A 72,089-nucleotide genomic window follows, 5' to 3' on the forward strand; every position below is an offset into this window, starting at 1 on the left:
ACATACAGGAGTGTGTATTTTAGAGATAGGATAGGATTTATTCTGATGATAGAAGAATTTGTAAGCTACAAAAAAAGTTGAACATGAGAAACATGAAATTCTAGGTATAAGGCTCATTTCAAAAGATAATAGGCAAACTGATTTCTTTGGAGTGTACATACCGGGAAAGGATAGTGCTGACCCAAATTCAGAATTATTTGATAAAATAATCAGCTATGTGGGAAACGACATGGAAAGGAATGTGATTGCAGTGGGAGATCTTAATTTACAAAATGTCAATTGGAAGGAAGTGGGAATAACAGGAAGCATGACCAACAAATTGCAAATAAGCTAATATAGGAAGGACAGCTGATACAGAAAGTGATGGAATCAACTAGAGGGAAAAATATCCTGGAGGTGGTGCTGATAAAACCAGACAAGCTCTATAGAGAAACCGAAGTAATAGATGGTATTAGTGATCACGGAGCTGTTTTTGTCGTAGTTAAAAATAAATGTGATAGAAAGGATGGTTTTAAAAGTAGGACTATTAGGCAGGATTATATGGCTGATAAAGCAGGCATGAGGCAATTTTTAAAAAGTAATTATGATTGGTGGGAAATGGTAAAAAAGAATGTAAACAGAATCTGGGATGGGTTTAAGGAAATTGTTGAGGAATGTGAAAACAGGTTTGTTCCTTTAAAGCTGGTAGGAATGGTAAAGGCCCACATTATTATAATAAAGAAATAAAGAGACTAAGAAGGAGGTGCAGATTGGAAGGAAATAGAGTTAGAAATGGCCATGGAAGTAAGGAGAAGTTGAAGGAACTTACTAGGAAATTAAATCTAGCAAAGAAAGCAGCTAAGGATAACATGAGTCAAGCATAATTGGCAGTCATACAAATTTTATTGGAAAATAGAATGGTATGTGTAGGTATTTTAAGGAAGAAATAGGTTCCAAGAAGGTCATTCCAGGAATAGTTAATGAACAAGGGGAGTGTGTATGTGATGATCTTCAAAAGGCAGATGTATTCAGCCAGCAGTATGTAAAGATTATTGTTTATAAGAAAAATGTCCACATAGAGCAGGTGACTGACACTAAAGAAGTATTAAAATTTACATATGATAAAAATTATATTTACAATAAGATACAAAAGTTGAAAAGTGGGTGGAATTGATAAGATTTCTGGGGATATAATAAAGACAATGGGTTGGGATATAGTACCATATCTGAAGTACTTATTTGATTAATGTTTGTTTGAAGGAGCTATACCAAATGAATGGAGAGTTGCAATAGTAGCCCCTGAATATAAAGGAAACGGTGATAGACATAAACCTGAAAATTACAGGCCCGTAAGTTAGACATGCAGTGCATGTAAGCTTTGGGAAGGCATTCCTTCTGATTACAGTAAAAATGTGTGAAAAATTAATAACTGGTTCGATAGAAGGCAATTTGGTGTTAGGAAAAGTTATTCCACTGTAGCTCAACTTGTAGGATTTCAGCAATATATAGCAGATTTTTTTGGATTCTGGAGGTCAAATGGACTGTATCGTGATTGACATGTCTAAAGCATTTATAGGATGGATCACAGGAGATTTCTGTCCAAACTGAGTGCAATTGGACTAGACAAAAGAATAACTGAATGGGTTCCTACATTTCTAGAAAATAGATCTCAGAAAATTAGAGAAGGCGAAGCATTATCTAACCGGTAATAATTAAGAGGGGAATTCCTCAAGGCAGTATTATTGGACCTTTATATTTTCCTGGAACAGCTTACCACGGGAGATGTTCAATAAATTTCCAATGTCATTGAAATCATTTACGAAAAAGCCAGGAAAGCAACAGATAGGGAATCTGCCACCTGGGCGACTGCCCTAATTGCAGATCAGGATTGATTGATTGATTGATTGATTGATTGATTGATTGATTGATTGATTGATTGATTGATTGATTGATTGATTGATTGATTGATTGATTGATTGATTGATTGATTGATTGATTGATTGATTGATTGATTGATTGATTGATTGATTGATTGATTGATTGATTGATTGATTGATTGATTGATTGATTGATTGATTGATTGATTGATTGATTGATTGATTGATTGATTGATTGATTGATTGATTGATTGATTGATTGATTGATTGATTGATTGATTGATTGATTGATTGATTGATTGATTGATTGATTGATTGATTGATTGATTGATTGATTGATTGATTGATTGATTGATTGATTGATTGATTGATTGATTGATTGATTGATTGATTGATTGATTGATTGATTGATTGATTGATTGATTGATTGATTGATTGATTGATTGATTGATTGATTGATTGATTGATTGATTGATTGATTGATTGATTGATTGATTGATTGATTGATTGATTGATTGATTGATTGATTGATTGATTGATTGATTGATTGATTGATTGATTGATTGATTGATTGATTGATTGATTGATTGATTGATTGATTGATTGATTGATTGATTGATTGATTGATTGATTGATTGATTGATTGATTGATTGATTGATTGATTGATTGATTGATTGATTGATTGATTGATTGATTGATTGATTGATTGATTGATTGATTGATTGATTGATTGATTGATTGATTGATTGATTGATTGATTGATTGATTGATTGATTGATTGATTGATTGATTGATTGATTGATTGATTGATTGATTGATTGATTGATTGATTGATTGATTGATTGATTGATTGATTGATTGATTGATTGATTGATTGATTGATTGATTGATTGATTGATTGATTGATTGATTGATTGATTGATTGATTGATTGATTGATTGATTGATTGATTGATTGATTGATTGATTGATTGATTGATTGATTGATTGATTGATTGATTGATTGATTGATTGATTGATTGATTGATTGATTGATTGATTGATTGATTGATTGATTGATTGATTGATTGATTGATTGATTGATTGATTGATTGATTGATTGATTGATTGATTGATTGATTGATTGATTGATTGATTGATTGTGGCACTGGGTGCAATGTCCCGCTATGTCTGGCTCAAAGAGGATGTATAAGAGAGAAAGAACTTCTACCGGTGAAAGAAAGAATACGAAAGCAGGTCCATAAAGGGGGATCAACTGACTGAACTTTACGATCCAATTCTTCGCACACTAACAGAAATAAATTCGTGCTTCTTTTTTTTTTATACATAGGGCCTGCGTGCATTATCATTATAGTCCATTATGCCTTTCAGCGTTCAGTCTGCAAGCCTCTGTGAATTTAACGAAACGGCACGTCGCGACATTCCTCGATTTGCAACTAGTGCCGTGGCTTCATTTAGTTCTGTACCTCTTCTTTAAATCGTTAGAAACTGAGTCAAACCATTGTCCCCGCCACCGAAGACGTTTTACGCGTACAGCTTCATCCATCGAGTTCATTCCTAAATTAGCCTTCATCTGCTTGTTCCGAGTACTCTCCTGCCATTGTTCCCACCTGTTTGCAGAAGCAATAATTCACGCTACTTTCGTGTCTGTTACTTCTAATTTATGAATGAGATATCCTGAGTCCACAAAGCTTTCGCTCTCGTAAAGCAAAGATGGTCTGGAGACACACCGATGTCAAAACAGTTTCGTCCGGGAGCTGACTTCCTTCTTACAAAACACTGTTGATCGCAACTCTCAGCTCACTACATTAGCTTTACTACACCTTGATTCAGTCTCACTTCCTGTATTACCATCCTGGTGGAACACACAACAAATATACTTAAAATTTTCTACCTGTTCCAGCTTTGTATCACCAATCTGACATTCAATTCTGTTGACTTTCTTACCTACTGACATAAATTTAGTCCTGGAGAGGCTAATTGTCATTCCGTACTCATTACGCCTATTTTCAAGTTCGAAAGTAGTATAATTGGACAGTTCGGCCGCCACCTCCACCTCAGGCTCCCAGAGGCCACCTCCACCTCCACCTCAGCCAGAGGCCTCCCAGATGCCACCTCCACCTCCACCTCAGCCAGAGGCCTCCCAGATGCCTCCTCCACCTCCCGCGGGAGATTTGAATTTGTAAACAAAGCCACTTGCTTTTTGACAGCTGTCATCGACAACAACGCATCGCTTACCTCAGTACTGCCATCTTGACGGGCCTAAACCTCAGTAGTGCCAACTTAACCTAACTAGCGCGAGGTAAACAAAGCCACGTGCTTTTTGACAGATTTGTAAACAAAGCTACGTGCTTTTTGACAGCTCTCATCAACAACAACGCATCGCAAACCTCAGTACTACCATCTTGGCGGGCCTAAACCTTAGTGGTACCAACTTAACCTAACTAGCATGAGGTAAACAAAGCCACGTGTTTTTTTGACAGCCACGTGCTTTTTGACAGATTTGTAAACAAAGCCACGTGCTTTTTGACAGCTCTCATCAACAACAACGCATCGCAAACCTCAGTACTACCATCTTGACGGGCCTAAACCTTAGTGGTACCAACTTAACCTAACTAGCATGAGGTAAACAAAGCCACGTGTTTTTTTGACAGCCACGTGCTTTTCGACAGATTTGTAAACAAAGCCACGTGCTTTTTGACAGACAACAACGCATCGCTAACCCCAGTACTGCCATCTTGACGGGCCTAAACCTCAGTAGTACCAACTTAACCTCACTAGCGCGAGATAAACAAAGCCACGTGCTTTTTGACAGCCACGTGCTTTTTTGACCGCTGTCATCCGCCATCTTTAAACTACAGAGCACCGTGCTGCCCTCTTTCGTCACCTGTCATCGGCAGTGCTGCCATCTTGACGGGCCTAAACCTAAGTGCTACCAACTTAACCTCACTAGCTCGAGATAAACAAATCCACGTGCTTTTTGACAGCCACGTGCAGCTGTCATCCGCCATCTTTAATCTATAGAGCACAGTGCTGCCCTCTTTAGCTACTTGCCTTTGAAATGTGGTGGCGGATAATTTGAAAAATGCTTTTCGACAAGCAGCCATCTTTAATCCAGAGAGAACAGTGCTGCCCTCTATGTGGTGGCGGCAAATTGAAAAATTCCACATGCTCTTGTTTGAAAACAAACTCACGTGCTTTTTTGACAGCTGTCATCTGCCATCTTTAATCTATAGAGCACAGTGCTGCCCTCTTTAGTTTGAAATGTGGTGGTGGTAAATTCCACGTGCTCTTGTTTGGAAACAAAGCCACGTGCAGCTGTCATCCGCCATCTTTAATCAACAGAGCACTGTGCTACTATCATGCGGGCAATTTCATCACCTGTCATCCGCCATCTTTAATCCACAGAACACCGTGCTGCCCTCTTTATGGCTACTACCTTAAGCACGTAGTAGCGGACAATTTGAAAAGTTCTGTTAGCTATCATCCGCCATCTTTAATCAAGAGAGCACCGTGCTGTCATCTTTAGCTAGATACCTTTGAAATGTGGTGGCGGTAAATTGAAAAATTCCACGTGCTCTTGTTTGGAAACAAACTCACGTGCTTTTTCGACAGCTACCATCCGCCATCTTTAATCAACAGAGCATAGTGCTGCCCTCTTTAGTTTGAAATGTGATGGCGGCAAATTCCACGTGCTCTTGTTTGGTAAACATAGCCATGTGCTTTTTTGACAGCTGTCATCCGCCATCTTTAATACAGAGAGCACCGTGCTGCCCTCATTATCGTAGTAGATGTAAATTCGTCACCTGTCATCCGCGGTGCTGCCATCTTTAGCTAGATACCTTTGAAAAGTGGTGGCGGATAATTTAAAAAGAAAAATTCTACAGCAGCCCTCTCTCGACGCTAATTGCATAAGATGGTGGCTATACATGACTCCTTAAGGGTGCTTACGCAAGATGGCTGCTATACACAGGTTCTTATGAGACGCCCTTCGGATGCTTGCGCAAGATGACAGTTATACATGGCTCCTTATGAGATACCCTAGGGATGCTTGCGCAAGATAGCGGCTGATCTTATGGGACGGCTTAAGGGTCCTTGGACAAGATGGCTTGAGACGCCCTAAGGATGCTTGCGCAAGATGGCGGACACAAGATGGCAGCTATACATAACTCCTTATGAGACGCTTTAAGGGTGCTTGCGCAAGATAGTTGCTACTCTTAGCTTAGAGGCTAACGTGTCGTGATAGTTCGATTCATTAAATTTAGGGCTTAAATGCAAAATGTTAAATATATCGAAAACGGTGCACCGTAGAGCAAAACGGACAAAATTTTTCTGCCTAATACGTAGGTTCGCAGTATGAGGAACAAGAAAATCATAGTCTAATGATGGGATCAACGGTTCGGTTCCTACTTAGGCCCTTTGGCATTTGCTCTGTTTTAGCTTGTATTGAAGCGAGTCTTCGTAACATGATCAGGTCTAGCTATGGTAGAGAGTATAACGTACCGTGCAGGTTCGATTCATTAAATTTGGAGGCTTAAATGCAAAATGTTAAATATCTCGAAAACGATGCATCGTAGAGCAAAACGGACAAAATTTTTCCGCGTAATACGTAGGTTCGTAGTATCAGGAACAAGAAAAAACATAGTCTAATGATGAGATCAACGGTTCGATTCCTACTTAAGCCCTTTGGCATTCGCAGCTATCTATTTCTACAAGATGGTGGCTGCTCTTATGAGAAACAAGATGCCTTGAGACGTCCTAGGGATGCTTACGCAAGATGGCAGACACACAATGGTGACTATACATAGCTCCTTATGAGACGGCCTAGGGGTGCTCGCACAAGATGGCGGCTACTCTTATGAAGAAAGCTAGCTTAGAGGCTACTGCGCAAGATAACAGCTGCTGTTATGCATGTGGTGGAGGGCAATTTGAAATTCTATGTGCTTAATCAACAGAGCACCCTGCTGCCCTCTTTAGCTGAAATGTGGTGGTGGATAATTTGAAAAATTCTTTTGACAGCTATCATCTTTAAAAACAATGGCGACTATACATAGGCTGTTAAGGTCTTATCATTCTCCTCCTCCTCCTCCTCCTCCTCCTCCTCCCCCTCCTCCTTCTCTACCTCCTCCTCCGCCTCTTATGTCAAGGCATAGCTTTATATCGAACAAGTTTAAACCTGCATCGCGAAGGCAAGCGTGTGCAGCGATAACATTATTGTGCATGTTTAGACTTTCGAAACATAAGAAGAGTAGAATCAAACGCTGTACTCGATACGACATGTGATCAGAACATTGATTGATGCGTTCAGAAAAACAAAATAAGTGATCAAGACTAGAATCGAAGAATGTACTCAATACATCATGTGTTTAGAATATGTCAGGGGATACGCTTGTTCTAAGAAGATCAGATTGAAACATAACAAGACTAGAATAGAACACTGTAATCGATGTTGTTAACTTCAACATGTGATCAGAACATTGATTGATGTGTTCAGAACACAAAATAAGTGATCATGACTAGAATCGAACACTGTACTCGATACAACATGTGATCAGAACATTGATCGATGTGTTCAGAACACGAAATAAGTGATCAAGACTAGAATCGAACACTGTACTCAATACAACATGTGTTTAGAACATGTTAGGGGGTACCCTTGTTCTAAGAAGATCAGAATGAAACATAACAAGACTAGAATCGAACACTGTAATCGATGTTGTTAACCCTAACATATAATCAGAACATTTTTTGATGTGTTCAGAGCAAAAGTACAATTTTGATGATTTGCTTAGTGTAAAATCAAAAACTATGGAAACACACTGTGCACATATCGCGTAGCTAACTCGCTCAGTAAGCAATATTGCAAAACTACAACTTCAATGATTTGCATAGTGTAAAAATCAAAAACACACTGTACCCATACTGCGCAGCTAACTCGCTCGGTAAACGATATAGCCAAAGTATAACTTCAAATTATTTACCTTCCATCATTCGTCTTGTGTGTAAAAATCAGTCGAACAAGTTATCGCATAAACATGGCTGAAAAAAAATCGTGATAGGGTATGGAACCCAGGGGTTACATCTTATCAGAAGGGCAAAAAGGATGAAAGGACTCTTCCTCCTCCTTACCGCACATTCCTTGAAGGGCTAATTGGCTGAGGGGCTAATGGGCTAAAGGGCTAAAGGGCTAATGGGCTAAAGGGCTAATGGGCTAAAGGGCTAAAGGAGCAACAACCTCGTCGATCGCTATCAGCAAGAACGCTTGTACTTTGTTAAGTGTAGAAAATTAATCTTTATTTGTAAATAGTTTCATGTTCAGAACAAGGAATGGAAAATCCCCGAGGTGCGATGAGTTACGTTTTTCGAACTAGTGTTTGGAACACTGAACTTTTCAAGATGATAGCAGAGAGTTTAGCAATGTTCTGTTGTTGGATTTTAAATTCCGCGCTACAACATGCATAAGGTGGTAGCCTTGAGGTTTACCGCCGTAAAGATGGCAAGAGTGAGGTTAACAATGTTCTGTTGTTGGATTTTAAATTCCGCGCTACAACATGCTTAAGGTGGTAGCCTTGAGGTTTACCGCCGTAAAGATGGCAAGAGTGAGGTTAACAATGTTCTGCTGTTGGATTTTAAATTCCGCGCTATAACATGCATAAGGTGGCAGTCCTGAGGTTTACCGCCGTAAAGATGGCAAGAGTGAGGTTAACAATGTTCTGTTGTTGGATTTTAAATTCCGCGCTACAACATGCATAAGGTGGTAGCCTTGAGGTTTACCGCCGTAAAGATGGCAAGAGTGAGGTTAACAATGTTCTGCTGTTGGATTTTAAATTCCGCGCTATAACATGCATAAGGTGGCAGCCTTGAGGTTTACCGCCGTAAAGATGGCAGCAGTGAGGTTAGCGACGCTCTATTGTCCTTCAAAGTGAGGTTAGGGTTCGTCAAGAAGACAGCTGTCAAAAAAGCACGTGGCTATGTTTACCAAACAAGAGCACGTGGCTGTGACGTCACGGTCACGTAATCAATCCTTAGCTCGACGTCGTTAAGAGCAGTATTAGGGTTAGCTATGCTTAAAAGTCTTGGGAACAGAGCAGCAGTATGAATTGCTATGTTTCAAAGCGTGTACACATGACCTATCAATTTTACATGCATCGACCATCGAACTAAACTTCATCCGCTAGATCGTGCTGCTATCTTAGCATAACCTATACCCATAAAATTAAAGTACAATGCATAGCCATGTTTCAAAGCGTGTACACATCACCTATCGATTTTGCACACATCGACTCTCGTACTAAACTTCTTCCGCTAGATTGTGCTGCTATCTTAGCATAACCTATACGCGTGACCTTAAGGTACAAAGAATAGCCATGTTTCAAAGCGTGTACACATTACCTATCGACTTTGCATGCAACAAATATCGTACTAAACTTCTTCCGCTAGGTTGTGCTGCTATCTTAGCATAACTTATACACATGAACTTAAAGTACAAAGAATAGTCATGTTTCAAAGCGTGTACACATTACTTATTGATTTTGCATGCATCAAATATCGTGCTAAATTTCTTCCGCTAGATTGTGCTGCTATCTTAGCATAACCTATACCCATGAACTTAAAGTACAATGAATAGTCATGTTTCAAAGCGTGTACACATCAACTATCGAATTTGCATGTATCGACTCTCATACTAAACTTCTGCAGGTAGATTGTGCTGCTATCTCAGCATAACTAAGACGCATGAACTTAAAGAACAAAGAATAGCTATATCTCAAAACGTGTACTCATTACCTATCGATTTTGCAAGCATCGACTCTCGTACTAAACTTCTTCCGCTAGATTGTGCTGCTATCTTAGCGTAACCTATACGCATGACCTCAAGCTATAAAGAATAGCCATGTTTCAAAGCGTGTACACATTACCCATCGACTTTGCATGCAACAAATATCGTACTAAACTTCTTCCGCTAGGTTGTGCTGCTATCTTAGCATAACTTATACACATGAACTTAAAGTACGAAGAATAGCCATGTTTCAAAGCGTGTACACATTACTTATTGATTTTGCATTCATCGAATCTCGTACTAAATTTCTTCCGCTAGATTGTGCTGCTATCTTAGCATAACCTATACCCATGAACTTAAAGTACAATGAATAGTCATGTTTCAAAGCGTGTACGCATCAACTATCGATTTTGCATGTATCGACTCTCGTGCAAAACTTCTTCAGGTAGATTGTGCTGCTATCTTAGCATAACTAAGACGCATGAACTTAAAGTACAAAGAATAGCTTTGTTTCAAAGCGTGTACACATTACCTAATGATTTTGCAAGCATCGACTCTCGTACTAAACTTCTTCCACTAGATTGTGCTAAAATCGTGTAAGTGTGCTGCTATCTTAGCATAACCTATCGATTTTACATGCATCGACTATCGCAAGCATAACTAAGACGCATGAACTTAAAGTACAAAGAATAGCCTTGTTTCAAAGCGTGTACAGATCACCCTGAACTTCTTCCGCCAGATTGTGCTGCTATCTTAGCATAACCTATACGTATGACTTTAAGGTACAAAGAATAGCCATGTTTCAAAGCGTGTACACATTACCTATCGACTTTGCATGTATCGACTCTCGTACAAAACTTCTTCCGCTAGGTTGTGCTGCTATCTTAGCATAACTCATACACATGAACTTAAAGTACAAAGAATAGCCTTGTTTCAAAGCGTTTACACATTACCTAATGATTTTGCACGAAACGACTATCATACTAAACTTTTTCCACTAGATTGTGCTAAAATCATGTAAGGGTGCTGCTATCTTAGCATAACCTATCGATTTTACATGCATCGACTATCGTACTAGACTTCTTCCGCTAGAGCATGTAGCAATCGCTTTGTGTATCCCAAACCCCTGTGCACGAACTTAAAGCATAAAGATGAGCTATGTTCTAAAGCGTGTACACATCACCTATCGATAATGTATGTATCGAATATCGTACTAAACTTCTCCTGCTAGAGCGTACGAGTATCGCTTGTGCGTGCACGAACTTAAAGCATAAAGAATAGCAATGTATAAAAATCTTGTAAACAAAGCAGCAGCATTACGTATAGTCAAGATTAAATGCGTGCACACATCATGTATCCATGATGCACACAGTACTAAACTTATTCCATTAGAATGTACAAAGTTCGCATTTGTTTGTACTGCTATCTTAGCATAGCCTATGTGCATGAACTTAAAGCATAAAGAATAGTTATGTGTAAAAAATCTTGTGAACATAGCAGAGTGTTAACTACGTAGGTGTAGACATTGAACTTTACATGCTGAGGCAACATACTACGTGACCGTGACGTCACAGCCACGTGCTCTTGTTTGGTAAACATAGCCACGTGCTTTTTTGACAGCTGTCTTCTTGACGAACCCTAACCTCACTTTGAAGGACAATAGAGCGTCGCTAACCTCACTGCTGCCATCTTTACGGCGGTAAACCTCAAGGCTGCCACCTTATGCATGTTATAGCGCGGAATTTAAAATTCAACAGCAGAACATTGTTAACCTCACTCTTGCCATCTTTACGGCGGTAAACCTCAAGGCTACCACCTTATGCATGTTGTAGCGCGGAATTTAAAATCCAACAACAGAACATTGTTAACCTCACTCTTGCCATCTTTACGGCGGTAAACCTCAAGGCTGCCACCTTATGCATGTTATAGCGCGGAATTTAAAATCCAACAGCAGAACATTGTTAACCTCACTCTTGCCATCTTTACGGCGGTAAACCTCAAGGCTACCACCTTATGCATGTTGTAGCGCGGAATTTAAAATCCAACAACAGAACATTGTTAACCTCACTCTTGCCATCTTTACGGCGGTAAACCTCAAGGCTACCACCTTATGCATGTTGTAGCGCGGAATTTAAAATCCAACAACAGAACATTGCTAAACTCTCTGCTATCATCTTGAAAAGTTCAGTGTTCCAAACACTAGTTCGAAAAACGTAACTCATCGCACCTCGGGGATTTTCCATTCCTTGTTCTGAACATGAAACCATTTACAAATAAAGATTAATTTTCTACACTTAACAAAGTACAAGCGTTCTTGCTGATAGCGATCGACGAGGTTGTTGCTCCTTTAGCCCTTTAGCCCATTAGCCCTTTAACCCATTAGCCCTTTAGCCCTTTAGCCCATTAGCCCTTCAGCCAATTAGCCCTTCAAGGAATGTGCGGTAAGGAGGAGGAAGAGTCCTTTCATCCTTTTTGCCCTTCTGATAAGATGTAACCCCTGGGTTCCATACCCTATCACGATTTTTTTTCAGCCATGTTTATGCGATAACTTGTTCGACTGATTTTTACACACAAGACGAATGATGGAAGGTAAATAATTTGAAGTTATACTTTGGCTATATCGTTTACCGAGCGAGTTAGCTGCGCAGTATGGGTACAGTGTGTTTTTGATTTTTACACTATGCAAATCATTGAAGTTGTAGTTTTGCAATATTGCTTACTGAGCGAGTTAGCTACGCGATATGTGCACAGTGTGTTTCCATAGTTTTTGATTTTACACTAAGCAAATCATCAAAATTGTACTTTTGCTCTGAACACATCAAACAATGTTCTGATCATATGTTGAGGTTAACAACATCGATTACAGTGTTCGATTCTAGTCTTGTTATGTTTCATTCTGATCTTCTTAGAACAAGGGTACCCCCTAACATGTTCTAAACACATGTTGTATTGAGTACAGTGTTCGATTCTAGTCTTGATCACTTATTTCGTGTTCTGAACACATCGATCAATGTTCTGATCACATGTTGTATCGAGTACAGTGTTCGATTCTAGTCATGATCACTTATTTTGTGTTCTGAACACATCAATCAATGTTCTGATCACATGTTGAAGTTAACAACATCGATTACAGTGTTCTATTCTAGTCTTGTTATGTTTCAATCTGATCTTCTTAGAACAAGCGTATCCCCTGACATATTCTAAACACATGATGTATTGAGTACATTCTTCGATTCTAGTCTTGATCACTTATTTTGTTTTTCTGAACGCATCAATCAATGTTCTGATCACATGTCGTATCGAGTACAGCGTTTGATTCTACTCTTCTTATGTTTCGAAAGTCTAAACATGCACAATAATGTTATCGCTGCACACGCTTGCCTTCGCGATGCAGGTTTAAACTTGTTCGATATAAAGCTATGCCTTGAAATAAGAGGCGGAGGAGGAGGTAGAGAAGGAGAAGGGGGAGGAGGAGGAGGAGGAGGAGGAGGAGGAGGAGGAGGAGAATGATAAGACCTTAACAGCCTATGTATAGTCGCCATTGTTTTTAAAGATGATAGCTGTCAAAAGAATTTTTCAAATTATCCACCACCACATTTCAGCTAAAGAGGGCAGCAGGGTGCTCTGTTGATTAAGCACATAGAATTTCAAATTGCCCTCCACCACATGCATAACAGCAGCTGTTATCTTGCGCAGTAGCCTCTAAGCTAGCTTTCTTCATAAGAGTAGCCGCCATCTTGTGCGAGCACCCCTAGGCCGTCTCATAAGGAGCTATGTATAGTCACCATTGTGTGTCTGCCATCTTGCGTAAGCATCCCTAGGACGTCTCAAGGCATCTTGTTTCTCATAAGAGCAGCCACCATCTTGTAGAAATAGATAGCTGCGAATGCCAAAGGGCTTAAGTAGGAATCGAACCGTTGACCTCATCATTAGACTATGTTTTTTCTTGTTCCTGATACTACGAACCTACGTATTAGGCGGAAAAATTTTGTCCGTTTTGCTCTACGATGCATCGTTTTCGAGATATTTAACATTTTGCATTTAAGCCTCCAAATTTAATGAATCGAACCTGCACGGTACGTTATACTCTCTACCATAGCTAGACCTGATCATGTTACGAAGACTCGCTTCAATACAAGCTAAAACAGAGCAAATGCCAAAGGGCCTAAGTAGGAACCGAACCGTTGATCCCATCATTAGACTATGATTTTCTTGTTCCTCATACTGCGAACCTACGTATTAGGCAGAAAAATTTTGTCCGTTTTGCTCTACGGTGCACCGTTTTCGATATATTTAACATTTTGCATTTAAGCCCTAAATTTAATGAATCGAACTATCACGACACGTTAGCCTCTAAGCTAAGAGTAGCAACTATCTTGCGCAAGCACCCTTAAAGCGTCTCATAAGGAGTTATGTATAGCTGCCATCTTGTGTCCGCCATCTTGCGCAAGCATCCTTAGGGCGTCTCAAGCCATCTTGTCCAAGGACCCTTAAGCCGTCCCATAAGATCAGCCGCTATCTTGCGCAAGCATCCCTAGGGTATCTCATAAGGAGCCATGTATAACTGTCATCTTGCGCAAGCATCCGAAGGGCGTCTCATAAGAACCTGTGTATAGCAGCCATCTTGCGTAAGCACCCTTAAGGAGTCATGTATAGCCACCATCTTATGCAATTAGCGTCGAGAGAGGGCTGCTGTAGAATTTTTCTTTTTAAATTATCCGCCACCACTTTTCAAAGGTATCTAGCTAAAGATGGCAGCACCGCGGATGACAGGTGACGAATTTACATCTACTACGATAAAGAGGGCAGCACGGTGCTCTCTGTATTAAAGATGGCGGATGACAGCTGTCAAAAAAGCACATGGCTATGTTTACCAAACAAGAGCACGTGGAATTTGCCGCCATCACATTTCAAACTAAAGAGGGCAGCACTATGCTCTGTTGATTAAAGATGGCGGATGGTAGCTGTCGAAAAAGCACGTGAGTTTGTTTCCAAACGAGAGCACGTGGAATTTTTCAATTTGCCGCCACCACATTTCAAAGGTATCTGGCTAAAGTTGGCAGCACGGTGCTCTCTTGATTAAAGATGGCGGATGATAGCTAACAGAACTTTTCAAATTGTCCGCTACTACGTGCTTAAGGTAGTAGCCATAAAGAGGGCAGCACGGTGTTCTGTGGATTAAAGATGGCGGATGACAGGTGATGAAATTGCCCGCATGATAGTAGCACAGTGCTCTGTTGATTAAAGATGGCGGATGACAGCTGCACGTGGCTTTGTTTCCAAACAAGAGCACGTGGAATTTACCAACACCACATTTCAAACTAAAGAGGGCAGCACTGTGCTCTATAGATTAAAGATGGCAGATGACAGCTGTCAAAAAAGCACGTGAGTTTGTTTTCAAACAAGAGCATGTGGAATTTTTCAATTTGCCGCCACCACATAGAGGGCAGCACTGTTCTCTCTGGATTAAAGATGGCTGCTTGTCGAAAAGCATTTTTCAAATTATCCGCCACCACATTTCAAAGGTAAGTAGCTAAAGAGGGCAGCACTGTGCTCTATAGATTAAAGATGGCGGATGACAGCTGCACGTGGCTGTCAAAAAGCACGTAGATTTGTTTATCTCGAGCTAGTGAGGTTAAGTTGGTAGCACTAAGGTTTACGCCCGTCAAGATGGCAGCACTGCCGATGACAGGTGACGAAAGAGGGCAGCACGGTGCTCTGTAGCTTAAAGATGGCGGATGACAGCTGTCAAAAAAGCACGTGGCTGTCAAAAAGCACGTGGCTTTGTTTATCTCGCGCTAGTGAGGTTAAGTTGGTACTACTGAGGTTTAGGCCCGTCAAGATGGCAGTACTGGGGTTAGCGATGCGTTGTTGTCTGTCAAAAAGCACGTGGCTTTGTTTACAAATCTGTCGAAAAGCACGTGGCTGTCAAAAAAACACGTGGCTTTGTTTACCTCATGCTAGTTAGGTTAAGTTGGTACCACTAAGGTTTAGGCCCGTCAAGATGGTAGTACTGAGGTTTGCGATGCGTTGTTGTTGATGAGAGCTGTCAAAAAGCACGTGGCTTTGTTTACAAATCTGTCAAAAAGCACGTGGCTGTCAAAAAAACACGTGGCTTTGTTTACCTCATGCTAGTTAGGTTAAGTTGGTACCACTAAGGTTTAGGCCCGTCAAGATGGTAGTACTGAGGTTTGCGATGCGTTGTTGTTGATGAGAGCTGTCAAAAAGCACGTAGCTTTGTTTACAAATCTGTCAAAAATCACGTGGCTGTCAAAAAGCACGTGGCTTTGTTTACCTCAAGCTAGTTAGGTTAAGTTGGCACTACTGAGGTTTAGGCCCGTCAAGATGGCAGTACTGAGGTTAGCGATGCGTTGTTGTCGATGACAGCTGTCAAAAAGCACGTGGCTTTGTTTACAAATTCAAATTTCCCGCGGGAGGTGGAGGAGGCATCTGGGAGGCCTCTGGCTGAGGTGGAGGTGGAGGTGGCATCTGGGAGGCCTCTGGCTGAGGTGGAGGTGGAGGTGGCCTCTGGGAGCCTGAGGTGGAGGTGGCGGCCGAACTGTCCAATTATACTACTACAGCTATGTTTACCAAACAAGAGCACGTGGAATTTGCCGCCATCACATTTCAAACTAAAGAGGGCAGCACTATGCTCTGTTGATTAAAGATGGTGGATGGTAGCTGTCGAAAAAGCACGTGAGTTTGTTTCCAAACAAGAGCACGTGGAATTTTTCAATTTGCCGCCACCACATTTCAAAGGTATCTAGCTAAAGATGGCAGCACGGTGCTCTCTTGATTAAAGATGGCGGATGATAGCTAACAGAACTTTTCAAATTGTCCGCTACTACGTGCTTAAGGTAGTAGCCATAAAGAGGGCAGCACGGTGTTCTGTGGATTAAAGATGGCGGATGACAGGTGATGAAATTGCCCGCATGATAGTAGCACAGTGCTCTGTTGATTAAAGATGGCGGATGACAGCTGCACGTGGCTTTGTTTCCAAACAAGAGCACGTGGAATTTACCACCACCACATTTCAAACTAAAGAGGGCAGCACTGTGCTCTATAGATTAAAGATGGCAGATGACAGCTGTCAAAAAAGCACGTGAGTTTGTTTTCAAACAAGAGCATGTGGAATTTTTCAATTTGCCGCCACCACATAGAGGGCAGCACTGTTCTCTCTGGATTAAAGATGGCTGCTTGTCGAAAAGCATTTTTCAAATTATCCGCCACCACATTTCAAAGGTAAGTAGCTAAAGAGGGCAGCACTGTGCTCTATAGATTAAAGATGGCGGATGACAGCTGCACGTGGCTGTCAAAAAGCACGTGGATTTGTTTATCTCGAGCTAGTGAGGTTAAGTTGGTAGCACTAAGGTTTAGGCCCGTCAAGATGGCAGCACTGCCAATGACAGGTGACGAAAGAGGGCAGCACGGTGCTCTGTAGTTTAAAGATGGCGGATGACAGCTGTCAAAAAAGCACGTGGCTGTCAAAAAGCACGTGGCTTTGTTTATCTCGCGCTAGTTAGGTTAAGTTGGTACTACTGAGGTTTAGGCCCGTCAAGATGGCAGTACTGGGGTTAGCGATGCGTTGTTGTCTGTCAAAAAGCACGTGGCTTTGTTTACAAATCTGTCGAAAAGCACGTGGCTGTCAAAAAACACGTGGCTTTGTTTACCTCATGCTAGTTAGGTTAAGTTGGTACCACTAAGGTTTAGGCCCGTCAAGATGGTAGTACTGAGGTTTGCGATGCGTTGTTGTTGATGAGAGCTGTCAAAAAGCACGTGGCTTTGTTTACAAATCTGTCAAAAAGCACGTGGCTGTCAAAAAAACACGTGGCTTTGTTTACCTCATGCTAGTTAGGTTAAGTTGGTACCACTAAGGTTTAGGCCCGTCAAGATGGTAGTACTGAGGTTTGCGATGCGTTGTTGTTGATGAGAGCTGTCAAAAAGCACGTAGCTTTGTTTACAAATCTGTCAAAAAGCACGTGGCTGTCAAAAAGCACGTGGCTTTGTTTACCTCGCGCTAGTTAGGTTAAGTTGGCACTACTGAGGTTTAGGCCCGTCAAGATGGCAGTACTGAGGTTAGCGATGCGTTGTTGTCGATGACAGCTGTCAAAAAGCACGTGGCTTTGTTTGCAAATTCAAATCTGCCGCGGGAGGTGGAGGAGGCATCTGGGAGGCCTCTGGCTGAGGTGGAGGTGGAGGTGGCATCTGGGAGGCCTCTGGCTGAGGTGGAGGTGGAGGTGGCCTCTGGGAGCCTGAGGTGGAGGTGGCGGCCGAACTGTCCAATTATACTACTACAGCTATGTTTACCAAACAAGAGCACGTGGAATTTGCCGCCATCACATTTCAAACTAAAGAGGGCAGCACTATGCTCTGTTGATTAAAGATGGTGGATGGTAGCTGTCGAAAAAGCACGTGAGTTTGTTTCCAAACAAGAGCACGTGGAATTTTTCAATTTGCCGCCACCACATTTCAAAGGTATCTAGCTAAAGATGGCAGCACGGTGCTCTCTTGATTAAAGATGGCGGATGATAGCTAACAGAACTTTTCAAATTGTCCGCTACTACGTGCTTAAGGTAGTAGCCATAAAGAGGGCAGCACGGTGTTCTGTGGATTAAAGATGGCGGATGACAGGTGATGAAATTGCCCGCATGATAGTAGCACAGTGCTCTGTTGATTAAAGATGGCGGATGACAGCTGCACGTGGCTTTGTTTCCAAACAAGAGCACGTGGAATTTACCACCACCACATTTCAAACTAAAGAGGGCAGCACTGTGCTCTATAGATTAAAGATGGCAGATGACAGCTGTCAAAAAAGCACGCGAGTTTGTTTTCAAACAAGAGCATGTGGAATTTTTCAATTTGCCGCCACCACATAGAGGGCAGCACTGTTCTCTCTGGATTAAAGATGGCTGCTTGTCGAAAAGCATTTTTCAAATTATCCGCCACCACATTTCAAAGGTAAGTAGCTAAAGAGGGCAGCACTGTGCTCTATAGATTAAAGATGGCGGATGACAGCTGCACGTGGCTGTCAAAAAGCACGTGGATTTGTTTATCTCGAGCTAGTGAGGTTAAGTTGGTAGCACTAAGGTTTAGGCCCGTCAAGATGGCAGCACTGCCAATGACAGGTGACGAAAGAGGGCAGCACGGTGCTCTGTAGTTTAAAGATGGCGGATGACAGCTGTCAAAAAAGCACGTGGCTGTCAAAAAGCACGTGGCTTTGTTTATCTCGCGCTAGTTAGGTTAAGTTGGTACTACTGAGGTTTAGGCCCGTCAAGATGGCAGTACTGGGGTTAGCGATGCGTTGTTGTCTGTCAAAAAGCACGTGGCTTTGTTTACAAATCTGTCGAAAAGCACGTGGCTGTCAAAAAACACGTGGCTTTGTTTACCTCATGCTAGTTAGGTTAAGTTGGTACCACTAAGGTTTAGGCCCGTCAGGATGGTAGTACTGAGGTTTGCGATGCGTTGTTGTTGATGAGAGCTGTCAAAAAGCACGTGGCTTTGTTTACAAATCTGTCAAAAAGCACGTGGCTGTCAAAAAAACACGTGGCTTTGTTTACCTCATGCTAGTTAGGTTAAGTTGGTACCACTAAGGTTTAGGCCCGTCAAGATGGTAGTACTGAGGTTTGCGATGCGTTGTTGTTGATGAGAGCTGTCAAAAAGCACGTAGCTTTGTTTACAAATCTGTCAAAAAGCACGTGGCTGTCAAAAAGCACGTGGCTTTGTTTACCTCGCGCTAGTTAGGTTAAGTTGGCACTACTGAGGTTTAGGCCCGTCAAGATGGCAGTACTGAGGTTAGCGATGCGTTGTTGTCGATGACAGCTGTCAAAAAGCACGTGGCTTTGTTTACAAATTCAAATCTGCCGCGGGAGGTGGAGGAGGCATCTGGGAGGCCTCTGGCTGAGGTGGAGGTGGAGGTGGCATCTGGGAGGCCTCTGGCTGAGGTGGAGGTGGAGGTGGCCTCTGGGAGCCTGAGGTGGAGGTGGCGGCCGAACTGTCCAATTATACTACTTTCGAAGACATTAGACTGCAGGCTTTCGGCACAATCTACCATTAAGACGAAGTCGTCAGCAGAGGCCAGACTCCTTACTAAATTTCCAACTGCCTGAATCACTCCCTGCCAATTTATACCTTCCATCAGATGATCCACGTAAACTACGAAGGGCAAAGGTGAAAGATTACAGCCTTGTCTAACCCCTGTAAATATCCTGAACCAAGAACTCATTCTACCGTCAATTCTCACTGCAGCCTAATTGTCACCATGAATGCCTTTGATTGATTTTAATAATGTACCCTTAATTTCATCCCCCCGCTAGAGTGAACATCATTTCCCTCATATGCTTTCTGTAGGTCTACGAAATATAAGCAGAACTGTTCATTCAAATCGTAACATTTTACATTTACCTGGCGCGTACTGAAAATCGGACCTTGACAGCCCCTCCGTGCTCAGTAATCACACTGGTTCCCGTCCAACGTCCTCTCAACCACTGATCGCACCCTCCCTTCCAAGATGCCAGCGAATACCTTGCTTGGTATAGTATACAATTAGATACCTCGATAGTTGTTGCAATCCTTCCTGTTCCCTTGCTTATAGATAGGTGCAGTTACTGCTCCTCTCCGATCTGAAGGTACCTTATCAACACTCCATTCTAATCTTACTACTTTATGAAGCCATTTCATCCCTGCCTTCCCACTATACTTCACCATCTCAGGTCTAATTTCATCTATTCCTGCTGCTTTATGATAATGGAGTTTATTTACCATCCTTTCAACTTCCTCAAGCGTAATTTCACCAGCATCACTTTCTTCCTGCACATGAGCTTGGTTGTTCGCGACACCACCAGGGTGATTTCCTTTTACAATGGGAAGATTTTCAAAATATTCCCTCCACCTGTCCTGTGGTTCGCTGGGATCTATTATGAGTTCACCTGTATTACCCAAAGCACAGCTTATTTCCTTTTCCTTTCATTCCCATGATTCTTTATTACTATCCAGAAAGGTTTCGCTGCTGCTTGACATAGCCTTTCCAGGTTATTACCAAAATCTTCCCATGGTTTCTTTTTGGATTCAGCAACTATTTGTATCGCTCTGTTTAATTCATCTACGTACAATTCCCTGTCTGCATCGGCCTTGTTTGGAGCCATTTCTGGTAAGCCTTCTTTTTGCGTTTACAAGCTGCTGCCACCTCATCATTCCACCGAGGTGTTAGCTTTTCTCCACCTTTACACATACCGTAGTCATTCCTAGGCATTCCCTTGGTGTTTCTATTACAGCATCCCTGTATGCCACCTATTCTCTTTCTATATCGTGAACCTGCTTACTGTCCACTGTTCAAAACTTCTCAATAATCATATCCATGTACTTCTGTCTAATTTCCTCGTCCTGGAGATTTTCTACTCTTATTCGTTTGCCGACAGATTTCACTTTCTGTCCTAGGCCTAGAGATACTTAGTTCACTACACATCAGATAGTGGTCTGTATCACCTAGAGTTCCCCGAAAAATCATACATTCCTAACAGACTTCCCGAATATAATGTCGGTTGAGATATGGTCTATTTTATGGATCTGGTATCCGTAGCCCCCATGTGAAAAGCCTCATGCTTAAGGAATGTATTCGTAACTGCTAAACACAAACTAGCACAGAAGTCCAACAAACGCTTCCCATTCCCGTTAGCTTCCACTTATTCCCCACATTTACCAATCACCCTTTCGAATACATCAGTTCTGTTTGCAACTCTCGCATTGGTATCGCCCATCAGCACCTTCCTCATCCTTGCTGTTGACCCTGACTACGATATCATTCGATGTTTCATAAAACTTGTGAACTTCATCCTCATCTGAACCGTCACACGGTGCATACACTCAGACAATTCTCGTCCTAATTCCTCCAACTGCCAAATATATCCACATCGTTCGCTCATTTACGTGCCTAAAAGAAACCATGCTGCGTATAATAGTATTCCTCATTAACATTCCTGCCACATACTGTGCCCTTCCCTCTTTAACACCAGTCAAGTACCCTTTACAATCTCCTGTCTCTTCCTCGTTATCTCTTCTTGCCCGAATATCAGTTACCCCTGGTACATCCGGATGCGTCCTCTTTGCTGAAGTACCCAGTTCTACTTTCTTTATTCGAATAGCCCCATTAATAGTGATAGTTCACCATCGATTTCCATTTCGTTCGCCAAGTCGTTTCCAAGGAGTCCATCGCCTGTTAATGGGAGTGGGACTCCATTACTCCCATAGGTCCGAGGCTTGCTTTAAACGTTCTGAACTCGGTAAATACATGAAGCAGGATGCTACCCTACTTATACATAGTCCAAGTGAGGATCTCTCCTCTAACGGGTTAGGGACCACCGGTGGATTTTGTAGTCTCAGCCACCTGAGCACAAGAAGGGCCATTGCACAGAATATGTCCGAGAACCCATTCCCGTGCCATAGCAAGTGGTATCCCGACCCTCAGGACCGCTTACTAGCCCACTCAGCCGTTGCCCATGGTTCCCGAAAAAGAACGTGACTACCGAGCTCGATAGCTGCAGTCGCTTAAGTGCGGCCAGTATCCAGTAATCGGGGGATCGTGGGTTCGAGCCCCACTGTCGGCAGCCCTGAAGATGGTTTTCCGTGGTTTCCCATTTTCACACCAGGCAAATACCGGGGCTGTACCTTAATTAAGGCCACGGCCGCTTCCTTCCACTTCCTAGGCCTTTCCTATCCCATCGTCGCCATAAGACGTATCTGTGTCGGCGCGACGTAAAACAAATAGCAAAAAAAGAACGTGACTACAGTAACCCACACCATGAACCGACAATTATTATTATTATTATTATTATTATTATTATTATTATTATTATTATTATTATTATTATTATTATTATTATTATTATTATTATTTCGGGGATATCCATGGAGCAGAAAGAGGCTAAAGACGGTGCCGGGGTGAATGGTTCTATCTACAATATCAAAATTAATTTAAAACTTGAACTGAAGGTTATATTTCTTTAGAATTTCAAAAATCAACAAATAACTATAATAACAGGTACAATTAGCAATCTTGAAACAGGACTAGGAAAATCCAATATTAGAGATTTTTAGGGATTCTGAGCTTCAAGCCCCTAATGTTACAATTCTAGATATACCGGATCCAGTTTACAATTTTAATTCAAACAAGGAATCATTTACTCAAGGGCAGAAATCCCCTAATTCAAGAGCGCTTGCTCCCAAAATACAATATCTTGCCTTCCATAGGTACACCTTACTCTTACTAAGAGGCAACACGCTCTCAGTTCCTTCTAGCCTGCTCAAGGCAACACGCTCTCAGTTCCTTCTAGCCTGCTCAAGGCAACACGCTCTCAGTTCCTTCTAGCCTGCTCAAGGCAACACGCTCTCAGTTCCTTCTAGCCTGCTCAAGGCAACACGCTCTCAGTTCCTTCTAGCCTGCTCAAGGCAACACGCTCACAGTTCCTTCTAGCATTCTCAAGGCAACACGCTCTCAGTTCCTTCTAGCCTGCTCAAGGCAACACGCTCACAGTTCCTTCTAGCCTGCTCAAGGCAACACGCTCTCAGTTCCTTCTAGCCTGCTCAAGGCAACACGCTCACAGTTCCTTCTAGCCTGCTCAAGGCAACACGCTCACAGTTCCTTCTAGCCTGCTCAAGGCAACACGCTCTCAGTTCCTTCTAGCCTGCTCAAGGCAACACGCTCACAGTTCCTTCTAGCCTGCTCAAGGCAACACGCTCACAGTTCCTTCTAGCCTGCTCAAGGCAACACGCTCACAGTTCCTTCTAGCCTGCTCAAGGCAACACGCTCACAGTTCCTTCTAGCCTGCTCAAGGCAACACGCTCACAGTTCCTTCTAGCCTGCTCAAGGCAACACGCTCTCAGCTCCTTCTAGCCTGCTCAAGGCAACACGCTCTCAGTTCCTTCTAGCCTGCTCAAGGCAACACGCTCACAGTTCCTTCTAGCCTGCTCAAGGCAACACGCTCTCAGCTCCTTCTAGCCTGCTCAAGGCAACAGGCGCTCAGTTCCTTCTAGCCTGCTCAAGGCAACACGCTCACAGTTCCTTCTAGCCTGCTCAAGGCAACACGCTCTCAGTTCCTTCTAGCCTGCTCAAGGCAACAGGCTCTCAGTTCCTTCTAGCCTGCTCTAGGCAACACGCTCTCAGTTCCTTCTAGCCTGCTCAAGGCAACACGCTCTCAGTTCCTTCTAGCCTGCTCAAGGCAACACGCTCTCAGTTCCTTCTAGCCTGCTCTAGGCAACACGCTCTCAGTTCCTTCTAGCCTGCTCAAGGCAACACGCTCTCAGTTCCTTCTAGCCTGCTCAAGGCAACAGGCTCTCAGTTCCTTCTAGCCTGCTCGAGGCAACAGGCTCTCAGTTCTCTCAGTTCCTTCCAGCCTGCTCAAGGCAACAGGCTCTCAGTTCTCTCAGTTCCTTCCAGCCTGCTCAAGGCAACACGCTCTCAGTTCCTTCTAGCCTGCTCAAGGCAACACGCTCACAGCTCCTTCTAGCCTGCTCAAGGCAACACGCTCTCAGTTCCTTCTAGCCTGCTCAAGGCAACATCAAAACTTACAATCTCTGGCCTCTCAAGGCACAACTTACAAATTGAAAATAATTTTATACAGGGGTGTCCAGTACCCAACCTAAAGGGCCTTTGCGAAAAAGAACAGGTTAAATAAACGGCCAGAACACAAACTGAATAGAGGCGTACAGTGCACTCCTAGATAATGAAAAATTAAAACCCACAGGACTCTCTGCCGATGAAACAGGGGCTAATCCCAAGCTACATGAGGTGGTGCGTATAGAAATAACGGTAATACATTACAGAAAAAGGTTGCTAAATCGCAGACACCTCAAACCAAGAAGAACGGGAGCTCGAGAGGGTAACTCACTCTCTATCCCCCAATTACAATTGAACATTTTATGAAGTTTTTACATTAGCCGAAAGAAAAGTTACATTTTAGAAATGTATTGTTACATAATTAGAGACTCGGACCTTCCCCTCGAATAAAGCTGCGGAGGTAGCAATAAAGATAATGTTTACGTGGCCATTACGTTATAGATGTTCAGCTGACCGAAGAAAGGGGCGGCCTGCTGCCTTAACACACACACAGAAAGAGGATGATCAATTGACAAGGAAACATGTAAAGCCGCAGTTTATGTCCCTCAGGGGAGGTTCGAGAGAATTCAAGACTAATCAGGACACACCCTCTTAATTTTTATTGGTGGATTCAAAATGAACTAGAAATGCGGGATTGGTTGAAAATTAATTACCAAAATTTATGATTGGTCCGATTCAAGACTGGCGGAAAGAAACGGAAATATTGCCAAATCGCAAAATAAATGTACATAGATTCAGTTATAAAAACCTAGAAATACGAAACTTCTTTAAGTTATAAGTTCTTACACCTTGCACCAGAGTGCATGATCAGAGGTTTTGTGGTAATGTCATCTGTGGAAAAATGTCCAAACTTCTTGATGTATGGCGAACAAAACCAGGAGAAATTCAATCAGATTAGGAAACTTTACAATAACACAGTTACTTAATATTTCAGTGGTGACAGCTTCTGATTAAAGTTCCAACTTGTTGTGTTATTAGTTTCACTTTTTGATCGATAGGGGAGATTATTAAGGCGCTGATTTTGAATGAGCGGAGTTGAGGTGAACCTCCCGGTATTATTATTATTATTATTATTATTATTATTATTATTATTATTATTATTATTATTATTATTATTATTATTATTCCGCAAATATCGTGGATCACAGAGGTGTAAGAAGGTGCTGGGCTCAATGCGTGGACAAGGATTTGACAATATAATGCACTAAATTTTGAAATGTTATTCCTTCCTTCTTATTTCTCTTATTTAAAATTTGGTAAATAGAAGATGTGAATAAACAATAACAATATAATAATGAGCTCGTTAGCGCCAACAACAACGACATAAAGTAGAGAGAATTATCAGCACGATGAAACATTCACACTATTGTATAAAAGCAGGTTTGCTTCACTAAGAGTCTCAGCTCCAAACTCTAATACAGTCCAGTTTCTCATTTCTTATAGCGCACAAGGATATACAACAGCAATCTTCAAATGAGGTATTTACACTCACTTCTGCTCAATTATTTTCATATTACCTTCCGGAAACATAAAGAGGCAAAATGAGTGCCCATATTAAATGGCTACAATGTAAACGGGAAAAAGTTGATAATCATCGGCCAAAAACAAATCGCAGGTAGGCGAAAATCCTGCACTCCTTCTAGAAAACTGTTAAAAACTTAAGTGAGCTCATGGCCCCAAGGTACAGAGGCTAAGGCTATTCTACGCCAGGGTGACTAAACAATAAGCATTAAGTACCAAAAACTCTTAATGATTATGGAGGATAAGAAACTTAGTCACCCCATACCAGTTGAATGGTAGTCAACAGAGGGTAATCACTCTTGTCCCCTTACATTACATATTTCCCAGTAGGGAATAAAACAGAGCTCCTAGATTGGCGAAAATTATAGTTTTAAACCAACAGGTTTAGAAATGTACACGAAATAAAAGAGCTTTGAAATCATGCTATCTCCGGGAGCTATCGTATGTTAAAAAATTTCTGTCATTACGTTGTGTGGCGGGCCTTCCGAACGCCGATCCGCGACCTCTGCCACTTTAGTATACGCCGCACACAATAAACTGTAGCCATGCCAATGACAATACGGCCTTAACGCGCCCAGCTTTTATAGTATCTCGAGGGGAAGTTAGTGAACACTTTACTGATAGGCTGGATGCTTGTACACACCCCAAATATTATTCCGCTACAGAAAATATTCACAAAATTTCGAATTGTTAGATAGATGCAGGAGATTGAGGGGGGGAGGGTTGAGGCAGTTGTGTCGGCAACCTTGACACAAGAACAAAATAATTTTCAAAACTAAGATAATCTACCTTTCAAAATTAGCTTTCCCATAAGAATTTATTGTCCTTAAGCCCACCAGAGGGGGCTCTTAGACCAATGGTAGAGGCATCCAACAGTTGAAATTCAAAGTGTCTTGCATAACATTATTTCAAGTTCCATTACATAGATGGCCTTATAGAAGGCACGCAGTTCGACCGGACGGAGAAGTTGCACCCTCGGTACAGACCGCCACCCTCTAAGCTCTTACCACGGTATGAGCAGCTTTGAAATCTTGAATCTTGCCATGCATATTTTTGAGAGAACATATATATATAAGTTGGAGTATCACTTGATAGGGAGTCCTTTCTTGTTTATTTGTTGAGGAAATGTAGTTCAGATAGTATGTGCGAAGTAGTAGAAGTTCGGGCTGTAGCGCCCAGAGTCTATGGCAAGAGTGGCTGCCGCTCACGATGACTGGATGGGGTCGCCCCGACTTCCAAGGTACCTTGAGATACCATCCTTCCGTATAATGTGCGGAGCAACCAAGGCATGGTCACAAAGTACCGAATAGCATTGTTCGGGCCAAGGATAGAGTGGGCGTTTGGAATACAGCTTCCAAGCCTATCCCAAGGATGATAGTCCCAAAGGAGGCAGTTTAGACGGAGTCTCGGCCGGAAAGAGGCGGGCCCATACCCCGCGCCGGCATCTCTCGCAGGTTGACACGACGTGGCCTCAAGTGAAAGTAGGGCACTGTAACACTGAACTTTGGGGCAACAGTAACTGACTCATAGATAATGTCACATGTGTTGCAGGTAAAGTTGGCAACTTTGTAGGACGAGTCCACGAATTTTCTGACACACGTTTGGAGACAGTGTCCTTAATGGTGGAATAGTAATGAAATAATTGAAGTCAAGGCTTTCAAAAAAGTATTTAAGCAAAACATGGAAATTAATTTAGGATTAACTTAAATACATAGAATATTTCGCAACCTGCAGGGGCAGAAGGCTTTCTAGCTTTCTTGTATAAAAGTTAAACTAATAAGATACTAAGGAAAGAAATATAATTAAATCAGCAATATTATCACTTGGTGGCATATAATGAAAAGCGAAGGCCTTCACACAGGTTTTACTTGAGACAGGTGGACCCCTACAATCCTTTCGTTTCTCGGGTTACTCACCAAAAGGGTGACAGGAGTAAGGAAATCGAGTGTAATGCAAGTTCCATGAAATCTGGGGGCAAGCTTGCCCTAGGGAACAAAATTTTTAACCATAATCTGATCTCCAATTTTCTAAATTGGTTTGTCTTCTTCCACGGTCATACCCAAACTTTACCCTCCTATGAGAGGCCGTAAGGTTATTTGTAGCTTTTCCACATAAATCCCGGATATCCTCTGGATCTATTGTCTCTGGCAATAGCTCATTGATTGACAACACATTTGACAAAGGAACATTTGGGACAAACTTAAACATAAGTGAAAGTGGAGAAAACTCGTGGGACTCATGAACGGTCCAGTTAAAGGCTAATGATAACCAGTTTAAGGAGTGTCCAAACGAGAATGAAATTCGTGGTGGAAGGCAATAAGGGCAGTTCGGGGATTATGATTAACTCGCTGGGTTAGAGATGGCTGTGGGTGGTACGCAGACGTCGTGACATTGTGAATAGAGAGATCGAAACAGAAGTTACGAAATAAATTAGAGGGGAACACAATAGCGTTATCAGAAATAATATATTGACAGGGTCCAAAAGGTGGAAAAATAATATTCAGACAAGAAACAGTGGACTGATCAGTGTCAATCCTAGTCGGAAACAGCAATGAGAACCGTGTGGAACCATCCACACACACAAGAATGAATTTATTCCCATTCCCTTTAGATTGAGGGAACGGTCCGATGCATTCGATGTACTATCCCTAATTAAACAAGACTTACATGATTTTACGATTTCCCTAATCTCGCCGACCATACTCTTCCAGATAAACATGTCCCTTATCTTTTCTCTGGTTTTGAAGACGCCTAGATGTCCATCTAATGGGGCCTCATGGTAATACATGAAAATCATAGGCGCTAGAAAAGCTGGAACCACAATTTGCATATTCTGATCATGCCTCGAAAGGCAACACAGAATCCCATTCATCAAAACATAATATACAACATGTTCCCCAGAAGAAAGTGTTTCCGTAATAGGAGCCAACACTGATCTTCACGTTGGTATTTCGCTATGTCATGAAATAACAAAGGGGCATCAGTTAGAATGGCACATATAATAGGTGTGGAAATAGAAGGCAAAGGGCTTTTTTCTTCGAGTCAACAACATCAGAATCGCCGGCAAACATTCGGCTTAATCCATCTGGGACCATATTTTTACATCACCCAATGTCTCGCACGTCAAACTAAAACGCTCATATCCGATTCTCCCGGTACGACGGGGCCTAGGAAGAACCCACCTCAGGGAATGATTGTCAGTCTCTAATTGAAATTTAACATGCTCAAGGTAAAGAAGGAAAGTTTATAAGGGGATTGGCACGGACAGTCCTTCTAACTCGTACGTAGAGTACTTGGCCTCTTGATGTGACAAGGTTCTAGACGCATGGGCGATTGGCCGCCATTCCAGTTCAGATTACTGAAGAAGAACCGCAGCAACCGTGGATGGAGAGGCGTCTGTGTTTACAATTAACTTCTTGGAGAAATCTGGAACAGTCAAGACCGGAGCGTTACATAGAGCCAATTTCAAATCCTCTAACGCTGCTTGCTGCAACGGCCCCTATTCAAACTTAACAGCTTCCTGCTGAGACGGATTAGGAGTTCCGCCATATTGTCGAAGTTAGGAATGAATTTCCTAAAGATATCTAGCAACCCCCTTAACATCCTTAATAGTCGTGAAGTTACGGATTGCATGCGTTCTGGAATGATCGACTGAAACTCCAACAGGTGACACAGTATGCCCCAAGTAGGACATAGATGGTTAATCAAAAGATACCTTTTACAACTTGAGCGTCAATCCGGCTTTACGAAGGCGATTAGAGCTTCATCTAGATGAGCTAAGGGTTCTTCAAAGGTCTCAGAGGAAATATCAACATCATCTAGATAATGGTACAGATATTAAAATTTAATATCGCAGAAGACCCTACCTAGCAGCCTAGTAAGGACCGCCGTGCCGGTGGGGGGAGGCCGAAATGCACGCGGTTGTCTTCATACAGATTCCAGTCGATGGCGAAGGCAGTCAGATGTTTTGATTCTTCCACCAGACGTATATCATTATAGGCTTGGTTGAGATCTAAGATGGCGAAGAACGTAGCCTCCCGAAACCAACAGAAACATGAATGCAAGTCAGGAAGTGGTACTGATTGTAGAAAAATCTTACGATTTTACGCCCTGTAATCAATTACTGGCCTGAATCCACCTTGAGGTTCCGACAACAGAAAAAAAAGGTGAAGAATACGGCGACTAGGAGGGTCGAATGATACCATCCCTCAGCATTTGGTCGATGATTTCATTGAGGACCTTCATTTTCGGCGGAGATAACCTGTAGGGAGAAAATATTACGGCGATCGAATCCGTAACATCAATCTTGTATTCAGTTAAGTCAGTCACACCTAGATTTTCCGAATCGTCTCCATAAGACCTGTCTGTGTCAGTGCGACGTTAAGCCAATACGAAATTTTTTTCCGAAAACACGCCGGGAAATGACTGACATAATTCACGCATCCAACTAGCCTGATCCTCAGGTAGACGCATAAGGTCAAACGACATCTGACTCTGAGGAGGCGAAATAACAGAAGATGCTAGTGAATTGCAATTCAAGAGAGGTACCGTATATGATAATTACTCCTAAATTTGAATGCGCAGGTTCGAGCACGATAGTGGAATGTGACAGGAAATCTGCTATTAATATCACAGGGCATGGAAAATATTCAGCAAAAATTATCTTAGGTATCCACATAAATTTTGAAGTATGCATTTTGGCATGGGTAAGTCCTAAAATTTCTAGGGGAGAAGAGTTAGCCGAAACACATTTTACAGAAGAATAAACATATTCAGGATATTCACAACACTACCTCAGGTTGGAATACCATTCTACTGAAATGATGGACACAATACTTCCTGAATGTAAAGGGGCCGTAACCAGTGCGTTACCTCAATTTTGAGGAAGGGCACGAAGCCTCAAGTATTGGACGCAACCAAGCACCCTAATTATAGTAATCGCCAATTAAGGCCCTACACTAAAAGTTACATATCACCGCCTTATTCTCTTTTCTCAAGGCGCATCACTCCTGCCAACATGACTAGTTACATATTAAAAATCACCAGACATAATGATAACAAACTAACCTCAATGTGCGCATCCATACTGAACGTTCTCTTGCAGCAGAAAATGATAAAATTTAAGATGAAATTGTACCAGGCGGTACACCTCCGCGCCGCTAATTCAAACTTTGCGCCAGTTGAAACTCCTCTACTGGAGGAAGCCTGAACTCTAACAACCATGTTAATTCTAAAGGTTATCAGAAGATGTCGCTATCTGTAAATTTTGAAGAGTTCGGAACTGTGTCTTTTTCGATTTATTTTTGTTTTCTCTGTAGTGAGAAGTGTGAACATTCTCTTCTAGATGGCACTACTGAAGAAATACAACGGTGCACCCTAGTGCGAAGTGAAGAACTTTTTTTTGAAGAATTTTAGTATGCATAAGTTTGTTCTTTGTTAAATTTCTTTTAGTCATTGTTTAGGTTGGCTGTATAACCCTCCTATTTCCGCCAGTTTTGAATTCGACCAATGAGTAATTTTTGTAATTAATTTTCCACCAATCCTAGATGTCTTCTTCAGTTTTGACTTGTAATCTTTTGGTCGTCCAATAAAATGCTTGTGGGCGGGTGTTATCATTCATGAAAGGTCTCGAATGTTCCGCGAGGGTATATAAACTGCTGATTTTCGGGTCCCTGCGTCACTTCAGTAACATCTTCTTTGTGTGATTCTGTAGCAGGGGGCGGGAGGCGCCTCTTTCTTCGGGCAGCAGTTCAACCATCAGGTAATGGCCGTTTTATAACTTATTTGCTTGCTAGCTCGGCAGTTTAACCCTCGGGGCTGGTTCAAAACTTTCCTCATATAACCTATATTTAAAATGTAAAAGACACTTGGTATAAATTCTGTTTTCTTAACTACAAATTGGGATAGAGCGTGCCTAACCCTCTCGAGCTCCCATCCATTTTGTTTTGAGGTGACTACATTTTTATAACAGTTTCCCTTCTACTCGTAATGTCATAACATTTTTCAATCGTGTCACCTCCGTAGTATGGGATTAGCCCTTGCATATGCGGCCTAGTGCCAAATAGGTTTTAAATAAAGTGTATTAGGAGTGCAAGGACGCCTCCTCTCAAGTTGGTATTTTGGAGGCCATGTAATTTTCCTGTTTCTTTAATGAATATGCCTCAGTAGGTTGGGTATTTTTACCCCTGCGTTATTGTAATTGGAGGACAGCTAAAAGGTGGAGTTCGGTGTGGCCTTTGATAGGCTTGAACCTTAAGAGCGGGTTTGCTCTTTCTTAAAAGTTGATTTTGTGTGCCTCGAGGAGGCTTTATTTGGTAATTGGGAGCAAGTGCTCCTGGGCATGATTGGGGTCTTCTGCCCCTTTGTCGAATCTTGTATTTAGGCAAAGTTGGGCTAATTGCTCAAGAATTGTGAGTCCGGGGCTCGAAGCCCAAATTCTGTAAAAACTGTAATTGTACATTCTTAAATTGTTGATATTCAACTGTGTTTCTGTTATTCTTGTTATTTCTTGATCTTGAAAAGAAAATATAACCTTGTTAAATTTTATCTTAACTTTAATTGCGTATTTTGAGACCTGCTCACCCCAGGACCTTCTTTCACCTCTGACTACCACGGAAACCTCCGTAACAAGTGGTAGCAGAGCGTGGTTGAATGGTCTCAATTTAGCCCCTTTTGACGGCTAAACATTGCTTGCCATCGAACTCTAACAATTTTCTCTGTCGCTGGACTTTTCCTTTTCATTTTTCAAAATTGTTAAATTTTTTTCATCATGCCCGGCCCTCGCGATGTCCTCCATCTCAACTATTTGCGCAAGGAGGATTTGATCTATGAATTAACAATTAGAAATGTGCAATCTGGAGGCACGGTTGCGGTAGACACAAATAAGCTTAGAGAGTCCCTTGATTTGCCCATTTCCATCCCCACTTTGGGAGAGAAAGAAATTGACGACTATCTTTCCACGATCACTGATAATACTACTGAGCTGGCATCTGTGATTACCTTTTTTGAAGAAAATGACCCTTCTAATCAAATTAAACGTGTGCAAGCCAGGTTATTTCATTTTTCTAATAGAGTTAACGATCTGTTGTCTCTGTAGTTGAATGACGTTCAGGGGAAGGAAGCTAGCGTTGTTCTTGAAAATCTTTCTGAGTTGTCCAGTAAGGTTACCCAATTGTTAACTGGGGAGGTTCCTCCCAAAACCGACCAACCCGCTACGGTAAACGTAGTCAGCGAGGACCGTTCTCTCACCGGGGAAGAAAGTACTAAATCGATAGGAGTTCAACAAACCTCTGCCCCTTTAGACCATGAATCTGAACGACGTACCTCATTGTATAATGTAGTTCTGAATTAGCTTCTTTGCCACTTAAACCTTTACCTACTATGTCACCCGGTTCCGGCAGCTTACCTCATCCATTAGCAATGTTGCTCAGAGGTATTTCTAAGTTTTCGGTTAACTCTACCAGTGAAGTTATTTCATTCTTAAGGTTTTTATTTGAATTTCAGGACCATGCTCTTGTTTTTTCTCTTTCGCCATGTCAAATTTTGCAGATAATTTATCCCTATGCAATTGGTGTTCTCTCGGACAAAATTGTTAGGGCAATAGCGGAACAGACATCTATTGAAGATTTTCATGCATACCTTCTTACAAATTTCATCCCTGCTCGTGCAAGGTCATCTCTGATTCAGAAGTACTATTATCGAGTACAGAGACCGGATGAAAATCTTGCTGATTTCATACAAGACATTAAATTCTATACCAGGGTGTTTGCTCCTCACTTCCCTGAAGATCAGATTGTACAGGCCATTGTGGAAGGCATTTCTCCATCTTACAGATCGTACTTGTGTTTTGCGTCGCGTCCGCAAACTTTTGCCGAGTTAAAGGCTATGGCCGTCTCCGCCGAAGGAGTTAGATACGCCGATACCGTGCGTGTCGCGAAATAACCCCCTCCTTCTTTTAGTAATCCTCGCCGACCAGTCACACCCCGTAAATGTTATGCTTGCGGGTCGCCTGACTATCTCCGCAATAAATGTCCATTGGTCAAATCTAGTAGGGCAAATAATGGAGCTGGTTCATCACAAGGCTGTTTTAAATGTGGGGCTTTCTCACATATCGCCAAGAATTGCCCAAATTTGAATAGCACCCCCTCCTGCTCAACTTCTGGTGCAACTTCCACCTATGCCAATAATAATAATAAGTGACTAGTGGCTTCAGCTGAGTTATACTAATCCATCTTCCCGAGGCTCAGCCCCTTGTAAACATGTCGAAATTTCAGGGAAAACTCAGTCTTCAAATTTATCTTTTGAATGCCCCAGAGAATATCTTAGGATTGCGGCGGATACCCCCGCACCTGTTCCTTTTCTCAAAATTGAATTAAATAATGAACCTGTAACAGCTCTGTTAGGCTCGGGCAGTGTTTTTCTATTATTTAGGCTGAATGGTATTCGAAATTGAAATCTATGTATAAACTTCCTGACTATTGCTCATCTTCTGTTCAATATGTTTCGGCTAATTCTTCTCCATTAGAAATTTTAGGTTCCTTAAAAGCCAAAATTCGCATTTCTAAATTTACTTGGAAAGTTAAATTGTTTGTGGCCAAGCACTTATCTTGCCCCATTATATTGGGAGCCGACTTCATGTCCCATACGGGTCTAGTGCTCGATCTTCAAAGTAAGTCATGTACATTCAAATTTGCTTCTAATTGTAAAATCCCGTTGTTGAAGTGTAATTCTGTATCGTGTTCATCTATTTCGCCTACCCAGGATGAGATATTGTTAGATCTTAGACATCTACCTGAGGAGCAGGCTGACAGTATTCGTAAGTTGTGTCAGTCGTTTCCAGAGGTGTTCTCGGATACTCTTGGTGTTACTGACCTGATCGAATACAAAATTGAGGTCACGGATTCGATTCCTGTCCGTTTTCCGCCTTATAGGCTATCTCCACCTAAAATGAAGGCATTGAAAGAAATCATCGATCAAATGTTAAAGGATGGTATTATTAGGCCCTCTAAGTCGGCGTATTCTTCGCCTATTTTTCTAGTCCCGAAACCCCAAGGTGGCTTCAGGCCTGTCATTGATTATAGGGCTCTCAATCGGAAGGTGGTGTTACAATCTGTGCCCCTTCCTGAAATTCATTCTTGTTTTTCATGGTTTCGTAAAGCTAAGTTCTTCACCATCTTGGATCTGAATCAGGCCTATAATCAAATTCCTCTGGCTGAAGAATCGAAACATCTTACAGCGTTCGCCACGGATTGGAATTTGTATGAATACAACCGCGTGCCTTTTGGGCTCCCCACGGGAGCAGATGTACTTACTAGACTGCTAGATAGAGTCTTCTCCGACATCAAATTTGAGTACTTGTGCCACTATCTTGATGATGTCGTATTTTCGGAGACTTATGAAGAACATCTGGATCATCTAAAGGAAGTTCTCAATCGCCTTCGTAAGGCGGGGCTAACTGTGAAGTTGTCCAAGGTAGCTTTCGCTAAGCCTTCCATGTCATTCCTAGGGCATATTGTCTCGCCCGATGGTGTCGCAGTCGATCACTCTAGAACGCAGGCCATCCGTGATTTTAAACCACCCAAGGACATAAAAGGTATTGCCAGGTATGGTGAATTTCTTCAGGAAATTTATTCCTAACTTCGCTAATAGAGCGGCGCCCTTGAACCATCTTCGTAGGAAAGGCATCAAATTCGAGTGGGGACCTTCTCAACAAGCCGCTTTTGAAGACCTGAAATTAGCTCTTTGTAATGCCCCTATCCTGGCTATGCCAGATTTCTCGAAGAAATTCATCGTCCAAACCGACGCGTCGTCGTCGGCGGTAGCTGCAGTCCTTCTTCAAGAGACTGAACTAGGGAGGCGACCCATCGCCTATGCCTCTAGGACTCTATCGGCTCAAGGAGCCAAGTATTCCATCTATGAGCTCGAAGGTTTGGCAGTCTTATTTGCCTTAGAAAAGTTCCGTCTCTATCTGGAACATGTCAAATTCGACTTGGAGACTGATAATCAAGCTCTAAGCTGGGTCTTAGGTAGGCCGCGCCGTACTGGTCGTATAGCCCGGTGGGCCATCCGAATTTCTGCCTTCCAATTTGACGTTAGGCATATCAGAGGTACTGAAAATGTTGTCGTAGACGGACTCAGCCGTATGTTTTCCAATGACGTCTCGACCCATGAATCGGTCGATAGTTCATCACCTCCCGAGTCCATGCTATCTGAGGTTAATGCCATCTTAACAGATGCTCCCATGCTCTTTAGGGATATTGAGAAATACCAACGTGAAGATCCAACGCTGTCTCCGATCATGGCAACCCTTTCTTCTGGGGAACATGTTGTCCCTTATGTGCTGAGGAATGGTGTTTTATGTTGCCCTTCGAGGCATGATCAGATGATGAAAGTTGTAGTTCCAGTTGTTCTTGTACCAATGATCTTAAAGTACTATCATGAGACCCAATTAGGGGGCATTTAGGCGTCTTTAAAACCCGTGAAAAGATCCGTGAAATGTTTATCTGGAAGGGTATGGACGGTGAAATTCGTGAACTACTAAAGGCTTGTAAATCTTGTTTGCTTAGTAAACCAACCATGTCTACCAAAATAGGCCTTTTGTCCTCTCATCAAGTGTCGCGCCCAATGGAACGCCTGTATATCGATTACGTAGGACCCTTCCCCCAGTCAAAGGGGAATGCCAACAAGTTCATCCTTGTATGTGTAGATGATTTTACAAGATTTTCTTGGTTATTCCCGACTAAGCTGGCTACCGCTCAGTCCACCATTACTTGTTTAAATTCTATCTTTGCTTCTTTTGGTCCGTGTCAATATATTGTGTCTGACAATGCTAAAGCTTTCACCTCCAATCTTTTTCGTAAATTCTGTTTTGACTTGTCCATCTCTCATGTGACAACTTCTGCTTATTATCCTCAACCATCTCTGGCTGAACGGGTTAATCGTAATCTGAGGTCCGCGCTGATTGCCTATCATCATGAAGATCATTCTAGGTGGGACACGTCCCTACATTGGTTAGCTTTTGCTTTGAGTTCGGCGGTTCATGAATCTCATAAGTTTACTCCAGCTTCGTTGATGTTCAAATTTGTTCCAAACACGCCGCTCTCTAACCTTTGGTCTCTGAGTGACATTCTACCTGAGACAATAGATTCTGATAATATTAAAGATCTTTGGAAGAAGGCTAAAGCCAATCTTAAAGTGTCTCATGAGAAGGTTAGGGAAGGATATGATCGTGGACGGAGACCCACCAATTTAAAGGTAGGTGACCAGGTGATGTTCAAAAATTTTGTTCCCGCGGGCAAGCTTGCCCCCATATTTCATGGTCCGTGTATTATTCTCGATTTCCTTACTGCTGTTACCTTATTGCTAAGCAATCCCGCCACCGAGAGGATATTTAGGGTTCACCTGTCGCAGGTGAAACCTGTGTAGCTTCCGCGCTAACGTAGCTGATTTTATATTTACTTTAACATTTTCGAAAGAATTCGGAAGGTTATATTTTTTGGGGGGTTGCATTTTGAGGCCTTCTGCCCTTGGAGTCAGGTTCTTTGTATTTAAGCATTTATTGTACACCTTCCCCGACCAGTTAAACTGCCATCCTGTCCTTGCCATGGCCATTACCATGCTCCCGTCTCCTGCTCACGTAAAACTGTGGCTAAGTGAAACGAAAAATAAAACCTCCACGCCGCTGGCCCCTCACCCTCACCACAAAGACTGTACCCTAAAATCATCTGGTCCAACAGAAATTCTGCCGCCGAGATTTTAATGTTTCAGTGCCCCTGCAGCAGCGCGGCGCCGTACCGCCACTGAGGTGGGGTATGGGCCCGCCCCTCTTCAGCGAGGTCAACCAGTGTACGGCGAGCCGGAGCCCTCATCCCGGCCAAGGCTGATGTGCGGCGCACAACCTGCAACTTGCCCGCGACCTGTATGTTCGCCGCGGGCGCGGCGTGCTTCAACTCCACGACTCCTCCCATAGTGCGGGCGAGTGGTATCTCAGGGTACTTGAGGGGTCCGAGCGGCCACTTCTGGACACAAGCAGCGGCGGCCGGTCCGGCCGTCAACCTTATTCAACAGTTAATGTACTTAATCAGCTACATGGACATTTAATATCAACGATTACTACATTTTTTGGATTCAACTGCAATATATGGTGGACTTAGAAAATTTTTCTCCCCTTTCAAGAATTAAAAGTTTCTCCTTCTGAATTCAACTTCTACAAGCATAAAGACATTACATCAAAAGTAACTACAAAGAATTTTGAAACTGGATCCAATCATTTAAGAAAATTTGGTTGTAAATACTTCTGCAATTAATGTCCATATCAACATCATAACTTGGACCTTATTTTAAAACAAACGTTTATGTTCTTCTGTGTTACCCCTGGGAGGGACTTTTGGGGAGGGAGGTCTGTACCAGGCGGTACACCTCCGCGCCGCTAATTCAAACTTTGCGCCAGCTGAAACTCCTCTACCGGAGGAAGCCTGAACTCTAACAACCGTGTTAATTCTAAAGGTTATCAGAAGATGTCGCTATCTGTAAATTTTGAAGAGTTCGGAACTGTGTCTTTTTCGATTTATTTTTGTTTTCTCTGTAGTGAGAAGTGTGAACATTCTCTTCTAGATGGCACTACTGAAGAAATACAACGGTGCACCCTAGTGCGAAGTGAAAGAACTTTTTTGAAGAATTTTAGTATGCATAAGTTTGTTCTTTGTTAAATTTCTTTTAGTCATTGTTTAGGTTGGCTGTATAACCCTTCTATTTCCGCCAGTTTTGAATTCGACCAATGAGTAATTTTTGTAATTAATTTTTCACCAATCCTAGATGTCTTCTTCAGTTTTGACTTGCAATCTTTTGGTCGTCCAATAAAATGCTTGTGGGCGGGTGTTATCATTCATGAAAGGTCTCGAATGTTCCGCGAGGGTATATAAACTGCTGATTTTCGGGTCCCTGCGCCACTTCAGTAACATCTTCTTTGTGTGATTCTGTAGCAGGGGGCGGGAAGCGCCTCTTTCTTCGGGCAGCAGTTCAACCATCAGGTAATGGCCGTTTTATAACTTATTTGCTTGCTAGCTCGGCAGTTTAACCCTCGGGGCGGGTTCGAAACTTTCCTCATATAACCTATATTTAAAATGTAAAAGACACTTGGTATAAATTCTGTTTTCTTAACTACAAATTGGGATAGAGCGTGCCTAACCCTCTCGAGCTCCCATCCATTTTGTTTTGAGGTGACTACATTTTTATAACAGTTTCCCTTCTACTCGTAATGTAATAACATTTTTCAATCGTGTCACCTCCGTAGTATGGTATTAGCCCTTGCATATGCGGCCTAGTGCCAAATAGGTTTTAAATAAAGTGTATTAGGAGTGCAAGGACGCCTCCTCTCAAGTTGGTATTTTGGAGGCCATGTAATTTTCCTGTTTCTTAAATGAATATGCCTCAGTAGGTTGGGTATTTTTACCCCTGTGTTAATGTATTTGGAGGACAGCTTAAAGGTGGAGTTCGGTGTGGCCTTTGATAGGCTTGAACCTTGAGAGCGGGTTTGCTCTTTCTTAAAAGTTGATTTTGTGTGCCTCGAGGAGGCTTTATTTGGTAATTGGGAGCAAGTGCTCCTGGGCATGATTGGGGTCTTCTGCCCCTTTGTCGAATCTTGTATTTAGGCAAAGTTGGGCTAATTGCTCAAGAATTGTGAGTCCGGGGCTCGAAGCCCAAATTCTGTAAAAACTGTAATTGTACATTCTTAAATTGTTTATATTCAACTGTGTTTCTGTTATTCTTGTTATTTCTTGATCTTGAAAAGAAAATATAACCTTGTTAAATTTTATCTTAACTTTAATTACGTATTTTGAGACCTGCTCACCCCAGCACCTTCTTTCACCTCTAACTACCACGGAAACCACAAGATATTCATAATTAAGCCCTTTCCCTTGCTCAGAGAGGAACTGAGGAAATAAACGCACTTTCTCACACCTACTCAAATTAATGTTACATATTTCTGCCTTTAATTTGATATATGCATTCCGAAAACGATATCCATGAAAAGAATGGTGTCTTAAACGATGCATTTTATTTAGTCTTTGCAGTGTGATTTTCGAAATTTCCACAAATTACTTAGTGCCTTTCCTTTCTTTTGTGCGTGCGTCAATCCATCCATCCATCCATCCATCCATCCATCCATCCATCCATCCATCCATCCATCCATCCATCCATCCATCCATCCATCCATCCATCCTGATCTGCATTTAGGGCAGTCGCCCAGGTGGCAAATTCCCTATGTGTTATTCTCCTAGTCTTTTCTTAAATGATTATTAAGAAATTGGAAATTTATTGAACATCTCCCTTGGTAAGTTTTACCTATCCCTAATACCCCATCCTATAAACGAACATTTGCCCCAATTTGCCCTCTTGAATTCCAGCTTTATCTCCATACTGTAATCTTTCCTACTTTTAAAGACACCACTCAAACGTATTCGTCTACTGATATCATTCCACGCCATCTCTCCATTGACAGCTCTGAACAGTCGAGCAGCTCGTCTCTTTTATCCCAAGTCTTCCCAGCCCAAACTTTGGAACATTTTTGTAACTCTACATATTCTCTTCTCCGATATCACCCAGAAAAAATCAAGCTGCCTTTCTTTCGAATTTTCAGTTTTTTCTCTCATTAGTAACCTGTAATTATTCGGCATATTTTCAGTTGTCTTGCTGGTTATATATTCAAGCTTATCCAGGGAACATAGGGGAGAACTAACGTGCACGGAAATTAGGTCAGCTTTCAAACTTATTGTTGAATTGAGAATAATAATGTTAACAGTTCTACTAACTACTTCTAGGGTTTCCATAAACGACGAGGAGCCAGAATTTCGTCCCGCAAGAATTCTTTCACTTACCGGTAGGTCTGCAGACATTAGAATGGTATATTTGAGCACCCTCAAATACCGCCGGACTCGAATCCGCGAACCCGAGCTCGTCATACATTTTCTTCTTCACTGGCTTAAATTAAAATAAATTTAAATAGTTTCCTGCCTTTATTTTGATGTACGCATTGGTATAACCGTATTCTCTACGGGAGGTGGAGGGAGAGAGAAAGAGAGACAAAGATCTAGATTGTGTATTTTATTGCAAATTCCGTAAGTTCAAGGACTTACCACGTACTGTAGGACCTACAGTATATGTCTTCCTATTGCCTGGATGTTGTTTTATTCTTCTTCATCCTTCAATAAGCTGTAGGGGATGGGAGGGTCATTTTAAACAATGTTCAGCTTGCAAGTTGGTTTATCTCAAGCTTACCACATTAGGGAAACCAAGGAAATATACAGGGGCACTAATGAGTCAAACAAAATTACCAGATTTCTATATATTGGCTTAAATCACACTGATTGAAGACAGGTTGTAAGGCAAGAATGGGATAGGAAGGAGGGCTATGAAAAATAAAGTTACATCTAAAAGTAATAGTGTGGGAACTACGGAAAAAAACAAAAAGAACTTCAGATCTACCGACTGAGGGGTTCGAATCCACCCCCACAGCAGTGTGATCGAACTGCACGGCCAATTCACACAGTTTCTTGTGATGCGCAATTCCACATGGGCTTACTCTCTCCCAAATTACTCAGTATGGATTTATACCAGTTATACCTGTATATGGATCTTCAGTTCTTCAATTATACATATAAGTAAGAGCATTATGTAGTATAGTAAAAGGTACTTCCCTAGACTGTAGTCTAATTTGTGCAGGTATAATAAACCTGATGATACTTGTTGTTTGAAGGGGCCTAACATCTAGGTCATCAGTCCCTAATGGTATGAAATGAGACAAAATGTATTGACAATTTAAAAGTTCAAAATCGTCCACTGACCAGAATGAAAACGTGATAACGTAGAATAATTTGGTGGATATGAATTTTAAAGAATCGGTGGATCCGACACAGAAACTATCATAAACGATAGTATTACTGACCAGGGGATTGCTTCTAAAGCATAATCCTGAATCGAGGATGCTTGCTGTCAAAAGGGGTCCAAAATGCTGGTCAACGGCCCGTCATAAAATCATTCAACTTTTAATTTGTAACGATAGTTTTAAGACATGACTAAGAATATTTATAGAGTTTATGTTATTTTGTTTCATAGTTTGTAATGGTAGTTTTAAGATTAGAATATGAATATTGCTCTCAGATGTACAATGTTAATGAAGTGTGGTTAAGTGTAAGAAAGGACCATGAGTCCTAACTTCACCACTACAAATAAAGGCAAATATAATATAATAATATAAATATAGTATCCTCAGTAAGAAATCCATCAATAATAATAATAATAATAATAATAATAATAATAATAATAATAATAATAATAATAATAATAATAATAATAATAATAATAATAATAATAATTGTACCGGGCGGTACACCTCTACACCGTTTATTTAAAAGTTGCGTCAGTTGAAACTCCTCTTCTGGAGGAAGGTTGAACTTTATCTACTCTATTAATTCTCTACTTTCTCAGAAGATGTCACCACGTGGAAAATTTTGAGTTTTTGAACTGTGTCACTTTTGATGTGTTTTTGTTTCGCTTGAAGTAAGAAGTGTGAACTTTCTCTTCTAGAGGACACTACTGAAGTTCTACAATAGTGCAACCTAGTGCGGAGTCAAAGAACTATGTTGTTGGAGAAATTTTTATTTCAAAAGTTTGTTTCTTGTTAAATTTCTTTCTGTTATGGTTTAAGTTGGCTGTTTACCCCTCTTTTTCCCCTTGTTTTAGATTTATCCAATCCCGAATTTCTTTTAGTAATTTCTGACCAATCTGGGGTATTTCCCCCCAACTTGTATCTGTTGCGGGGTCCTATCCAATAAAAACATTGTGGGCGGGTGTTTTCTTTCCCCTAACGCCTAGAAACTTCCGCGAGAGTATTTAAACTGCTGATTTTTGGGTCTCTGGGCCACTTCTGTTCCATCTTTCAGTGTGTTAAGTACCTAGCAGGAGGCGGGAGGCGCCTCTTTCTTCGGCAGCGGTCAACAATAAGGTAATGGCCGATTAATAAATTCTTTCTTTTCTTGCTCAGCAGTTTAACTCTCGGGGCGGGTGCGAAGCGTTCCACCATGTAACCTTTTCCTAAAATGTAACTAGTCTTTTCTTCTATTCTCTTGAAAAGCTACATACTGGGATAGAGAGTGCTAACCCTCTCGAGCTCCCACTCATAATGTTTTGAGGTGAACTTATTGTTTCTCAACCTATTCTTCCGTAATGTAATGTAAATTGCTATTAAGTCACATCTGTAGTATGGGATTAGCCCTTGTAATAACGGCCTAGTGCCAAGGTAGGTTTTAAAATCAAAGTGTATTAGGAGTGCAAGTTCGCCTCCTCTCAAATTGTTTTAGAGGTCATTTAATTAACCTGCTTTTCATTTAATAGACCTCAGTAGATTGGGTATTTTACCCCTGGGTTTGTGTCCGTTGTGGACAACTTGAAGGTGGAGTTTGGTGTGGCCTGGGAGAGGCTTAAATTAAAGAGCGGGTGGCTCTTTTGGAAACGGAGTGTTGTGTGCCTCGAGGAGGCTTAACTGTGTAATTTGGAGCAAGTGCTCCAGGGTTTGATTGGGGTCTTCTGCCCCTTTGTTAAAATTTGTATATCGGAAAGTTGGGCTAGTTGCTCAAGAATTGTGAACTCTGGGCTCGAAGCCCAAACTCTGTAACCCCTGTAATTGTACATTTCAAATTGTGTTTTGGCTACTAAGCACCTGTTCTTTGTTATTACTTAATATTGAAAAGAAAATATAATCTCGTTAAATTTTACATTAACTTTGATTCCGTAGCTTGAAAACCCATTCACGCCCGCACCTTCTTACACCTCTACCTACCGCTAAAACACGGTAACAATAATAACAGGTTAAGGTGTTTTAAAGGTTCAAGGGAAGTTTTTCTGTGCGCGTTCTTCAGATCTGAATCCAGGGCTTGATGAATGGAAAACAAAACAAGTAGAAATTCGCACAGTTCAGGAAATTTCACAATAACAAAATTATATCAGATTTTAGTGGTGACACCTTCAGAGTAAAGTTCTAACTTGTTGTATTATTGTTTTCACATTTGATAGACAGAGGAGTTCTTTTAGGCGCTCATTTGAACGCGCGGCTTAGAGGTGTACCTCTCGGTACAATTATTATCATTATTACTATTATTGTTACTATTTTTATTGAGCCGCCGTAGCTCAGACGGCAACACGCCGGCTTCTGACCGCTGGGATCCGTAGTTCAAATCCCGGTCACTCCATGTGAGACTTGTGCTGGACAAAGCGGAGGCGGGACAGGTTATTCTCCCGGTACTTCGGTTGTTCCTGTCATCTTTCATTCCAGCAACACTCTCCAGTATCATTTCATTTCATTTGTTAGTCATTAATCACTGCTCCAGTGGAGTGCGACAGGCTTCGGCAGCCAGCACAATTCCTATCCTCGTCGCTAGACGGGGGTGGATTTTCATTATTATTATTATTATTATTATTATTATTATTATTATTATTATTATTATTATTATTATTATTATAATTAATAATATTATTTCTACATTTTATGCTTTCGTGCAAGCGTCTGCAAATTAACTAATTGCCTCCACAACCTCCGTTTGTTAAGTTTTCAGCCCACAGGCTGATTGGATTATTAAATAGCACCACAAATTATTAGAGGAAACTCGCAAAAACAAATAACGCTGCCATAATGAGGCCATTGTATTTAATTCTACCTTAAATCTTACGTTTTTGAACATAGGAATAAAATAGGCAAATCGGCAAAACAGCATACCTAATTACAGATCACCCCACTTTCTCTTTCCCTTCCCCTTCTCCAGCCTTCTCACAGTGGCCTTGATTTGCTGCGCAACGTGTTGTTTGGTTCTTCTGACCTTGCACCCCAATCCTCCTCTCAAAGCACTCGCAGCTGCGATTAAGTGCACGCCCGTCGCTCCTGGAGATAAAGACATCAAACGATATGTACATACAGTCGAACCTCGATATCTCGAACCAAACGATTCCTGCCTTGAAGCGAAAAATACTCTGTAACTCGGATTTTATACAACACTGACTGTGCAATACAGCATTTGTAGTTTGCGAGGAACAGTTCACAATAAATAAGCCAATATGACGGGAATCGAAAAACAAACTTCTAGTGATCGGAAAATCGGCGAAGCTTCGTTGTTATTCGGGTGTAATTCATTACCGGTCACGATAGAAAGCAGCCCCGGAAGTCGTGGATGACAAGCTCCTTTGGCTGGTTTCGAACCTACATTCAGAGTCAGTGACAGTGTTTCTCAGAGCAATAAATGTTGTTGAAATGTACGTGGAAGAAAAGATGGTCAACACAGAAGAGACTAACGAAAGGTGTTTCTTGTTTCACTGCTGTATTCTCTCTATAATTAGGGTGCCGCCTTATAATAAGAGTTTGTTAGTGTAGCAGCGGTATTCTCTATATCGCGAAATTTCGATAACTCGAAACAAAATTTAGCTCACGAGGTGAGTCGAGATATCGAGGTTATGTGACCTCGCACGCTGTCGTCTAGGTGGCAGATTCAAACAACTTAGAAATTTACCGAACATTTCCCAATCGCTTACTCCTCTTCCTATGAATGAACATTTCCCCAATTTGAATTTCAACTTTATCTTGATGTTGTGAACTTTCCATCTTTTAACAGCTCCACTCAAGCATATCCGCCTTCTAATGTCATTCCACGCCAATTCTCCATTGTCAGCTCAAAATATGCCACATAGTCGAGCATCTCGTCTCCTTACTCCCTGGTCTTCCCAGACCTACGTTTGCAAAATATTTGTAACACTACTCCTTTGTTGGAAATCACTGCCAACAAATCGTGCTGCTTCCCTTTGGATCCTTTCCAGTTCTCGTATCGAGTAGTCGTGGTGTGCACTGGAACCATACTGTAACTACGGTCTTACCAGAGACGTATGTACCCTCTCCTTTACATACTTACTACAGTCCCTAAATACTACCATAAATATGCGAAGAGATCTGTAACCTTTCGTAACAACCTCGTTAATATGATTATTCAAATGAAGATCATTCCTTTTATTAATAACTACTTATTTAGAGTGTTCCCCATAAGGTACTACCAGTAGATGAACGCAATAATTACAACTGAGAGGACTCTTCCTCTTCGTCAAACTTCGTCCCATTTACCACCATACAATTGACCGCTGTCCCTCTCACGTTGAAGTTCCCTGCAACACATTTACTACTCTATAAATAGCCCTATCTGTGATTGCAGTACTTTACTGATATATTTTATACTTATAATAAAAATAAATGTCATATAATACTTCTCTGCGGGATCTCTCTCGTATTCATTACAGGATCAGATAACACTTCACCTACTCTGATTCTCTGAGTTTTATTTTCTAGACATTTAGCCACCAATTCAACCACTTTTGTCTAGTCCAATTGCCCTCATTTTCGTCAGTTATCTCCCATTATCTACCCTTTCAAAAGCCGTCGATTTGTCGATGGCGATACAGTCGATTTGACATTCGGTATCTAAAATATGTGCTATGCCTTTCTACAAGTTGAACTTCACTGGAATGACCTTTCCTAAACCCGAACTGTCAAACCAGTTAGTGTCTGACATATTCAGAAAGAAAGAGCTTACAGACAACACATGTCAATCTATCCCTTGTACCATGGAGCTACTATTGCAACTCTCCATTCATTCGGTATCGCTCCTTCACGCAAAAAGTAATCAAATAAGTATATCAGATCTTTTTCTTCTTATGACGCCGTCTCCCTCCGAAGGTTATGATTACACGCGAAACGGCAGCACGAAAGATTTCTATCAACGTATGCCACCGCCGCAAGTCTTTCAGCCAGGAATTTCTCCGTCTTCCTGCAGATCGTTTCCCATCAATCTTCCCTTGAATAATCAGTCGGAGAAGATCATATCGTTCACCTCTCATGATGTGCCCGAGGTAGCTGAGCTCACGCTCCTTGATGGTTATTCAAGCTCTTTCTTCTTGTTCAAGATGTTGAGGACTTTTTCATTTGAATTCTTTTCTACCCAAGATATTCCGAGTATTCTTCTGTATAAGACATTTCAAAAGATTGAGTCCGCTTTCGCTATAAAGGGCTGAGCGTCCACCCTTCGAACTCTGAGCTGGAGGTTGAGTTCTCGGCTGGTGAATAAGGTCCTCATTATATTGAACATATTTTGTGCTTGTCCAATCCTGGATAAGATTTCACCTTTTGAATCACAATGCTGGTTCACTAGAGTTCCAAGATATTTGATGGAAGATACTTGTTGGACGATGGTGTTGTTGATTTACAGGGCGGCCTGTTTTGATGTTTTCGAGAATACAATCAGTTTGGTCTTGTTAATATTCAAGGATGAACCGTAGGTTTCACTGGTCCTCACGATGTTGTTTATAATGATTTAAAGAGCACTAGGGTTGTTGGCTAACACAATCGTGTCATCGGAAAATCGGATGTTATTAATGACATTACCATTGATTCTGATATTTAGATTAACACCTTCCATAGCCTCTCTGAACACAGCTCCAGAGTAGAGGTTGAAAAGGAGTGGGGACAAGACACATCCCTGGCGGACGCTTCGTATAGCTATGTCCTCAATAGTAGTTCCTTCTATTAAGACCTCTGCCGTTTGATTCGAGTACAAATGGGTAATGATACGAAGATCACCAACATCTACACCAGTAGATTTTAAAATCTTAACAAGCTTTGCATGAGATACGCAATCGAAAGCTTTTCGGTAGTCGATGGAGCAAGCATGCACATCTACATTCAATTCTAGGCAACTCTGGGTCAAAACATTCAAGGAAAAAAGAGCCTCGCGCGTACCCGTTCCGTTCCTAAAGCCAAACTGAGTATGTCCAACTTGGCGTTCGCATTTGAGGTAGATTGGAGTGTGGATGATAAGCAGAAATACCTTTAGCACATGGGACATTAGGTTGATCATATGATAATCATCACAATGTTATGCACTAGCCTTTCTAGGTATGGTGAAACAAGTAGATCTTAGCCAGTCAGATGGGATTCTACCAGATTTATATATTGCGTTAAATAATGTAGTTAGCAGCTCTACTCCTCTGCCATGGCCTTCAGCAATGAGTTTGAGAGTTTCTGCACGAATCTTGTCCCGACCTACAGCTTCTCCTTTCTTCTGGAGTTTGATTGCATACACTAATTCCTCGTGGGTTGTATTTGGACTTGTTTCGCTGCCTTCGCCAATAAAAGGTGGTTTGTCTGGCCTTGCATCGCTATATTCCAACATTTAATATGTCCCCCTCAAAATTATCAATCTCAGCTGCGTTTTTTAGTTTTCTACTTTCTACTTTTGCAACTTTTTGTAAATGTAATTATTATCGTAGGAAAATTTAGGTAGTTCGCCAGTTTGAGTCGCCCCTTCTATCTGGACATTATTTTTAAATGATCTATAAATCCTCGCATATTCACCCCTGTGTCCCTTAATGATCCCCGGAATGTCCTTCCAGGTACCTGTTTCTGCCTTAGAGTATATTTACATATCCTGTTTGAACTTTGTGGTAATAATTTATAAAGTGAATCACTAACTTTATATTTAAAAGTACTGTAACTCCGCCCGAGGACATTAAAACTCTTCCAATCATTAGTACGAGTAGGTCTGCCGCTACTGAAAGACGTAACAGCGAGCAGGACTGGTGCTGGTGGATATTTCTCTCTGGAATTCATTTGGCTGCCTAACCTAACCTAACCTTACCTAACCTAACCTAACCTAACGTAACCTAACGTAATCTAACCTAACCTAATCTAACCTAACCTGACCTGACCTAACCTGACCTGACCTAACCTGACCTGACCTGACCTGACCTGACCTAACCTAACCTACGCTAACCTAACCTAACCTAACCTAATAGCTGTTTTTTGCTAAATTCAATATCCTAGTGAGCTCCTTCATTCTCTCCTTACTCCCGAAGCAATTCCTAACTTCATTTTTTCTAATGTGCACCTCCTACCTAATCTCTTTACTTCCCTGTTATAATGTAGTGGGCCCTGACCACTTTTAAAAGACATATCCGTTTTCACACTTCTCAACTATTGCTTTAAACCCATCCCATACGTTGTTTACAATTTAATTTACCAGTTTCCATTGGCCATATTTGCTTTTTTTTTAAATGTCTCCAAGCCACTGTTACCAACCATATGGTAGTACTCCTAGTTTTACTACATGCTACCACCCTAGCCAGTAGTATTGCTTCAGACAGTTTTCAGAGAAAGAAATGATGGTGTTAAACAACTTGTCTCTGGTTCATCACCTAACTTCAACTCCAAATATCAACTAGCACCAGTCACTTCCTTCAGTAGTGGCAGACCTACTCGTACTAATGATTAGGAGAGTTGTAACGTCCTCAGGAGTAGTTACATTTCTTTTAAATATAAAGGTAGGGATTCATTTTATAAATTATTCCCACAAAGTTCAAAAACTGAAATATCAGAGTCTGGTTGTTTTAAGCTCGAATAACATGTATTCACCTGGGGTGACCAGATGCTTTGCGTCTGACAGGATACTACCCACGTATCAAATATATATTAAATGTGCTGAGCTTTTGTATTATCCTGCTAAAAGGCGAGCTAAATATAATTTTTGTCGACAAAGTCATGACAATGATTTATTTTCTATTCTCTGTAGTGAAGTAGGATAATGAAACAACTCCTGTTCCAGTTTCCATCTAAATAACAAATTTGGAGGCCGCGATGGAGATAAGAGTAAATCTGATTGACGGATTGTTTATTTCAGGAATTCGCTCTCAGGTAATGTGTGGAAGATTGTGCAGCACAGCATAACAAAGTACAACCAGTGAAGGCGTGGCGCGGTTCCCGCATTCTCGCGCCATTCCCTTCTATGGAGTAACTGCGAGATCGTGCTGCATTACAGCTTGTAAGAGCAATGAAGTAGAAGTCTACTTAAGGTCCTTCAAATTTCATGAAATTGTTGCACATCGAGAATAATCGATTTGCCCTATTCCAAGAGCCAACTGAAAACCAAACGACAGGTTGATTGTTTTCAAAAATCAATTTTAATGATACAGACTTTATTACCAGGAAAATGTAGGTAAATAAGGACGGCAATGAAGCCCCCGTTTTAAGTACAGTGCCAGGCTTATCCTCCTACCTTAAAGTAAGGGAGTTTTCGGAAGACAGAAGAAGAGAAGCAGAAAATTGCAAGAGAGGATGAGAAAAAGAGAAATGAAAAGGGAAATATAATTGTTTCCTCTCAACACTTTAAATTGAATGTTCATTCGCCGGAGTGGTTTGTACGTAGCACTGAAAGTGTTTGTATATTGTTTAATTAGATATTACATCCGCACCCAAGGTTAGTAGTAGTATTAGAATAAATAGTGAGAGGTTCATGTGAACGGCGGAGTGATATCTAATGAAATCATACTCACTAGCAATGAAGTTACTTTTAGGGACGCTCTTTTGAATGAGTAGAGCACTTCATTATTTTAACTATGTTTGTAGTAAGTTATCAAAAAGGATAAGAATCAGTTAGTTACTTTGATAGGCACTTTTATCCAAAGGTTAGTCTCGGGTAGAGAATTCTGAGAAGCTCATCATATTGCGTGACCAATTTGGAGTAAGATTTCTGAAAAAACCGAGTACAGTGTAACACGAGATTTGAATGCATTTCTAATTTACATGCAGGCTCTAAAATTTTATCAGGCTAAACCAAACCCCTTGGCGCAAGTGCCCCGTTGGGACGTGGCCTACTAAGCGACCGCTGCTCAGTCCGAAGGCCTGCAGATTACGAGTAGTGTGTGGTCAGCGCGATGAGTACTCTTGGCCGTTATTCTTCGTTTCTATATCGGTTATCAGGCTCTAAGTTCATTGCACCATCCAGGACATCCTCTAGTATATCTGTGTTTCTATATCGGTTATCAGGCTATAAGTTCATGGCACCATCCAGGACATCCTCTAGTATATCTGTGTTTCAAGAAGAATGGTTTCCTCATACAGCGTCACTAAAGGGTCCCCTAGGTCGCTCTGATCAGCTCGTGGTTGGGTCCGTTTTGGTGGTTTGACACATGAACCAGCAAATCCGACCGGTCCACCAACCCGGCATTGTGTGTTTGTCCCGCCGTGCTTTTGTCTGTAGCCTCATCTAGTTTTCAAGTATTTCTGAGCGAGTTAAGAGGCGGCCGGAGCTAGAACGGCCGGCCACCAGCTCAGTAGTTGTTGTAACTTGGGTCAAAGTTTGTAAAATTTATTTTTTATAAGGAAACGGAACAAGGTAAAATTACTTTGTTTTTATAGTGCCGTATTTTAAGAATAAATACGAACTGGACGATGTAAAAGTTAGGGGTCTCATGATCGGTGCGAGAGGGACAGTCCCTAAGAAGACGATAGAGCTGATGAAGGTCTTCAACATCAGTACCAAGGAGATTATCGACTGGGGGCTGAAAGCACTCAGTGGTTCTCTTTTGATACTCAGACACCACTTGTATTCGCTAGACTGAGACATAAAGTACTTATTTTTTATATTTTTTGAATGAAATTGTATGCGTATTCTTTGTCTTAGGCAGCCTCCGAGTGGAGGAAGATTTTGAAAATAAAAAAATGATACACTTTCCATTGGTGTAAAAGCATTTCGAAAAGAAATGCAAATATAGTTATAAAGTGGTAGTTAAAATAACGAATCTCCACATAAAATTGAGCTCTGAACCACGGTTTTCCTAAACTTATTTTAAGTCAAGATCGTGTTCAACTTTAACATACTTTAAAATTAGGGATTCTTTATATATTTAATTGTGATTTCAATAAGGCACTGCTTATTGACTTACGAGTGTCGGCCGAATTCTAGTGCTGGTAGTTCAGCCAGTTTCCGTCAGATGCCGCAGCGTCACAAAGCCTTGTCCTTGAAGAGGGATGATGACAGATTAGCTTTTACCCATGCAGGGATGTGGTGAGTGAGATCTTCAGCTGCTATCGGTCGCTTCCTCACCCTTGCTTCATAACAAGCGGCAGTGGACACGCTGACTACTTTGTTACTCGCTAGTTGTGGTATGACCTTTCAATAGCACGTTATATTTTGTCGTGTTTTATTATACCGTGGTACTATGATTAGTGGATTTGTTAATCCACTGGCGGCAGCCCTGAAGATGGTTTTCCGTGGTGTCCCATTTTCACACTCGGCAAATGCTGGGGCTGTACCTTAATTAAGGCCGCGGCCGCTTTCTTCCAACTCCTAGGCCTTTCTTATCCCATCGTCGCCATAAGACCTATCCGGGTCGGTGCGACGTAAAACCACTAGCAATAAAAATTAACATTCATCGACATTATTCTTTAAAACACGCCGAAGAATATGACAAATATGTTGGTGAAGAACACCATGAAATTACGAATGAACTTAAAAGAGCTGCCTTATCTGAGGTAGGTATTATCCGACATTATTGAATTTTCTTTGTTATGTTAGTGACGCAAGGATGCTTACTATTCAAACGAAGACAATTAACTTTTTTTTATTGGTAATTGTAGGTCGGAGGTGAATCGTCAGTTCGAATAAGCTACAACATATCTCACTAAAAGAATGGCTAAATGACGTAAAGTTACAGAAAGAGATGCAGTAATGGTTGAGAATCCGCATACTGAATAGTAGTTGCTACTAATGTTTCTCTGTTATCTCTGGTGTATACATTTACAAAACTATTTTAAGGTTTAGTAGAAAAAGAATAAAAATGGAATTAATTGCTATAAATATATGTTGTTCCTCTTTCAGTTGTAGCCTATTACAATATGGGCAGTGGCGGTTCTAGATACTTAAAACGGGGGGGGGGGGGCTGTTTGGAATTGAAAGTCTTGGTAACAGAATTCAAAAGAAAAGTAACCATGTTTTTGAAAATACAATGGGCAACATCAGCACAACCATTAACATGTTTATTTCAAATACATTATATCTATAAATTAGAATTTCTTTATTAATCAAGGAATTTTAAAATAATTATTTAACTAAAACTGAGCCCCACCCCGCCAGGGCTAGAATCGCCTCTGGATATGGTTTTAAATATACTCTACGTTTGTTACTAGTGTGCACGGTAACTCACCCCTCCACTGCTTCCCTTGCTCGCGATACAAGGTTTGCAGGCGGACCTGCCCTGTTTCTGCATTACAACCCTCCTTGAGGCTCTGTGCATGTGTCTCTGTTTGTAATACCCATTACAGCTGGGACAGATAGAACGCAACCCTTTCGGGAACACAACTGTTGTTGAATGAAACAGTTACAATAATATAACCGTTTTTCAGTTGCATTGCGGTGGTGATGGTGGTGATTATTGTTTTAAGAGGAAGTACAACTAGGCAGCCATCCTCTATATAACTCTAATCAGAGAGAAAAAATGGAAGGGATACGACACTTCGAAAAATGAAGGTATAGGCCAAGGAAAGACAAGGCCCACGAAGGGTGTGAAATTGAAAGACACCATAGGCCTCCTTACGTACCGGTACTGTAATACCGTCGGGGTCGGAAAAGAACAATTGACCAAATGTGGTCGGATAGGATAGATGAGAGAAGAGAATATCGTCTACTGCAGCTGGTTATTCAAGAGAAGATACAAGGCAAAAGAAGACCAGGAAGAAAGCGCATTCCTTGGATTGATAATTTTTTAAACTTGGTTCAACTGTTCCACTACTGAGCAACATGCAAAGCAAGAATCTATATAATGGTAGCCGATCTTCTGAAAGGAGATGCACCGAGCTCGATAGCTCCAGTCGCTTAAGTGCGGCCAGTATCCAGTATTTGGGAGATAGTAGGTTCGAACCCCACTGTCGGCAGCCCTGAAAATTGTTTTCCGTGGTTTCCGATTTTCACACCAGACAAATGCTGGGGCTGTACATTCATTAAGGCAATGACCGCTTCCTTCCCACTCCTAGCCTTTTCCTGTCCCATCGTCGCCATAAGATCTATCTATGTCGGTGCGACGTAAATCAACTAGCAAAAAAAAGGAGATGACACTTGAAGAAGGATAGATGAAAGTGAGGAGCCCGGCACAAGTAAGTGGAAATAAAGCTAGGACTCAGCTAAGGGCTCCGTGGTCGCCAACCCAGACTTCCAAGTTCAGAACTCATGGGGCCCACTTTAGTCGCCTCTTACGACAGGCAGGGGATACTGTGGGTGTTATTCTAATACCCTCACCTACAGAGGGAAGTTGCAGTGCCCCTCAGCACCGTTTCAGAGTTTCATAACGGGTAGGTAAGCTATACAAAACCGTCGTTTAAAATCCTTGTATTTCTTGGAAACGGGGTTTTCCAACGTAACTACAGTATCTCACAGGTCAGATAGAGCAGCGCTGCTATTGGCTAAAGCGCCTGACGTCACCGAGAGCGAGAAAGAAGTGGTATTTTTTTACCTTAGTAGTTACTCTAATTACGTTCCACTCAAGTCATGAAATACAGAACTAATTGACCTTTAGATGCTGTAACATTTATTATTTAAAACTTATACGAAAACATACGACTTCAAATCCGTCTTTGTAAAGACAAAGAGACTCTCACAACGGCTCGAAGGATGGAACGCAGGCCTTCTGCCCCTTGGCAGGTTCGAACATGGCTCAGTGCGGTGGTATTGGAAGGTGCTCAAATATGTCAGCCTCTTGTCAACACGTTAAAGAACTCTTGCGGGACAACATTCCGGCACCTCTGCGTCTCCGAAAACACGTTACTTGATCGAATCCAAATTTTAACACAATATCCAATGGGATGTTTTTTATACATTGTTTATATATTTCAGAACTGTTCGTTTCCAAGGAATGGCTGAGATTTCCCGAAACATGTATGGTTTAATAAATAATGTTTCTTTCATTTAATGAGTGTATTGATCAAGGCGGATTTAAATAAACTATTATAAATAGTTATATTGTACATTAAGGAAGAAACTGTTATAAATTTGTAAGTTAAGGCTTTTTTTTACTCGAGGTTGTTGGAAAATTCCTTCCTTGGTCGCGTTACAGTCTTTATATTATGTCCAATGTATCACTGTGTGACTAATAAATGCGTAAATTAATTCACGTATTTTGTATCAGTTTGTATTTTTTTTTTTTTTTTTTTGCTATTTGCTTTACGTCGCACCGACACAGATAGGTCATATGGCGACGATGGGATAGGAAAGGCCTAGGAATTGGAAGGAAGCGGCCGTGGCCTTAACTAAGGTACAGCCCCGGCATTTGCCTGGTGTGAAATGGGAAACGACGGAAAACCATCTTCAGGGCTGTCGACAGTGGGGCTCGAACCTCTTCCGATTACTGGATACTGTCCGCACTTTAGCCACTTCAGCTATCGAGCTCGGTGTTTGTATTTTCATTGGATAGAATAATTATAATATGTATCACTGACTGGCCGGTACAGGGAAAGGCGTGAGGCGGGGACGGGGTTGATGCACTACTTCATTTCAACATCGGAAACAGTGTCCGGTGTGCTGGCCATAATTGGTTAATTTCTCTTGCATGGGGGCTGGGTGTATGTGTCGTCTCCATCATCATTTCATCCTGATCACGACGCGCAGGTCGCCTACGGACATCAAATCAGAGGACCTGCATTTGGCCAGCCGAACTTGTCTTCCGACACTCCCAGCACTAAAAGCCATACGCCATTATATTTATTTTTGTCGGAAACAGTACGTTATTTTAACTGTTGACGGTTGACTGTTTTGCTCAGCACTAACCCATGCTCAATACTTTCCTGGAATGTTTCGCATTCCGTACAAATGTCTACACCATCAGCTCCGTGCAAGTACTGTATCACACTTCCTGGTGACACACTATGTGACGCTGGAGGGTGAGAAGGGAATCGCTCGCTCGGCCCTGGCCTTTCTCACTGCCATCTCTGCACCCGCGATGTAACTATCAGTGGAGTTAGCTGTCGACAGGAACGAGACTAGTGGCGATATTTTTAAATAAAAGGTGGATCTAGACTTGACTCCGCCCGCCTCTTAAGGTCACAATTGCTTCCTTCTCAGGCCCATTCCATCGTTGCCATAAATCGGTGCAATATAAAACTCATAGCCAAAAAATGAGACATTATGAAGCACATAATATCATTATAATTGTTCATAAAGGTGGAAAACAAGTGTGTTCAGTTCATGTTCAGTATTGTAATTCAAAATATGTCAAACATATGCATGTTCCAGACTCCATTTTTCTTAATTGCATATCTGTTGAATGGGAAGTGAAAATTGAAAAGTGGAGTTATTTTCCAGAAGAACTTTTCAAACATGTGGTTTGGTGCCCTCATAGTCTGTTCCTTTATATGAGCTCATCATTTCTGTAGAATTGTGTGATAAAATTCAAATACTGAAGTGGAAGTGTCATGTGATATTGTGTGGATGAATTTTGTTAAAAAGTCATAGTTTTGGTTAATCATCCATTTCTACCAAAGTGGTTTCACTGAAAATTGTGTATTTTGGAAACAATTTCTCATCAGAACACAGGAAATATGTTAAGCTCTCTCCTCTCTTATTTGCAATTTGTATGCACATCCTCCTCTACAGAAGTATGTACTGGCATGTATTCAATGTCCAAGTAACTAAATTAATATTTGTTAATTTTGTGTTGTTGGTAACTGATACATTTGATGTGATGGTAACAGTTGTACAAACTTTCCTGATAATAGTTGTCCGCCTGTGGGTGGGGGCAGTAGAATAACACTCAAGACATACCCTGCCTGATGTAAGAGGCGACTAAAAAGGGTCCCATGGGCTCCGAACTTAGGAGCTTGGGTGAATCCTGGCATTGCTTCCGCTTACTTGTGCCAGGCTCCTCAATCAATCAATACTGATCTGCATTTAGGGCAGTCGCCCAGGTGGCAGATTCCCTATCTGTTGTTTTCCTAGCCTTTTCCTAAATTATTTCAAAGTAATTGGAAATTTATTGAACATAGACGACAGTGCAAGAGATGCCTAGAAGTCTGTTCGTCTCCACATTTGCACAATGAGTCCCCATCATGCACGATGCCCCATTTCATATACACCATCTCTCTTCGTGACCATGTGGCAACTTTTTTTCAATTTCAACACAATCAATCAATCAATCAATACTGATCTGCGTTTAGATTTCATCTATCCTATCCGATCTACCTCGGTCACCACCTGTTCTTTTCTAACCCCGACTGTATTACATATGGAGGCTTAGGGAGTCTTATTTCCACGCAATAATACTGTACATAAATTAGTGACCAATTCCTTGGATGCAGCTATCTTGTGACGTGCCATGGGAACTTTTTTGTGCTGGATCAGCTGCCATATAGTAGTACGTAGATCCTGATGCTACATATTTCTTTCCATTTATTAGAAATCCTCTCCTGCGGATGGACTGAAAGGAAGCATTATTTGTACCTCCTGCATATTGTAACAGGGAACAATCACAGAATCTGTAATCGCTCTCTTGTCTTTTAAGCCCATAAACATATTCATGATGCTATCCTTATCCGTTTAGCAGAGAAATTTAGATATATCCAACTGATACATGAAATAAAACATTTTTAAGTACTGTAAATAGTGCAGAACAATAAATACAAGGGATGCATACAATTTGTAGCTTGACATTATTTATCATCTAAATGCAGATGATTGATTGAATGATATGTTGTGTTTTGGTGCAATATGTAGGAACAGGGTACGTGCTACCATGCCTTGGTTTCTTTAAACACTACTCTGCCAGAGACTTGCCATCCTTTGGCAGATACAAAAGAAGTACAAATCTCCATATTTCTCGGTGTGTGACCCTACGTGCCTAATTTGACAGACTGAAAGATGTACCATATAGTAAGTTCCTTGAGAAAATACAAATGGTGTTGCTGAAAACTTTTGACGTGTCAGTGCAATGTTAGACTGCAAAAAGACAGGAAAGTATTATGTTGCAACTTGTCAGTTCCACTCTTTCTTTCATAAATGAATGATTTTGTATTTGTATTGTATTGTTTTCTGGCTGATGATTATTAATTGGTGATTAATACTACTGAATCTAATGTCATGAAATTATGATATACCATGATCACAAAAACTTTTGTGGAAATTTCTACACAATTTTTATACCTGTAATACTCTGGATAGTAGGTAGAATATAGCTCCATTAATCACACGATCATGTACCATTTCTGCCTACGTTTGAATCCTACAATCTTCCTCCTTAGCATATGAGTTTCCTTTAATCATTTTGGTTCCTGTGTGTGGCATTCTTTCTTACATTGTATTTCAATTTTATTTCCTGCATAAGTGGCATATCTTGATACTATTGACTGTTGAGGTTGGCTTGGATAGTGTTAAGAGGACTGACATACGAGGTGATGTTAGCGTCTATTTCTGTCGTAGTTCTTAATTCAAGATAAGGATTGTCAATCCCATTCACCTTCTGGTCACTTCTTTCCTTCCTTCCTCCCTTTGTCAGTTGGCTTCTTTTTCCCTCAGCACAAAAAAAAAAAAAAAGAGCTGCAGAGGCCAGACCGGTCACTCCCTTCCTTCATGGCTTTGTAAATTAATAAAAGTAATATTATAATAAGCAGCACAGGCTGGTAAACTTCTTTTCTCCAGCAAAATAATAATGAAGCACAGGCAAACCTCCAGGTGCTTTCAATGTTCAGAATGAAGTATTTCAGAAAAAGGTAACAGAAAGAAAGAAAAGAAAAAAGATATGAAAGAAATGAATATATTGAAGAGTGGGGGGAGAATGAGAACCTGGGGACCTGACGCGCTAAACGATTTAAATCGCCCGCCCGGTAATTTTAGTTACGGCCTACGACGGTCAGAGGCGCTAGCGTGGAAATCCCAGCAATCTTTGTGGCAGCCGATGAATACAGAAGTGAAAAATAACGTTCAGAGTGGACTTTTACTCATTCTCTATGGCGCACAGTGAACTTTTCAATAAGTGTCATATATTCGGGAGTTGTCACTGGTAATACATCCTTTCCTAAATTCAGCCTCTTCTACTGACTGATACAAATCAAATCCGTTCTTCAAGAGTTTGTTTTAAGTGATTAGCAATGGCAAACTACCTCACTCCTCATCCTGCCTAGTACGCCTAATTTAGGCTCTGCCATTGGTTTTTGCGGTTTCCCTATAACTGCAAAGCCTTTGGTAGTGCTATTTGAGGGTCTAACCAGCCTCTTGGCTGATGACCTAATAAACTGTAGAATACATTAAAATGGTATTACCGTTAATAAAGTATTATTATTATTATTATTATTATTATTATTATTATTATTATTATTATTATTATTATTATTATTATTATTATTATTATTATTATTATCAGGTTTTGTCTCGAAGTGTGAGGTATGTTGTTGTATCAGGCGCGTGTTAACCAGTTGTACAGCTTATGCCGTTAATTGTGTTTCAGATTTTCTTCTTTGAGGAATTTCTATCACTTTACACTTATAGTCGGTAATGTTTAAGTTTCAGAAATTTACTTTTGCCAAACTTATAGATCTCAATTGAGAACCGTTAAAGGTTAATGCTAATGTTTCTCAGTTTCAGCATTATACATATTTTTAATTTTCTTAATTTTATTTTTACTTAAGCATTAAAAATGTATAAGCATATAACTAGCTTTCTTTTTGAAACCTCCTGGCCTTTGCGTTACAAGTACCGGCAAATCGTGTGTTGTAGCAATATATCGGATATCTAAATTTATTGAAATGAGGAATGAGGTGAAGAATTGCGGATATTCGTTTCGGAAAGAAGTTACAAGATAGTGTATCGGTATAATTTTAATTATTGTGTTGATGTGTTATTTGCCTCTGTGTGCGATTTAAAAGTGGCGCTATGAATGTTTGGTTGTTCTTTACACTGTAGGCTGCGAAAGATTTTAGTACCGGTAGTGTTCGAAATCTTGAGAGTTGTCCCATGTAGGATATGTATGAAAATATCTCCATATGTAGATTTCTTGGTATATCAGTGTTGTTATGGAGATTCTTCTGTATCACATCCTTATCCCACAACAGCTATATCCGGTATTTACTCCTGATGTTTTAGTTAACATTAGACTGCCTCTCTTTCGTAAGATATTTCCTGATTTATTGGTGTGTAAGAGATCTTCTTCTTGGGCGTGTGGCGGTGAGTTTGCATGGGTTTGAATCCCAGGATAGACAGCCCTGAAAATCGTTTCCGTGGTTTCCCCATTTTCTCGTTAATTAACCTTACCGTATTTAACGCCGCTACCTTCTTAATCCTAGCACTTTCGCTTCGACTTTTTAGGGCAATATTAAAGCAGTAGCAGGAATGGAAGAAAAATCTTCAAGAACATATTGTGGCTCTGGAAACTGTAAAAGGTAGTTACTTGAAAGTGAAATCAGGAATATATTAATAGAATAACCAGTGAAGGCCAGAACAAGTAGGCCTAGTGTTCCCTACGTTGCAATATACAAAATACAATTGATCATAGTATCCTGAATAGATATGTGTTTCCATAGAAATCTGTTACCTGGCAATGAGTAAGAATCAACGCAATTGGCCACAGGAACGAGCTCATGTTACATGTGTAGGCTACATTATGTTTACTTTTACAGTAAAATATCACAAACTGAATAACAAGCACTGTTATTGGCTGAAATGAATTCAGTTAGGCACCACTCGATGTATTCAACACAGACTGGTTTCATACCATGTGGGGAATAAACTGCTAAACATTTAAACCAGTTGTATGACACAGAACTCCCTTCAAGGGGTGATGTGTTAACCAACCCTCGGTTGTGTCATAAAACATGACATGCACAGACAAATAAAGAAAGTGCACATAAGTAAAGGTTCGATGAAATGAGCTGGTAGAAGTGTTGAATAAATTTTTGTCTTCATTTCAACAGATTCTTCTTCATTTTCCATTTCCATTCCTTTGGGTAGAGTTATGAATTAAGGACCTCCTCATTTTTCTGTCTCTCCACAACTCCCTTCTTTTTTCCAATATTTTTGTTCTACTTTTACTCCTCTCTTGTCTGTACTCTCTTTCCCCGTATTCATCCACCTATTTCTGGGCATTCCCTGATGTCTTTCTCCTATTATTTTCTCTGTAATCACTCTCTGGAACTCTACCCTGTCCCATTCTCATCATGTGTCCATACCATTTCAGCTTATTGGTCTCTATCATGTCTTGCAGTTTGTAATGTGCTCCCGATATATATGTTTTCTTACCTTGTGCATATTCATCCCTTCCTTCTAGTGACATTGGACTGCTACGCTTTCCATCCATCTGTTGCCTTGTCTGCCTCACGACTGTGTGTGTGCTTGCTATCCATTCCCCGCCACCCCCTGACGTCATCATTGTTCCCGCACATTCCACGCCTGGCTCTCGGGCCTATATAAACTTGCCGTTTCGCCTTGATCGGCCATCAAGTGTGTGCATTATGCTACTGTAAGTAGTGGGAGTTTTATATCGTCCGCAGCTGGTCCGTGCTGACTTATTTAACATGTGTGCAAACCTTCTACGTCTCGCTGGGTGAGCAGACTCATGTTTTATTTTACATATTCATGTTGATATTCTTTCTAGCTCCTCACAGACTTTGTTACAAATATCAAGCTTGTAAAATTTCGGCCCTTTTTTGGACTTTACTTACACTATGGAGCACTTCCTTCATTTCTGTGAACATTGACAACTGTGATTGGGGAGTTTTCCTTGCCGGACCAATAAGCGAGCTGGAACCTTACATCGTGTGTTGAAATGAACTTAACCTTCAACGGGTTTTTGCAGCCTGATCCCTGCCTGTTCCCTTAATGCCCTCACCTGTGTTTTTTTTTTTTCTTTATCCATTTTCCCTACATCTCTTTCTACCGGTGTATGCCCTTGTTACTTCCTATTCTTCTTCTTCTATGAGAAATTAAAAATGCACTAGAAAGATTAGTAATGGTCTGCAAATTTTCATAGGTGTTCTTTCTATTTAATGGTTTTAAAATTAATGTCAACTTATTCTTCTAGTTAAATGAAATTCGTATTCGGGAGATTAAATATTGTGATATATCAGTGTGGTGGTTTCTATGCATTGCTATCCCAATGTTTACTGAATGTATCGTTCCACTAGCAATATTTTTTTGATGTATATTTGGGGTACGCCCTTGCTACGATATTGTTACCATTGTAACTATTTGAATGTAGTCATCTGTCCATATTCTCACAAAGTACTTGTACATACACCTTATTTTTTTTAACTTAATCTTCTAACATGTCTACTATTCCAGTACCTGACCAATACCAAAGATTATGAGTTTCATTGCCATGTATCATGTTTATAAGCTTTCTTTTGATGTTGCTACAATATATGTCATGATTCTTAAAACCTGATCCCTTGGGCTTTTTATTTGTTTGGTGTCCCCTTTTTATTCATATGCTCCTACTACGGAATACCTCTCGGGAAGGGCCTTGATTTGTGTTCTGCGCGACTAACTGCGCATTGCCTCGTGCACTCTTCCACTCTGTTTGGCCTGACACGTAAGCATTGTGCTCTGTCATATGATTGAGGGAGACTCTCCTCTCCTTTTTTTGAGAAATCGTGTTTTAGAACTGATCTATGCTAAAAACATAAAAGGTAACAAGTTTAGGGAATCCAATTCTTTCCCTGATTTCTATGTTTCTGACTTTATCCCTTCATATCCTTCCTATTATTCCTCTAAGGAATTTCATCTTGGCCTCTTGGATTCTGCTTTCATCATAGTTTGCTGTTGTCTATGTGCCTGATGCATATGTCAAAATTGGTGTGTAATACATAGGGTGCAACATTTTCTTTCATTCCTTAGGGACGTCCGAGTTCCAGACTATAGATCTCGCACATCGATAGAACTCATTGGCTTGTTCAATTATCTTTCCAATTTCTTAATTTATTTTCCCATCTTCTGCAATTACTCTCCCCAAATACTTGAAGCTTTCCACAACTTCTAATGGTCTTCCATTTACTTCAATATTCCCACTTCTTTCTCTGTTACCTCTCATCACCACTGCTATCATATACCTCTCCACACTTATGTGCATTCCATATACCTCTAGCTCCTAATTCTATACAATATCTTGTTCTTGTACTTCCATTTCATTTTCTCTCCATACTACTATGTCATCTACAAAGAGTAAGGCCTTTGTCTGTTTGCTTTCCATTTTTTGTTTCATCTATCATTGTAATGTAGAGTAGAGGGGATGATACACATCCTTGTTGAAGTCCTGTTTCTACTTCGAACCAGTTTGTTTGTCCTGTCATAGTCGTCTTACTACTTACTTTTTGTTTATGGCTTTTATAATTGGTTCTCCTCCTCTCCCTCCCTTCTTCTTTATCAATCTATCAAAGACCGCTTGCCCTGGTACACTTTCGTACGCCTTCTCAATATCTAAAAATGTCATCACTAAATCCTACCTAAACTCCTATCTTTCCTCCATCGTGTTCCTTAGATTCAATGCATTGAAGAACTTAAAATTGATGTTACACTGAGTGTGGAGTACGGCACTGCATGGAAGTGAAACATGGATAATAACTGGTGCTGAGAAAAACAGAGTTGAAGCCTTTCAAATGCCGTGTTATCAGAAGTTGTTGAAGATCAGATGGATAGAACATGTTAGAAATAAAGAGATAGTGAATCAGCTTGATGAGAGGAGAACAGTTTGAGAGAATTTGATGCTAAGAAGGAAAATTTTGATAGAACAGATCTCAAGGCACTTTGATCTTGTTCAGTTAGTTGTGAATCAAAGTGCAGAAGATAACAATGGTACGAAGATTCCAAGATATGGACCCGGGTGATCAGAATGATATGCAAATGGAATAGTCACTGAATTTTGAAGAAGTTTTGTGCATTTTGATCACAATCAATGTATGTTTGATTTTTAACAAGAAAACCCATCTTGCTGTGGTTTCACTTCCATGTAAAACTGTATGTTATATACCTATGAATACGATATAAGGTGTCATGTAAAACTAGGGATCCTTTGACTATGATCTCGATATTGACAGACATGTTAACTTATATTTTGTATGGAAGTGATAACTGTATTTGAAGTCATGTAAAACTGGAGGTCCTTAGCTCTGATCATAGTATCAGTCATAGAAAACTTGTGGTCCTATAGGTACATTCACGAAATCCACAGGCATGTTAAATTTTTGGGCTTTTTTGTATGATCATGATATTGAGAGTCATGTAAAATTACAAGCTTGTTGTTTAGTCTGTTGAAAAATAACTTAAGTAACAATAAGGTAATACATTTTTCTGGTCTGTGTTTCAGTGTAACATCATTGGAAGAAATCATAAACCCCAGTAACTTCTAACTGCTTCAGTTGCAGTGTGAAATGGACTTGCAAATAAAGATCAAGGAGGAACCAGTCTGGCTTGAAGGAACAACAAATGCATCACTTGTAAGTCTCATTCCACATAACTTTATGGAGGTCAGAATTTAACCCTTACTGGCTGAATAAAGTTGGCAGGGGCATAATTTACTATGTGCTTCCCCAATATTAACGTCAGCAGTCATCTTTTGCTGCTTGGGCATGTAAGCGTGGTATGTCTCAGTTTTGTTTCTTTGTCTGAGAGTATGCCACAGTGTGCTACACAAAGCTGCCAACTCTCACGAACTAGAAACAACAGTATTGATGTACATCTATGGGTCCAGCTAGTGACAAAAGCATTGTTCATGGGACAAGGAAAGGGCTTCTGGTGGCATAAGCTCCCAGATAATTGCTGCCGAGTGGACAATTGGCCTCTAGCATTTAAGAGGGAGATGGCAGTGCATTCTATGTTTGATAGTGGCAAAAAGCTGAATTAATGTTGTGGGCTTGATAGTGAAGGAACCTTGGTTAGGTCCATCTAGTGATGAAGTTGTGATAGGCTGTGTCTCAAGATTGAGGCTTCAGGGCATTTCATGTGTTAAGTACCCTTTGACCGACTGTCTATTGTCTGTTGGTTATTTAAACTGATTTATGGAGGGTGTGTGGTAATGTCTTTATTCTGCTTGGTTTGGTAATGGAATCTTTGTTGGATTGTCATCATTTCCTATCATATGTCAGCCAATTGCAGTGCTAGTAGTTGCTGAAGTGATGGAAAATGGTGGGTGCTAGATTGAATTAGGTTCTGGCCAGTAGGTCCATGGCTCTCATGGTGAACATATTTTTCCTTCAAAAGAAATTCCAGGTAAGATTTGCATCATTTAAACTTTTTTATATTGTCACTAATGTTGGGTGAGCACGTATTAAAATTCTGCCTTGGCAGTTTACTGTGAGTGTAGCTTGTCTAAAGCAAACACCCTGATGAAGGTGGAGATGCAGTGAAAATTATTTAGAAGAAGCATGATTTTCATCATCTTTCCGTGCTCTATCTGTTGCTACTCTAGTCACAGTCCATTGCAATCTTCTGAGTGTGTAACTTTCACTTCTGTGGCTCTTCATCTGATAGCTCAGAGGGTAAACTGATGACATTCTAATTTCGTGTTAGTGAGTGTGATTCACGTTCGGTTTAGAGGTATTTGAAGAAGCTGAGTTATCCCAGAACATGTATGTAGTTATACTGGCAAGAAAGTGAATTCCTACACATCATTGTGGCACCTCAGAGTCTTTGAAAACCTTGAATGTTGGAAGAGAGATATTCAATGAATAACTGTGACTTGACAGTAATAATCTATTGCAAACAGCGTGAACTGCTAATTTATAGACTGTATATTGCCCAAGAGTTGCTTAAAGCTAAAATTCTGCAACTAATGCACGCTGCTCTCAGAATAATTGTGTGCTTGTTGAGGTTTTCTTTTCTCTCTCTACCCCCTGTGGGTTGGGATGCAGATGAAGAATAGATCCACAGTATCCCCTGCCTGTCGTAAGAGGTGACTAAATGGGGCAACCAAGGGATGATTGAATTAGAAACATGAAACTACTTGTGATTAGTACCATCACCTGGGTAAGCCATGGGTCGCCTTTACTTGCAAGTAGTACCACTATGTGAGGTACACAATAGGTTTGTGATTAGTAGCAGCAGAGCGTGGCTCACTATGGGTTTCCAGTGCCTGTATTTAGTACCACTATATGCGGAACATAACGGGCTTATGTTGCCTGTGATTTGTACCATTATGTGAGAAACACCACGGATCTGGGCATCGCCTATGATTAGTATCATTTTATGAGCGTCACTTTTGGTCAACATTGCCCGTGATTTGTACCCATTATTTGAGGAACACCACAGGATAGTACTAGTCCTTGTGATTAGTACACCTACGTGAGGTGCTCCATGGGTTTGCTTTGCCTATGAGTGTCACCATTATGTGAGAAACACCGTAGGTCTATTTTACCTGTACGATGTACATTACTTGTAAGTAGTACCATAAGTTGTTGGAACACCGTGAGTTTACGCTACCTTTGATTAGTACCGCAACTTGAGAAATGACAGGGTTCTACTTTACTAGCATTAAATGCCATTATGAGGGACCGTTGACCTGGATATAGAAACCCTTTATACAACAAGCATCATTGATTCAGGATCGTGGTTTGGTAGGAGTCCCTTGGTCTGTAATATAGTTTCTGGGAAGGTGAGGCATTGCAGGTCGGATCCAATAATTGTTTTAAATTCATATTCATCCATTCGTTCTTCATCACGTTTTGAATTTTGGTCATTGGGTGATTATTTTACTTTTAAATTGTAATTTCATTTCGTCTCATTTCGTACCATTAAGGGCCGATGACCTAGATGTTATGCCCTTTAAACAACAAGCATCATCATCATCATCATCATCAAACCAGTCTACTAAACAGAGTGTTGGGCCGATGACCTTCGATGTTAGGCCCCTTAAAGCAAGAAGCATCATCAAACAGGATGTCAACACAGGTGTGATTACTCTGGGTTACTCTCACATCCACAATCTGCTTGAAGATATATGTGTTAAGGAAAGAGCAGATTTGTGTATGGCATATGAGAGATAAAATAGCTGAAAATCTGAATGTAATTTCTCTCATAATAAGTATTTTGCTCAGACTTTGAATTCATTTAGGAAGGCAGAATAGTGATTAGATTATTTTATTTCTCACATACAGGTCTGTGTCTATGTTACTTATAGAACCCTGCATAACTCTAGAATACATGATTTTTTGAGAAAATTTTATTTAATATGCCTCTTCTTAGAGGGCTCCAACACTCTCAGGATGTAAGGAACATAAAAAATTAACTTTTCTTTCCCTTTGTCATTATTTCATTTTGTCATTTTGTGCATCATTTTTCTTTCTTTTCTTAGTTCAGCCACTGTTCTCTTTCTTGTATATTGAATGGGTTAAGTCGGTATATTCTAGAATTGTGTAACTTACTATAATTCGTTTTTATTAGTAAATGAACTTATATTAGAACGTCCCTCGCCCTCATCTTTATTGCCAACAAGGTTTTATGAATCCAAGTGAGAAATTTCAATGTCTTATTGTAGATCATGAAAGAGCTCCTGAAACTGCAGATGTACACTCCAACATTGTTGACTCTCTACTGATGGTGTTCTCATCCCCACATTTCTTCATGGAACACAACATAACATCCCCTTAGTAGTATAACATTTTGTGTTTAGTGTCATTGAATTTGGGCTACATCTTTCCCTGGTATATGACTGTGATAAGCCTGCTTCTTTCATGTTTGTTTTCTTCTTTTTACACTTGGAAGCATTGAAATATGCTGTTTGAAACAGAACTATCTCAATGATTTATGTAGCCCCTGTGAGCTCAGCAAAACCGGAGTAGAGAATGTGATTCAAATATTTCAATTTTTTTAAAAATCTTTCTGTAAACAGACTCTGTGCTGAGAAGAAAAATGATTTAGAACAGTTTTAACACCTGGAAGTGGTTCAAACAATCTCTAAGATTTGATTGATATGATTGGACTTATGACAACAGTTCATGCAATTTACTTTTTATGTCTGTGGCAGCTTACTCCCAAATTGTGTGTGAGACGGCCTCAATTCCATGGCCAGTAGGATATCTTCTGTAATGGCTAGGAAACGTTTCTCATTTTATATTTGGTTCTCAGTCTGATCCTTTTTTCTAACATAAGGAGTGATCAAGGATATCAACACCATTCTCAGTACAACCTTTGGTTTTAACAATCCTCTGCCGGTAAAAACCTTCCTTAAACATTAGTGAAATTTTGAAAGTAACTGTCAGGTAATGCTTTATCATACTCATTTGTTGCTGACTAGATTTGTAGATGTCTGTTATGTGCATACCTAATATATCTGACTTTCCACAGGAAAATATTGAACATGTATCAGGAGTGATAGCTCTGAAGAAAGAAGCCAAATCAGAGTTAACAGAGCCAGGGCCAACACAGGGAAGCTCACTTGAGGTAATGTGCATAATTTGATGACCCATCGTCAAGTAACAAAAATACCGTATTACGCGAATAATCCCTGCCACCGAATAATCCCCGCACCTTCATTTTAGGAAGGATCATTTTGAAAATATGAAATGAACTAAAATTACTTGCATTGAAGGAGTAACATAGGCACAAACAAAATTGTATATGACTCCTTGAGTTCCGCCTGGTCTTTTTTTTTTTTTTTGCTACTTGCTTAACGTCTCACCGACACAGATAGGTCTTATGGCGATGATGACACGTTGTCTTTGTGCAAATATGAACATGACGGATGTAGCTACCTTGCCTGAACATATTAGAGTGGATAAAAGTGCATAATCACTGCTATAAAATATATGTCATGAAAATTAGCATGTAGTCCTTCTTACGTGACAAGTATTTAATTAATCTGAACTTGCAGTGGGGTTGATTTGCTGTAGATTGGAAGATTCCTTGTCTCTTTCACTACTAGAATCTTTTCCTAAATTACTTAAAAATTCATCACACTCCACGTCTAAAACACTGTATGAAAACTACGTGACCCCGTAGTGTGTTGAAAATCTTGACGCAAGTAAAACCTGCACCCAAATTTTGTGCCTAAAATTTAAAAAATAAAAATATCCAGGAATTATTCACGTAAATACAGTAGATAGAAAATGGCTTAACAGATATCAGTGTTTGACTCTTCATTTCAATGCATACAATTGATAGGCCTACGGAAAATATACTTTTTTCATGAGATTGACTGTTTACTTACCTAATTTTTACTTTTCCTTCAAGTTGTTCCACGATCTTTCGTTATGTACTGTGTAGCAGTTAGGATTGCTCCAAAGACCTCTACTGTATATCATTTGGGAGCTGGTATGATTCCTACTGATACTTTTCACTACTTAAATATTTCAAACACAGATTTTCTATAAGATACATTCTTTTGTTACTGGATATTTTATTAGTTGCTTCCAATTGAAACACCTTTGTAATTTTATTGATTATATTAATTATTAATTTCTAGATAATACAATTATTTGTAGATAAAAGTTGAAGGTGATGCTTGCTTATTGTGAGCATTCACTTATATGCTACACACATTGTAGCCATCATGTGGCAAGTGAAAAACATTGTTATTTTTCTGAATGTTGTCAGCTTACCAGGCGAGTTGGCAGTGCAGTTAGGGTCGCGCAGTTGTGAGCTTGCAGTGGGTTCAAACCCCACTGTCGGCGGCCCTGAGGATGGTTTTCCGTGGTTTCCCATTTTTACACCAGGCAAATGCTGGGTCTTTACCTTACTGAACGCCACGGCCGCTTCCTTCCCACTCCTAGCCCCTTCCTTTCCCATTGTCGCCATAAGACCGATATGTGTTGCTGCGATGTTAAGCCAGTTGTAAAAAAAAAAATGTTGTCTGTTGTGTTACTCGTCCATTGTGACTTATAATATTACTTAAACTTGCAGTGAATAAATAAGCTCTTCAAGAGTGATCTTGCCTTTCTCTTTCATACTTTGTAAGGGATAGTGTTTGCGAATAGCCATTGTATGTTCACCATTACTTACCTGAACATTCATTTCATGAATTAATCCGTCACTACCGGGATACACATTTAATCACTGCCATCATCCATTGCAAAGCATGCGTGTCGGCTTCTTTCAGTGTGAGCATGATGCTATGGAGTATTTCATTGCCCATTTATTGAGATATTCCTTTGACAAGCTCTTCCAGGAGTTCTGGGTTAGCCCATCTGGGCAAGTTACTGATGAGAGAGGAAGTATAATCATGATCAGGGGAGTAGTAATTGGCTCTCCTATAAGGAAATGGGATGTAGTTAGGAAAGAAGTGTCAAAAGGGTCTTCATTTAACTATAGCGAGGGGATGTATGTTTTGTAAAAGTGGTCTATTCTTTATTGATGAAGCAATAAGAATCCATCACTCTTTTGGAGCAATATATAAGACTCTTAACAGCTGCTTCACAGATTCCACCAAAGTGTGGTGCTGTAGGAGGGATGATATGCCATTTCAGTCCCATGCCTGCAGTTGCGCTGAAGAGTGTTTTTTTTTCCGGGGTTTCAATCACTCACTACTGATCTGAATTTAGGGCAATCGGCCAGGTGGCAGATACCATATCTGTTGTTCTCCTAACCTTTCCTTAAATGATCACAAAGGAATTGGAAATTTATTGAACATTTCCCTTGGTTAGTTATTCCTTTCCCCAACTCCCCTTCGTATAAACGAATATTTACACGAATTCATCCTCTTGAATTCCAGCTTTGTCTTCATATTGTGATCATTCATAATTTAAAGACATCACTCAGACATATTCGTCTACTGATGTCAATCCATATCATCCCTCCACTGACAGCTCAGAACGTACACCTTATGATATAGATGTTGATTCCATAGGGAACCTGAAATGTTTGTCCAAATGAGTAAATTTATAAAAACCAACATTAATGTTCCTTTATTGGACATTACAACTAACTCATTCCTGGTTGTCAGCATTTTGCCCCATGTGCTCTGTTGGGCTCATTTACTCATTCAGACAAATATTTCAGGTTCCTTATGGGAATCAACATCTATATCAACTGATGGCCAAGCAGGCATCAATTTTTTGGTAATGAGACAAAGTCTCTCATAGTGCATTGGCACTGCCGGTGGCTCTAAGTAGCCTACGCAGTAGCCTCCATGGTATGCACAAGCCATGCGTCTTGGTGGGTGTGCTATGTACCAACTGATCAGCCCAACATAGCACACGGGCATATGAGTAAACAACACAGTAAAGGTTTCCACCTATTCAATACAAAATATATTCACAATATTTTAAAGTTACATGGAACGAGTTTCGACCCATCTAGAGGTCATCATCAGCCACATCAAAGCAAAGATCTGAATAGGTTGAAACCTTTACTGTGTTGTTTACTCATATGTTATTCTCAGTTCAATACGGACCAACAACATGAAATTTATAACCCTTAATAGCACACGGGGTCGAAACACTTGCAACCAGGAATGAGTTAGCACTAAAATTTATAATGTCCAATAACGGACAATTTATGTTGGTATTGTGTATCACTTAGTCTAGCAGCTCGTCTCCTTTCTCCCAAATCTTCTCAGCCCGAACTTTACAACATTTTTGTAATGCTACTCTTTTGTCAGAAATCACCCAGAAAAAATTGAGCTGCTTTTCTTTGGATTTCTTCCAGTTTTTGAATCAAGTAATCCTGTTGAGGGTCCCATACACTGGAACCATACTCTAGTTGGGGTCTTACCAGAGACGTATCTGCCCTCTCCTTTACATCCTTACTACAACCCCTAAATATCCTCATAACCATGTGCAGAGGTCTGTACCCATTATAAACAATCATATTTATGTGATCACCCCAATGAACATCTTTCCTTATATTAACACCTGGCTACTTACAATGATCCCCAAAAGGAACATTCACACCATCAATGCAGTAATTAGAACAGAGAGGACTTTCCCTGTTTGTGAAATTCACAACCTGACTTTTAACCCTGTTTATCATTATACCATTGCCTACTGTCTATCTCACAACATTATCAAGGTCATTTTGCAGTTGCTCACAGTCTTATTACTTATTTATTATTCTGTATAGAATAACATCATCTGCAAACAGCCTTATCTCTGATTCCACTCCTTTACACATATTGTTGATATATATATCAGAAAACATAAAGGTCCAATGATACTGCCTTGAGGAATTCCCCTCTTAATTATTACAGGGTCAGGTGGAGCTTCACCTACTCTAATTCTCTGAGTTCTATTTTCTAGAAATATAGCCATCCTTTCAGTCAATCTTTTTTCTAGTCCAATTGCACTCATTTTTGCCAGTAGTGCCCTATGATCTACCCTATCAAATGCCTTTGATAGGTCAATCACAATACAGTTCATTTGACCTCTTGAATCTATGATATCTGCTATATCTTGCTGGAATCCTACAAGTTGAGCTTCAGTGGAATAACCTTTCCTAAACCCAAACTGCCTTCTGTCAAACCAGTTATCAATTTTGCAAACATGTCTAATATAATCAGAAAGAATGCTTTCCCA

This window comes from Anabrus simplex, chromosome X (genome assembly GCF_040414725.1).
Source record: "Anabrus simplex isolate iqAnaSimp1 chromosome X, ASM4041472v1, whole genome shotgun sequence".
Classification (NCBI taxonomy): domain Eukaryota; kingdom Metazoa; phylum Arthropoda; class Insecta; order Orthoptera; family Tettigoniidae; genus Anabrus; species Anabrus simplex.